General features: G+C 42.9%; 3 protein-coding genes and 1 pseudogene across 23 annotated transcripts; 1 reads left to right on the forward strand and 3 right to left on the reverse strand.

Moving 5' to 3' along the window:
* Positions 1–8,664: 8,664 nt before the first annotated feature.
* Positions 8,665–47,966, reverse strand: LOC147630145 (outer envelope pore protein 37, chloroplastic-like). 4 transcript variants are annotated; one of them, XM_086811772.1, is made up of 7 exons: positions 47,444–47,966; positions 46,915–47,004; positions 46,619–46,786; positions 10,867–10,911; positions 10,555–10,643; positions 9,366–9,486; positions 8,665–9,247 (listed from the first exon to the last, which is right to left on the reverse strand). In XM_086811772.1, the coding sequence occupies exons 1-7, from the start codon at positions 47,843–47,845 to the stop codon at positions 9,116–9,118; spliced, it is 1,047 nt and encodes a 348-aa protein (XP_086667898.1). In that variant the 5' UTR covers positions 47,846–47,966; the 3' UTR covers positions 8,665–9,115. The 4 variants fall into 4 exon arrangements, with proteins under 4 accessions (XP_086667898.1, XP_086667897.1, XP_086667901.1 ...); XM_086811771.1 differs by having other exon boundaries at positions 10,549–10,643; XM_086811775.1 differs by lacking the exon at positions 10,867–10,911.
* Positions 22,568–23,823, reverse strand: LOC147630146 (uncharacterized). The gene has a single exon (XM_086811776.1). The coding sequence runs from the start codon at positions 23,754–23,756 to the stop codon at positions 22,821–22,823; it is 936 nt and encodes a 311-aa protein (XP_086667902.1). The 5' UTR covers positions 23,757–23,823; the 3' UTR covers positions 22,568–22,820.
* On the reverse strand, positions 42,312–45,110 carry LOC147630147 (uncharacterized; annotated as a pseudogene).
* A 12,521-nt stretch (positions 47,967–60,487) lies between the features above and the next one.
* On the forward strand, positions 60,488–66,257 carry LOC147630148 (uncharacterized). 18 transcript variants are annotated; one of them, XM_086811786.1, is made up of 4 exons: positions 60,490–60,700; positions 60,886–61,058; positions 62,293–62,612; positions 62,713–66,257. In XM_086811786.1, the coding sequence occupies exons 3-4, from the start codon at positions 62,445–62,447 to the stop codon at positions 65,944–65,946; spliced, it is 3,402 nt and encodes a 1,133-aa protein (XP_086667912.1). In that variant the 5' UTR covers positions 60,490–60,700; positions 60,886–61,058; positions 62,293–62,444; the 3' UTR covers positions 65,947–66,257. The 18 variants fall into 18 exon arrangements, with proteins under 18 accessions (XP_086667911.1, XP_086667912.1, XP_086667918.1 ...); XM_086811792.1 differs by having other exon boundaries at positions 60,493–60,700; positions 60,914–61,058; positions 62,315–62,612; XM_086811788.1 differs by having other exon boundaries at positions 60,502–60,700; positions 60,914–61,058.
* Positions 66,258–72,089: the final 5,832 nt, after the last annotated feature.

Below are 72,089 nucleotides of genomic sequence, written 5' to 3' on the forward strand. Positions count from 1 at the left end.
AGCCATCTTACTCCTATCATTGTACCCTTCTAATATCAAAATATGTGCCCCCATACATTCAATCTAGCTAAAGACTACCTCACGATAGTTACCTTCACCTCGGAAGCGATCTGTGGAGTGTGTCCTTAGGGGGCTCTACTTTGGGTACAATACTTTAAGCTTAACGCCCATACCTTATGCTTTTTCTAAAATAAAATACTCTCCATGATTCAAATATTTAGTAATAATAACTTTTAATAAGAAAAGATGCCTTTTATTTCTTCAAAAAGATTAATACATGGCTAGGGAAAATTGTCAATCCTAGGATCAAAAAAGCTAAAAACGACAATACTAGAAATTACAAACTTTTTGTGAGGAAGATATATACTCAAATGATTTAGATCGGCTAAATACTCATCGAGGGTGAAAATACTTCTACTACAAATTCTATATCCTTTACAAAATCTTGACTTTCTATGAGGAAGATCTATACTCAAATGATTTAGCCTTACTAAATACTCATCGAGGGTGAAAAGGATTCTACTCCAAATTTTGTATCCTTTACGAAATCTGGACTATCCATAATCATGGCCAAGCTTAGATTTGAGGCATAGAATAGAAGATAATCTATGTCTATTATTACAATAAACTTTTCCTCATCTTCATATCATTGATGATGCCACATAAATAAAGATTGATAAGTCTGTCCAAAATAAAATTCTTGACAGTTGAGATAAAAATTCACAATCACTGGGGATAGATGCTCAAAAAAGCAACTCGGATTACTTATGCTTCCAAAGGAAGAAGACAAGTTTTGGGCCATATTGCATTTTTTATTTTTACACAACATTGCTCAAAATAGAAGACAAGATTCAAACAGGAAACCAAATAATATATATTTTATTTCAATAAGTTTTATTTGAATACATCAATGAAAGGTCATCTAATGACCAAGCTTAGCACTTATAGAGTGACAACACATCCAAATAGACATGCCATAATACAGTCAATCAATTGCTTGGCTAGCTTTTGATATCCTATACTAAGGAATATAGCACCTAAGTTTATCACCTATCCCAGAAGTATGAACACTCATTGTACCAAGATCAAGAGCCCTACGATGTCAGGTACCAGAGTAGTATGCATACTTAGTCATTCAGCAGGCACTACCCTGCTTGTTTTACTATAGAGCTGCTTCTTATCCTCACACCAATCATGCTAGAAGCACACCCACGTTTACCTGAGAGGGGCCAAGGTCTTAGATCACTGCTTTAGTGTGATGCACCTCTCGGATAACACCCACATGGTAATCCATAAGCATGTGTGGTACCTTCACAGGCTACACACAAACATCTGCTATACATGAATATAGTATTTCAAACATGGTAAAATCCATAAACCTATGTCATACCTTCACAAGCTACACACAAACATATGCTATATATTACATTATTTCAAACAATAAGAACGAAAATGCATCACATTCTTATTCCAAAGTAGAGTAAACCTGTGTGGTACCTTCATAGGCTACAAACAAATATATGCTATACATGAATACAGTATTTCAGACAATAAGCACTATCAAAAACACATCACATTCTTATTTTAAAGCAAAGTAAACATCCCAAGCTTGATGAAATGTCACAACTCTCCAGTCGAAGCTTTAAATAAGTCGAATTCCTCCAACCATAACAAATCCTGATAAGATCTTCTCAAAGTCTTCTCTTCTCAAGATTTTTCAAATCTTAGCCAATCTTTGTCTAAGGTCTTCCTTATACAAAGATGGCTATCTTAATCTCCTCTCGCATATCAAGAATTATTTAGTCACTCTTTGGGGAGATTCTCTTTAAGAGTTCCTTTTTATGCTTCTTAAGGATTACCTCTCTTTGAGAGTTCCTTTTCATGTTTCTCAAGGAATGGCTCTTCTTCAATTTGACATAACAATATTTACCTGTGTAGGTCCTATTTTTAAACAAAAGACTCTCACTCTAGCCGTTTTCAAGGCAACTCACACTTGCTTTAGGGATATACGTTTTCCTCAATTCGAATGTTCTCAACTTTAAGAGTTTAAGGGGATGTCTAGGGCTTTCTTTCCCTAGAAAGGTTTCCTTTTTGGATTGAATCCTAGAAATTTTAGAGATCATCACCCTTTTTCTCGATTATTAGAATATTCTCAACTTTAAGCGTTTAAGGGGATGACTAGGGCTTTCTTTCTTTTTCGGACTTAATCCTAGAAATTTTAGAGATCAACCATAATTCTTTGAGCTAATCCTCAACTTTAAGCGTTTAAGGGGATGACTAGGGCTTTCTTCCTTTTTCGGACTTAATCCTAGAAATTTTAGAGATCAACCATAATTCTTTGAGCTAATCCTCAATCTAACCTTGACCTTAGTCTTAATTCTACTTACTCAAAGGAGTCTTTTTATTTTCTTTTTCTGAGTTCCTTTCTTCTTTCTTTAGAATTCTACTTGAGGGATTCTTCTTTCTCTAAAATTATTTATCCTAATGTTAAATTAAGATTATAATCATCCCATTAACTCAAATTTAATTGAACTAAGGCCTACTTATCCACCTAAAATCAACACACGTGCATTAGCAGCATTCTTGGAATAAACCAGAATAGTATCAAAGAACCAATATAAAATCATCAATATGCTCTCTGAAGATTTCTTGCATCAATCAATTAAAGTAGTAGGGGTGTTCATCAATTCGATTACTGTGAACTCATAATGTCCATACCGAGACGATTATTAAAAGTCATCTTGGGAATATCCTACTCCTTAATCTTGATTTAATAATATCCAGACTTTAAATTCTTTGAGAATTTTCCTTAGACTAGATTAATCTAAACAAATGAACCTAGACTTTTCTACCCTTAACATCCAAACAAAGGGTAAATTAAGGCAAAAAAGAATTTAAATACTATAAAAAAAATTAAATTTTAACTATTTCAATTTAAAAAGGAGAAAAGTACAAATTGTACTTTAAAATTTTAAATTTGAGCTTAGGGAATGATAATCAACTTTTATGTAAGATTAAATATGTTGACTAGGGCATGTAAGAAGATGATGTGTACCCCTTCTCACAAGCTTGAAAACCCATGAGTTTTTCTTCCTTGGAAAGGGAGCCCAAAGCAACCAAATTATGACATAGACTAGCACAAAATACTACGCTAATGGCACTAATACCTTGCAAGTATTGCAACGTAACTAAGCAAAATAGAATCAAAATTCACCCCTAATCTCACTAGAATGAGGCGTGGAGAAAATGAGAGGGGAGGAGTGTATTTATGCTTGTTTGGAGGCCCAAGCTATGCACCAACTAAATTTCCAAGTGTCACGTTAGCCCATAATCCTCCACTTAGCTAGGTGAATGAAGTTGAGTTTAACTAGTTCACAACTCCACTCAATTAATCACAGTTCCATGCTTGATATCATCCCTTTTATCTTACCATTTTTTATCATTTAAAATATGACCCTTAGAGAGAATGCACAAGGTTCATTAAATAAATTTACAATAGTTTCTTCCAAAGGATTACATCCATTTAACTTCTCCTTGACAATTTAAATATTTTTAACCCATTCTTAATGTCCATATTATTAATAATCATTAGTCCTAGATTAATACACTATGGGTACATGTAGGTATCATATGGGACTATTAATTCTTAATTGCTTCCACGTTCTCAATTTCATAATCCTTATTAAAAATTACCATGGTCCCACATTTCTATGGCCATGGTAAATGCATTCATTCATACATGTACACACATGCACATGTGCACATACACACCATATGCAAATCTTGCACATTTCTTGTAAGTGCATTTATCCATACATGTGCACATACACACCATGTGCACATACACACCATATGCAAATCTTACACACATTAATTTGCAAGAATCAATCTACAAAATTCCCAGTAATTTTGTGCACATCACGAACAATTTGCTCAACTCGCAAATTCGAGATAATCTCTTAAGTAATATATCTTCATTATTTTCCTATCACATGAAATACATTGTGGATCCTTAAGTATGGAGGAAGCAAAAGCTCATAAGCTTGATCTCCAATTTTCCTTTTAATTAAGGTGCACAATATCTCACTTACATCTTCTTGTACTTTCCCAAGGAAAGAAGTGAACTCCTCTTGGGTTATACTTGAAGAAAAACCATATCACCTTTAAACTCTCTAGAAGTATGCCTCATATAGCATATTGCTTTTGTTTTTCCTGAGCAATTTTGATATCTTTCTTTATTGATATCATATGACAATCCATTTTGTGTAATATTTACTTTGGTCAAAGGGTCATACCAATTCAAAGTTTTCACACATCTTGTCTATAAAGTGCCTTGAATTGACTCATTTCTATGCTTTGATGATGAGATGCATTATAGGCAAACTCTATCAAATAAAGATAGTTCATCCATCTTTTGGGCTCTCCTCCATAAAATGCTTGAAGGATATCTTCGATTACCTTGTTTACTCTCCCGCTCTGGCCTCATTAATAGTATCTCCTCGATCTTGAGTTGCTATGAGATGTGTCCTTCCTTCATTAGGATTTCTCCAATAGCAAATTCACTAGCATCGATAATAACTTTGAAGGGCTAAACTTTGTCAATTTTAGCACAAGCCAAGGTGACCTTCAGCTTATAAAAATCACTTTGGCACACCATAGACCAACGAAACTACATATCATTCTTAAGAAGTGCTATCACCGTTGTTGGAGAAGCTACATTGGCATATCAGGGAATAAAAATCTAATATCACCCTATCAATCCTAGGAATCCTCTGATTTCTTTTATCGTGTTTGGTTTAGGCCAATTGATGATAGCTTGCACCTTTGTCGGATCAATTGATAAACCATCTTTTTACACTAGAAATCCTAAATATTCAATCTGGTCGATAAAGAAGGTACACTTATCTTCTTAGCAAAAATCTTCTACTTTCTAGGTGTCTACAAGACTTTATGCACACGCTTCTCATGATTAATAGCATTCTTGGAGTAAATAAGAATATCATCAAAGATGACCAAAACAAAATCATCTAGATGCTCTCTCAAGATTTCCTGCATCAATCGATTAAAGGTAGTAAGGGCATTCTCATGATTAATAGCATTCTTGGAGTAAACAAGAATATCATCAAAGATAACCAAAACAAAATCATCGAGTTTCTCTCTCAAGATTTCCTGCATCAATTGATTAAAGGTAGAAGGGGCGTAGTAGAGTCTCCAAGACTTTATGCACATGCTTCTCATGATTAATACCATTCTTGGAGTAAACAAGAATATCATCAAAGATGACCAAAACAAAATCATCCAGTTGCTCTCTCAAGATATCCTGCATCAATCGATTACGATAGTATGGGCGTTCTTATCAATCCGAATGCCATTACTGTGAACTATATAATATCCATACCGGCAAATGTGGATGCCTAGGGTGGTGTAAGGCAAAGAGAAGCACGTAAGGATATATCCAAAGTCTATAAGCCCAATGGGGAAACTGAGGCCTTGACTTCTACCAATGTAATGGAAGTAAGTACCCCTGACAAACCAAGAACCAACCTCACAAGATTGCTGACTTAGACATTAAACATCATAATAAAGACATGGAAGTCTCTTCTAAGTCGGGGCATAATCAAGTCTTGCTAGATATCGAGTCTAGGCTATGGACTTGGGTTCAAATCTCTCCAAACTTAGTGGTCTTGTTTCTTTTGCATTATTGCAAAAGAGAGCATAGAATGGTAAGGCATGGAGTTCTTTGCAAAGGGAAGAATCCAAGTGCGAACCAAGATCCAAATAGAAATATATCATGAAATACTCTGATGAAACAACAAGATGACCAAGGTGTAGTGCAAGGGTTCTTATAGCTTCAAACTGCAACTTGAAAGGTGGATTAAAAAAACACAAATTAAGGAGGTGAAGATCTCAAGGAAACACTAAGTAGACGCAAAGAGGAATTGAACATAAATACCAATTGTAGCTAGGAAATCAAGTGGCATTATAAACAAGTAGTTCTCAAAAAGGTGTTTTAAGCACTCATAATGTTTAAATATTATGTCTAAATGACACCATGTCCAAAGTATTAAGTACTTAGGGGTCAATTATCATGAAAAATAGGTACAAGTTACTAGATCTCAAGTTATAAGGAGAGGAGAAAGCCAGTTTAGCCATCATAAGGCTTCATGTTCACTCAATATCACAGACTCCAAAGTCATCATATTACCCCAAAGGCAATGTAACATGACATAAAAGCTCAATAAAACCACCCATTAAGCTTAGCAAGCTTGATAAGCATAGCTCAAGGTGGTTAGAGAGGGAGAGATTCAAGCTTGGTCATGATCCATGTTAAGGTTCAATAGAAATAAAAACACAATTAAATACAGCCCAAGGGATGCTTGGAGGGAAAGTAAAGACAAGCTTGGAATAAAATACTTTAATGTTAATGATTAAAGTTCATGATGGGTGCTAAGCTCATTTAGCTAGCCAACTAGAAGGAAGAAGGCTCTATAACACACTTCAAATAGTGAAATATAGAGGATCTTTTGGTCGAGTAGACATATGCATGAGAACAATCTCTTAAAGTGTTAGAAAATAGATTTTCCACTCAAACTTAACTAGAATCCATACTTGTGTTGTGATCCCCATGGGTAATGCATATATTACAAACATTTCACTCTTGTTTTCATTGTGCATGCTCTATCTAAAAATCCTCACATGCTTTACAACCTCCTTGTGCCTTAAATTTTACCCAAAATCAAACTTGTAATACGTCTGTACTTTATCTTGATCTCATGAAACACTCTATGTTATACTAATCTTTTCAAAGCTTTTTACATTTGGTATATCGAGTTTGTGTGAAGTGGTTGGTGGTTAGCCATGCTATTGCATCATGGACATTCCACAACATCTCTTGTGTCATCATTATGATTAATATTGTCAAAGAATCGAATATTGCCACAAAGTAGAAAATCACATGATGCTTTGGATTTGAAGGATGCACCCTCTAAGCACTGACGATGTTTCTCCATTATTCATACAATCATCTTATTCATTGTGGAACCATTTCTCATGTTCTTAGAAAGAATATTGCACAAATGATGTGTGTCAAGTTCTCAATCATATATGAAATGTAGAAGTGTGCTTTTCAAGTTTCGACCTAGTACCTACCATGGAGTCATGCAACTGGCTATAATTGAGGTGTACAAATATTATGATCTATGATTTATATGAGTGAGCACTCAATATTTCACTTTGCTATAATTCCCCCCAAAATCAAGGAAAATATCCTAAATACTTCTAAAATTTATAATCTTGCCATTGATTTACAAAATAGTAAATGATGAACATTGAAAGGTAGTCTACCAACTGATCTTGTAGATGTCTACTTTTGTATGTTAACAAGAACTTCCACTTCAAGTCTTTCTCAAAAGTTTCTGAGTTCTCCAAAGTAGTCTAGATATCAAAGAAAGAACTTTCATTTGCAAGAACCATGTTTATTTCTTTCCCAATAGAATCCTCACCTTTTGTATGCATGTGCCAAGATGAGTCTCCCATTGGACACAAGATAACTTTCACACAAAGTGCATGCTTTCAAAATCACATGTTTTAGCAATGCAAAAAGAATGGGTAATATGCAAACTACAACATGACTATAGTCTCTGATACATGGACATTGGTTTCCATGCATGCTCACATGCCCATAAGACCTTGTCTAGATCAACATGGCAAACCAAGTAAAAACTAGTGTGTTGTTTACAACAACATGCATCCTTGACCTTCAGTTTCTTCACATAGCATGGACTAAGCTTTTCAAAGGTCTGTTGACCAATTTTTATTTAATGGTACTCTCCCTTGAATCTCACATATATAGTTCATCTACCGCATCAATGATCACCATAACTTGCACACTTTTTTGTTTGATGGTTATAACGTTCCACTACATTAAACCCTAAGAGCTTGTCCAAAGTTCGACCAATTTGTTAGTTGTTCCTCGACTAGTTTGTTGGCTTGTCTCCAACCACAAAATGGATAGATAGTTATTAAGCAAGTAGATTCAAGTCCACACTAATTTTGGATTAATAGATAAAACCAATATTATGAAATTACATTCAAGAATGCACCTTTGGTGAGATCCACTTCATACAATCAACCTTATTTACACTCATGTTTGATGTATGAACTCGACCACATGACAAATTTTTTTTCTCCTCCTAAGAACCCATAGCACTCCACTGCTACATCTATGTTTAACAAAAAAATATACAATGGTCCTCCTAGGATAACATCTTGGCCATGTACCTATCTACATACTTCCCTTTGTGGTTGTTCTCGCCTTGTGTTTGTTTCGAGAGAAAATAGCAGAGACAATGTGGCATGCTAGGTAGCAAGGTGACCTACACTTTCACTCTTTGTAGACTTAGTGTGATCATATACCTGTCTATCACAAACGTTAGGAAGGCCCATCATTGAACCATCTTTGTGTGAGCCATGCTCCACGACATGTTAGGTAGCAAGGTGACCTAAGTATGTACACTTTCCCTTTTTGTAGACCCAACGAGATCATAAGCTTGTCTATCCCTAAGCATGTACACTTTCCCTCTTTGTAGACCCAATGAGATCATAAGCTTGTCTATCACAAATATTAGGAAGGTCCATCATTCAACTTTGTATGAGCCGTGCAAGTTTTTGGAAAATATTTTTTCTTGTACTCTTTTAAGCATTTTATAATTACCAGTGGTTGAAGCAAAGAAATGAAGTCCTACAGAATGCACTTCAGACTCAAACAAAGGTGTCTCAATTTTGTGCTTCCTTGCCCACATACCATGCTTTGTTCGGAGAAACTGAACTTGAGAAGGAGAATACAGCCTTGAATTCACCGGATTCCCACTCACAAAGGCTTCTCCATGCTCGGCATGATTTTATGCCATGAATGAAGCTAACCACACTTATTAATGTCTCTTCTTAAGGCTTTTATATACCTTGCCAAAATTTCCTTCTCATGAAGGACCAGGGATAGAGTTTACAACATATTTGAGTCATTGATATAATGTGGAAAAATGACTCGTACAGTTTTGGGGTTGGGAATTAGCCTGTGAGCATGGAAAATTTATGCATACTACCTGACCATATATGATCATAAATCCCATCGCTTCTTCACCTTAAATAAAAGGATGGAGGCCTTGACATTATCCTGCGGTACTTGCAGCATGATTTGAACCTTACACTTTCTGGGAGCCTTCTTGGCACCAGAATCTTCTTTGCCAACCTATATTGAACAGAAACCGACCTTGGTGGGCCACGGGAAGTCTGATATCTTTACCAAAAAAAAACTGAAAAACTTCTTATTTGTCTAAGATTTGAAAATTTGAAATAGATAACCGTACCCATGCTGATGCCCAAGCAATTTGAACATCTGAATCATAGCCAGCTTTAATTTTGAAATTATCACTTGGCTTATGCTTGTAGATGGCACTCCAAGAAGCCGAATCAAAATTGTACAAGTAGCTGCAAGAGTGTTAAAACGCCAATGATTACATCAAAGCTTTTGCTGATCTGAACAACACATGCTCTTAGATACCAGTACATGAAACTTTTTAGTACAAAATGACTAGTAGTATGGCCTGGTATAGGGTCAATTACATAGCTAGTTTGTGTTATGGCCATCTATTGCTGGGAGTGGACTGTAACATGGACTGCACCCTAATAATATGGACTCCACCCTAAGAATCTATGGAAAACACGACTAGCTAGAGCAGAGCCTCAATAGAGAGAATACTTTGGTATCAAACCTCTTAGGACTCGTGTTGAAGGCTTTAGTTGTTACAACCCCACGGATCTCCTAATCGCAAAACACGAGTGATTAGTTAAGAGGCGTGCAAGCTAGCTCACCAACCAACCGTAGGTTCACATCTGCAAACCTCCCCTGACCCAGAGGCTAAGGGTCCAATCCCACAAACCATGCCAATCAGCACTGGCATACCACCAACGCCTGCCTGCTGAGGCCTTCAGCATGGCCGTCCATGATCTGTCGAATCCAATCATGTTCTTGACGGTAATCTTGGTCCATCACAGACCTCAGAGTCTCTGTGAACAATAACAACCCAAGTCTCACTTATATAGTGGCTATAAATAACTGTTCAATGATAAATAGCCAGTATACTTGGTATTATTAACTGTATCAACATGCTTCCTCTAATCCTAGGGCTCTCCCAACCCTGCTAGATTAGACCACTAATCCTAAAGATTAGTACTAGGTATGTAACCTTAGTAGTACATGCACTATTCATATATTATATGGTCCTAAGAGTCTGTGCACTCTTTTGTAAGGGGTTAAAAGTAAACCAAAAATCCAGAGCAGAGCCTCTAGAAAGAGGGTTCATTGTGGCATTAGAGCTCTTGGGCTGGTATAAGTTCCATCCCTCTCAAGCACACCTTTTCACAGTATAAAGCCTCCTTGCCACATAAATATACCATTATTTAGAACACCCCACACAGAAATCCAATCTTTTAATCAGATTGACCAGTCTGCATAGATTCTTGAAGAACTAATATAGAAATGGTGATAACCTCAACTTATTGGCCGGATTGAACTGACGTTTGAAAGCAAGAGCAAGCGATTTTGATGGCACTGTTATTGTTGGTGCAATAGTCATCTCTGCATCCTGAAAGCACAATAACGTGGATAAGACAACCAGCCATTAAACAACAAAAACACATCTTGACCACTTTTCTCTTGCCATTTGTGCAATGGTTTTTATTATCCTCCACATCACAATCCACACACAAAAACTAACGTAAGTAACTTAAAGACATCATTGTATTAACCGAAAATCCAGAGGCTCATGGCCTTTACAAAAGCTTATACAAAATGTCATAGATAATTACCCCAACCACGAGGCACTGTAGTAAGTGCCAATAGACCAAACACAACTGAAAAGTACAAAAGATTGTCAATAATCAAAGTTGGCCCCAAAAGTAATCATGGACTGAACTACCATCTCAGCATTCTCATGCCGTTCATAATCGTTAAGCATAAAACAGCGCCTAAAGATAATCTTGAGTACAGATTCTGCAAAGTCTAGTTTATTGCTCCAATCTGACACATTAACCATAAAGCACAAAACCAATCGCGCACTTTCAAAAAACCTATGCTGGAACCATGTACGTCTAATGGCACGCAAATTCGCAACTTCTCCTCTAGCTCCATGTACCATCCTGCTCAACTATCTGAAGAGGTCTCCATCATGCAGAGAGTTCTGCATCAGACCTGCCATGTTAGCAGGTATGGAATGAACATTAAAAGCTTGTTGGCACTCTTCAGGCCCAGAGCGTTCAATCACCTCCAAATTATAATCTTTGGACTTCATAATTTCTTCACCAATTAATCTTGGACAGCACCTGAACCTTCTCTAACCATCCCCTCTCTGACCAAACAGCACTCATAACATTGATGTCTTCGAGATTAGGGTTCCCCAAGTTCTGCCAAGGGATCTAGATACCTGCTGACAAAAATGAATTATAAATCTTAGTGAATTTTGATGTAAATGGACATGGGAAGTCTATATAAACCCTGGCTAATCCATATTCTCTTTCCACAATGCATTCCTAAGCAATTGGAGATTTGAACACAGCAGGCAATTATATTGGTAATCAAAGTCATTTCCTATCGGTGTTTTGACCCACCAATTGAAAGACTAATGATCCGCCTCAAAATTGTCTAGCTAAAGGGCATTGCCAGAACAAACGAAAGATAAGTACGCTTGAATAAAGGACACACAAGGGAAGTGATGGACGTGATGGACCAATGTTTAGCATACATTCTCACCCAAAGACCTTGGTGAATAAGTAACCATTTAAAGCTCTTGAGCTTACGACTTAAATTATATTCCCAGAGTTTTTAGAAGATGTTTGTCCATTGAGACACCCTATCTATGGTTCAGTGGTCTTGGAAGGTTGGAAAGCGTCACCCCACCTCCATTCTTTACACCATTCAGTCTCTGTTCTAAATGGCAAGCTCCCTCCCTTCTCTTCAACTATCCATCCTAAAGCAGAGAATGTGTCTATCAATGTTTTTCAGCTGGTATTCTTCTTAGATTTGGTCCCATGACTTCCAACAACAGAGATCAAAATTCCAAAGATCACCCAAGCCAGGACAACCTTTTTATAAAGGGAGAAGACCCAATTATAATCTACATTGTCACTAGGATTGCAAGCTGAATTCCAAACGGAATCACAAGCAACCCCTCCCAACTCTTCCCTCACATACTTCCCAACTAAGGAGGGCCCAATTCCAATATACATCGTCAATAGGATTGCAAGCTAAAATTCAAATGGAATCACAAGCAACCCCTCCAAATCTTCTTTACATACTTCCCAACTGAGGAAGGCCCAATTCCAATCTCCATTGTCAATAGGATTGCAAGCTGAAATCCAAATGGAATCACAAGCAACCCCTCCAAATCTTCCCTTGCGTACTTCCCAACTAATAAGGAGGGGTTTATGTGCTTCCAAGCCTTCCACAGACGAACAAACCACATGGGGATTCCTTTCTGTTTTTTACACCTTTTGAGACTGATTCTTCTAGTGTTGTATAGAATTAGAATCAGATAAGACCAAGCTTCTGTTTGGTTGTGAATAGCTCTAACTACCCACTCGGCACCCAACCAATTGACTATGCCTCTGATATCCAAGCAAACCCAAGCCACCAGCATGTTTTGGTAGACAACAGACACTCCATTTTACCTTAGAGGTTTTTCTTTTGTTTTCCTGCTTCCCCCAGAGCAAAAGGCCTCCAAATTGTGCCCAAGAGGTGTCCCATTCATGGATACATGTTCCGAACACTTTTGGGCTAGTGTAGGGCCTCAAAATCGGGTCCAAATCTATCTCTAAATCTGCCCATATAATTGCTAGGAAAGATAATCATGTCCATGAGCCTCGGGATTAACGGATGCACATGACATCTCCTCTTGCTAACCTTGGAGCACTGGGATACACCATACACCTTTGCTCCAATTATGTTCTAGTCCAATTGAAGACCCCACTTAATATCCTTCAGCTCCATCCCCAAGCTCTCTGACTTGGTGTCATGACCATGTGAATTTGTGCAGCATAAGTGTGCGCATGGTGGTCGGTGTGCAAGACATATGTTGAATGTTCAAACTTAGGGTCAAGGTGATCCTAGGGACAAGGGTTTTATTAAAACAACCCCATGTGTGAAGGGAACTAAGGTTTTATTAAAATCACAAGAGGGGAACAAGGGTTAAAAACCTTTAAAACAAATAAATCAAGAGTGGTGGCCTTTTTGCAAGGCTTACGTTATTTTTGGAAAAACTCTCTTGGAAAAAAATAGGCGGCTGCAGCATACGTGGGGGTTGGCTTTTTTGTTGGAAAAGACTGCTTGACTAGGCGCACAGGACTACATGCTGAATTCGCTCTCTCACACTCTTGTGAAGGACGGGGCAGGAGGGGCACACAAGCGACTGCCTGGTTCTCACCTTGGGCTCTCGGTCGGACTGCAGCTTCTATGAGCAGGTACGGTTGCAGGAGATCGACTGGATTGCAGGAGGCAGACTGGCAAGATAGAAGGCGCACAACTGTCCCAAGCGTAAGTCCAACAAGGACTCTGACACTAAAGGGGAGCCCAAGTCTAAGAAAGCAAAGCCTTCTGTAGGGTTAGTTCTTGATCTTGTTGGGGAACAGCCACGTGGTGAGGAGACTGAGTTCTGTACAGCATGGGGCAAAGTTAGAGATCAGAATGCTTTGATTTTCTTTGACACAGGTGCTAGAGCCAACTTTATCTCACCAGATTTGGCTGGCAGATTGGGGATCCGTGCTAAGAGGTTGGGGCCTTTGTATGAGGCTAATATGGCTTGTCCTAGGTATGCAGAACCCATTACCTCTATTATTGGGAAGCTAAGGCTTCATGTGCAGGGTTATGTGGACAGTAAGAAATTTTATATCATGCCACTTGATGGGTGTGATGTTTTGTTGGATATGCCATGGTGCCATAGAGTACATGCGGTGGTGGATACGTACAACAGGAAGATTACTTTGACTCATAGAGGGAAAGAGCACATTTTGGATGCAAAGCTTAAAGGGGAATCTGTTCCTATTGTATCGGCTTCAACCATTTCATCAGTAATGAAAAAGCATCTTTCCGCGTACTTGGTTTTTGTAAAGGATGCAAAAGATGATGAATCTCAATCTAATTTGTCTATGTCAGATAAAGACAAGACTGATTTCCTACGTGAGTACCAAGATTGCTTTTCCCAATCATTGCTAGAAGAACTTCATCTGGAAAGGCCAAAAGCTCATGCTATTGATCTTATTCCGAGGAGTATCCCACCAAATAGACCATCGTACCGTGTTAGTGCAACCCAACAAGAGAAAATTATGAGCCAGGTATAGGAGTTGTTGAAAAAGGGGGTTGATTCAACCTAGCTCATCACCCTTTTGCTCGCCTGTGCTCTTAGTGCAAAAGAAAGATGGTTCTTGGCGCACGTGTATAGATTATAGGGCTCAAGAATCGATTCCCTATTCCAAGGATCGATGACATATTGGACCGCTTACAGGGCTCCACAGTCTTTAGTCGGATAGACTTGAGAAAAGCGGGCATCATCAAATACGCATTAGACCCGAGAATGTGCATAAGACAGCATTTCGAACCACCTTTGGGCTATATGAGTTCCTGGTCATGCCCTTTGGGCTATATGAGTTCCTGGTCATGCCCTTTGGCTTGACAAATGCTCCCGCCACATTTAACAGGATGATGGACAGGATTTTCCGATCTCATAGAGCATTTGTGAGCACATTCTTCGATGACATGATTGTGTATTCACGCTTAGAGGAGGAGCATAGGGAGCATTTGGCCACAGTGTTTGAAGAACTCCGGAAGCATAGGTTGGTCATAAATGGCAAGAAGAGTGAGTTCCTCTTAGAAGAAATATACATCTTGGGACACATCGTGTCTAAAAATGGAGTCCGTATGGATCCTTTGAAAGTAAAAGCAATTCTCAATTGGCCAGATTTGACGATTGTGCGTGATGTATGCAGCTTTTGGGGATTGTGTTCCTATTACAGGCAGTACATACGGTATTTTGCTGAGATTGCTTCGCCCGTTCATGCTTTAACAAAGGAGGAAACTCCGTTTCGATGGGCTGATCAAAAAAATTACAACCTTTAAGAAGCTTAAAGAAAAGCTTACTTCGGATCCCGTATTGGTACTACCGGATCTCCGAAAGGCTTTTATTGTCCAGTGTGATGCATGTGGGAACAGCATTGGGGTAGTTCTCGTGCAAGGAGGACATGTGATAGCCTATGAGAGTCGTATATTATAGAATGCGGAGAAGCATTTACACGTCTATGAGAAAGAGATGTTGGCTGTAATTCGTGCTCTTTCTACATGGAAACATTATTTGCTTGGGACTAATTTCACTGTGCAAACAGATCATCAAACCTTGCATTATTTCCTCACGCAAACTAAACTTTTTGAGAAGCATGTGAGATGGGCCAACTTTTTGTCTATGTTCCACTTTTAGATTGTACATGTGGAAGCCAAAAAGAATATTGTGGCAGATGCTTTGTCACACAAGCCACAAGTCTCAGCAGTTTCACTTGCTCATCATCATGAGCTTGATGAGATGAAAGTGCAGTATGCGCAAGATGAGGATTTTGGCAGGGTATATGATCAGATGTCTGAAGGTCAGCGGTATACTCTCAGGGATGGCTTTTTATTGATGCATGAAGACGGTTGAGGCTTTCTTTTATTGGCCGACCTTGAGAAGGGATGTTGATGCTTTTGTTAGGCAATGCATCGTATGTCAGAAGGTGAAGTTTAACCGTCAGAAGACACCAAGGTTACTTCAGCCTTTACCTATTCCAGATAGACCATGGGAGAGCATTGCCATGGATTTTATATTTGATCTTCCGATGACACAAACGTGGAATGATGGCGTTTGAACTATCATATGCAGGTTCAGTAAGCAGGCTCATTTCATTCCCGTACGTAAGAAGATCAAAGTTGATCACATGGTGAAGTTGTTCATGGCGAACATCTTCAAGTATCATGGCATGCCTTCGTCTATCATTAATGACCGTGATCCACGGATGACGAGTTTAGTTTGGAGAAGGTTGTTTGACAACATCGATACAACTCTCAAGTTTTCATCATCGTTTCATCCACAGACAGATGGGCAGTCGGAAGAGGCTAATTCCACAGTGTTAGATCTTCTCAAGTGCTATGTGTCACAGCACAAGCAACAATGGAAAAAGTATCTTCCTTTGGTGGAGTTCGCTTATAACAACACCATCCATACCTCGACAGGCAAGGCGGCTTTTGAGATTGTGGAAGGAGGGAAGAAGGTACCACCCATTTTGCACACAAGGATAAGATCTTTCATGCTGACTAGTATGTGGCGAACATGGATGAAGCTTATAGGAGAGTTAAGTTGGCACTCCAAAAAACTCAACAAAAGTAAAAGTTGCAGGAGACAGACTGGATTGCGAGAGGCGGACTGGCCGGACAGAAGGTGCAGAGTGCTGGGCATGCTATTTCCAATAGGTGGGCTGGACTGCAAGCCCTTTCCACGCTTCTCTCTCTCTATCTCGTGGAATATAGTGGAAAGCAGGAGGAGTAAAAGGAAGGCAGTGGACTGCTACAATGCAGTGGCAGCCAACTATTATTTTCTCTCTCTCTTTTTACAGGCTTGTGGGCGGTGTCACACGCACACGGGTCAAACTCCTCTTTCTTCGAGCTCGTGGGTTGTCTGGGAGTGTCTCTCTTGGTCCCTTGTGAGAGGAGGGATTTGCAACCTAAGAGGGCAGAAACAAGAGTAAATTTTGGCATGTTTCTTGGGAAGAGTTTACGGGTTGATGTATGGCTATGTGCATGGGCCAGTTAGATGCGTATTCAAGGCCTCATGGATGTACTATCTTGGTTGATTAGAGGTGAATAACAGTGTGGTGTTTGGGGGCACAAGGTCTAGAGGATTGGCAGATTGGACATGCATATGTATAAGCCATGAGTGGCCATGACCTATTCAGTTAAACTCTTCCATTGAATGTGAATAAAGAAATAATGAAAGGGACGCTAACTTTGGGGCCAACAAGTGTCGTTCTTCTTTTCTGTAGGAGCACTCTAGCTCCTTTTCATCTGTCTTATGTGCTGGACAACTGTGTTTGGGTGACTGCTAGTCTACCGCACATTGGTTTCTACCAGATACCGGTTTCACTTGGTCTTCAAGTTCTCTAGCTCGGTATCTGGATCATCTGACTCACATGTAGTCTCATCCTCCTCCTCACAGATTTTCTAGAAGCTCCTCGAAAAATATCGAGCTAATCTCATCCTCCTCCAAATAGGATTTGGAGCTTCTTGGAAACTATCGGGCTGACCTCATCCTCCTCCAAACGGGATTTGAAGAGATCCACCCGCTCAATCTACAGTTTTGGCTCTAGTTTGGCTTTTGGCTATGGCTTTGGCTTTGGTTCTCGCTCTGGCATGTGCATCTCGGGTAATGGCACCTCCTTGAAAACACCTTCTATGATCACGTCTCCCAAGAAGTCCTACCTTGGAAGCTCTCCCTTTCTTGGGTCAACACTCTAAGTCATGGGCCGCTTCACAACCCTAGGTGATTCCTCCCTGGCCTTTGCTAATGCTTCCATGAACTCTCCTCATGTTTCCCTTATCAATGCCCAACTTTTCTCATCCAGAAGTTGGGCTTAACGTGCCTCTTTGGGAAGCTTTACTTGACGTGCTTCTTTCTTTTCTTTTCTTTTTTCCTTTTTTTTCAAGTAGCCTTTGGCCCAAGATCCCCCCATAGTTACTAATTTTTCATTGTCCATAGGCGACCGCATGTAGGCGCTTATTTATCCACTCGTAGGCAATGCCACCAAGGAAGCACCAAGGGGGGTTTTGAACCCAAGACCTCTTGGTCCTAGGCAAACACCTTCACCACTTGAGCTATCACCTCATTGGCCACGTGCTTCTTTCTTATGTTGCCGACGGTCCTCTTCTATGTTGGATGTAGGGTTTATGGTGCATCTCCACTTGTGAGCCTCCTTCAGGAAACATCGGAGTGTATACGTAAGTGTTATATTTATGGGCATGTGAACACTCTTAATTAAGTGTAAGGTTAGACCGTTAGTGTGAATACACTTTAGTGCACACATTTTGAGGCTAGCTCCAGACTCCAGTGCCTATATAAAGGACCCTCATGTAACATTATTCATAGGTGCAATCAAGTTGAAGCAAGTTCCCTTGTGCTCTCTCTCTCTCTCTCTCTCTCTCTCTCTCATTGGCACAGTTGGAGCTAGATGCTTTATTGGATGTATTTACACCCCCCCCCCTCCCTGCCACCCCATAGTAGTTAGCTAGAGCCCTGTATGAGATTTATCTCCACATTATAGAGTACCTTGTACTTTTTTTTCTTTTGTATCCATTTGATGTCCATTGAGACATGATGATGATGTACACATGTTTTGTCTCATAGGCCGTTTTTTGGCCTTTAGAAGACATTAATAAAATCTTTCTTTCTTTCTTTTCTCTCGTGTGCAAGAATGTGTTCATGTAATCAAGTGTTTTTCTCTCTCCTCTTCTCTCCCATTGACTGTGTGTTTTCTAACATGGTATCAAAGCTATGGCTTTGAGCTATCTTGGTGTGTGTTGCTGCTCTTTAACGCAAAGAATCGACTCCCATTCATCTCACGCTGTTGTAAACGCACATGGAGCTGTAAGTGTATGATGTGCAGTCCTACTATGATTCCCGTAAGTTCTTTCTTGGTTTGCTGCTGTTGGCGCCTTGTTGGAGTTGCGTTTTTGCTGCCATAGCAGAGTTGACTGTGCGCACAGCCATAGAGAGCCCAGGTGAAGTCATGTGTTGCTGTTCTTTATCATGTGGGGCTGAAAATGCAAAGGCACATGCTGTTTTTGCTCTTTATCGCATAGAGGTGAAAACACAAGAGCTTCTGTTGCCGTGTCACATGCGCGGAAGCTCTATGTCTTCTTTCAGCCCTAAACATCTTTTATTGGAACACTTACTCAAAACGCAAAGAAGAGAGAGAGAGAGAGAGAGAGGGAGAGAGAGAGAGAGTTGTATTTACAGTATATTCATATAGTACAAAAAGGTACATAATTCTGGCAGCCCTAGACATGCCCCAAAAGAGGTGGAAAACCTATCCTACCTATGCTACGCTGACCCAACACTGTCAAGGTGTCAGATAATCAACAGCCTTTATATAGGCCCATGAGGAATTCCCAACTAGCCGACAGCAGAGAGAGAGCTGTATTTTCAGTATATTCATATAGTACAAAAAGGTACATAATTCACAGCCCTAGACAGGCCCCAAAAGAGGTGGAAAACCTATTCTACCTATGCTACAGGGACCCAACACTGTCAAGGTGTCAAATAATCAAAAAGGTTCTTGGCTGAGCCTTTATATAGGCCCATGAGGAATTCCCAACAGGCTGACAACAGAGAGATAGCTGTATTTTCAGTATATTCATATAGTACAAAAAGATACATAATTTTAGAAGCCCTTGTCACGTACACCCATGCACTATGGTACACAATGACACACTAGCTCATCAACGGAGCAAGAATCATGTACAAAAGTAGTACCTTTTAAGGATATTTTGTCGTATGTTGTGACCCCTTTGTGAGCCCCAGTCCGGGAATGGTCAGGCACGAGCTACATAGGTAAGTCTCCCAGCCTTGGAGGTATGTCAGGTCAGTCCTCTTAACCCACTTTGGAGAATTCAGCAAGTAGTCCTCATGTAGGTGCACGAAGATGTCAGCCTTAGGAGTAGTATGCATCATAGGCATGATAGTCCCAAGTAAGGGGCAGCCTTGCAATGGGTATTTAATATCCCTAGCCACCCTCAATGCCCAGTCAGCAGGCCTTGAGGGCTTGGGCAGCAGTCAGCCAAGGCCCAGACTGCAATCGGCTAGCCAACAGTAAAGCCCATACATAAACAAGTAGTAAATACTATAAATCTCAGTCGTGGTAGATTAAATACAGGCCGACAGCCCTTATACCAACCAACCAGCAGCCCTATGGACATATAAAAAGGCGCCTCAGCTTCAATCCATAAATCATCAAAAAACAAATCACTTCTCCAGCAAAGAGTCAAGCATGTGTGCTTAAGCCCTCAGCCTTTGCATACTTTCAGCATTCTTGTGCTTTCAGCCCTAGGCAAAAGAAGCTCAGCCTCTTCAAGAGTTCTCAGGACACCAACCCTTCGTCTCAGGCCAATGTATCCTCTTCGAAGATAGCTTCACAATTCGCCTACAGCTTATGCACAGTTCTGGTCAGTGTTTGGTCACCTTTGTCCTTGCATTTGGCAGACAGTCAAATAGTTTGTCCGCTCAGTATTGTGGACACAATTTAGCTTGTATTCAGTTCTCTAGAAGAAATAAAGCAAATACTCTTGCTTGCAAGGGGGGACCTTCAATGGGTAATTGGGAATCCCATCTGGTGTCGTCTCGACTACATCTTTCAAATTCAGATATGCTGTTTAAAGGTTTGCTAAAGACTTACTAAACTCAGGTTTTAAAAAGGCCTCGTTGTTTCACACGGTCCTAGCTTGGCATATGCTACATTGGGTATCAGAGCTTGGGACGTGATTCAACCCGGCAATCTAGGGTGAGAGCATCTTGTGGATGGTAAAGCTAAGATCGGGAAAAACCACTCACCCATCCACCATGGCATCAAACCCTGAAGACATTACTAAAGAAGAAGAACCATTCGAAGATGGATCGCGCCAAAGTAGAGGCAATCCTGAAGTGGCCTCATTCAACCCATAGTTGTCACGGTACGAAAATACGATACCGTATGGTACGATACCGTACGGGAATATTCGGTACGATATGAAATTTTGGGATACGGTACGATAAAATACGGTTTTTTAAATTAAAGAACACCTACAAACATAGACATTTTCAATTTGGAAGGGTAGAGTCTAAAGAAGTTGTTTCAAACCAAAATATCATTAAAAACAACTAAACAAGTTTGAAGTGACAAACAAAAGTACATAAGTATAGAGGTGCGATGCGATCATGCGCGCTAGGCGCGAGTACAAAAAGAGAGGCTAGAGCCAAGGCCCAAGGAGAGACTAGACAAAGGCATCACTATTAGAGCTCTCGCTGAAATCATCCTCATGAGAAGAGGACACATCAGTGGCCTCGCCGAAGTCGCCATCGCTAAGAAGGTTGCCCTCATCATCGAACTCGGGCTCTCTAAGCTCATGTGAGAAGCCAAAGGGAGCATCCTCATCTGCAAGAGCGAGTGTGGAGCTACCCGATCCACGCCGCACATAGGCATGCACTATGTCCCTGGGAGCACCACGAACCGTGCATCCACGGCTTCCTACTTGCACTCCTCTGCCACTACCTCCACGCCCACGACGAGTGCGAGTAGGTCGTCGATCAAATGACTCGAGCTCTCGATAGATCTCTGCATAGATCCTCTCCTCCTCCTCATCCTGCACTTTGTTTACACTCTGAAGAGTGCCCCCTGTGAGCTTGAATGCATCCACATTCACCTACATTGTACAATGATCAAGTGACAAGCAATGTATTAGAATTTGGTTCCAAATTTCAATAAACATTGAAGTTTGAAATTTGAATGCTTATAACTTATAACTTATAAGTTGTAACTTATACCTGTCTCGCTGATTCCATCTTTTGCATTGCGCGCAGCATGCGCAAGTTAGCGCGGCAATACACTAGCCGCTCTAACTGTTGCGTGCTCAAGCGATTACGTAACTTCGTGTGTACAAGTGAGTAGGAACTCCAGTTCCTCTCACATGCACCTGAAGAGCAATCCTGAGCTAGGATTCTCAAAGCCACCTTTTGGAGGCTTGAGAGCGCATACCCAAATGTCTCCCACCAAAAGAGGGGCTTCACAAGGGATTCCCTCTTCCAACAGGTAGTAGATGCAAACGCGGCTCCTCCCCTTTGGTCATTGTAGCTTATGAGCTCCTCAAGGAACTTCCCATGGCGATCCTCCGGCAATGCTTTGGGCAAGTAAGCATCTCGGGCTTCAAGTAGCTCCACGTTGGTGAAGAGGGCGGGTGATTTGTAAGCCGGATGCAATAAAGCGGCAAGACCATGGATAGGTCTTCGCATCCACTTCCATCTCTTCTCCACAATGGCCAACATACCATCGCGCTTCTCCTCGTCGATGGAAGGAGAAACGCGTAACTCTGCTATGGCCTCTCCCATGAAGTGAACAAGAAGGCCCATGGTGGCTCCCTCCATGTCGGTCATCCGCAATACCCTATAGAAGGGCGTGACCGCAATGACAATAGTGCGGACCGACTGCCAAAACTCCTCCTTTAGGCAAAGCCGTTGCATGGCTTTGGCCTCCGCCGATTCTCGCTCATCCCACTCATTCCACATTGTGGAGACCACTGTTTGGCGAAGGGAGGATTTCACATCGTGGAGGCGCTCCAAGAGGAGCCACATGTAGGCGAAGCGTGTAGATGAAGGCTTCTTCAATTCCAACTTGCTATGTTCGCGGAACATGGCAAGCACCTTCACCTTTGTGGTGAAGAGGTAACAATAGAGATAGCTTCGGTCATAACTTCCTTCATCCACACTAACTTGCCCATATCCTCCATGAGCAAGTCAATGCAATGGGAGGCACAAGGCGTCCATACTATGGAGGGATAGTCCTTCTCGAGCAACTTCCCCATCCGACGGCAATTTGAAGCGTTGTCGGTGATGACTTGCACCACGTTCTTCGATCCAACCTACATGTCACAATGCACATGAATGGATGCAATGAGCGTATGCCGTATGAGACTTGAGTCATGACTCATGATATAGCCACATATGATCATATCACATATACCAAAGCCTAAACTTTAAAGACTTTAGTGCAATTTGAAAGTTGAAACTTACCTCCATGATGGCTTGCTTGATATGGCGATATATGAATGCACCCGATGTTTTCCTCCCCGCCTTTCCGGAATCCACGCCCCGCACAAAGTATGTGCCAAGAGGGCAAGAGACGAGTATATTGATGATGCCTCTCTTCTTCCGGTCACTCCATCCGTCGGAGAGGATGCTACACCCATACTTGGACCATGCCGCCCGCACCGGATTGAGAGATCTATCGATTCTTTCCCTCTCGTCCACAAGCCTCTTCGTGCGCATGTCATGATAGGAGACGCCGGTCCATCCTTCACATGGGCCCACATTTGCAATGGCTTTCACCATTGACTTCCATTGATCTACCTTGAGCACATGGAATGAGAGATTGCACTCAATAATGGTGCGTGCAATCTCTATATCCGCTAGCCGTTGCCGTTCTCGGAGATGTGATAGAGAAGAAGAGAACCCCCCGGTGGCTTGGGCTAGAGTGGCTTGCCTCATGGGAGACTCAAGCCTTTGTCTCTTTGAGGAGGCGGAGGCGGAGGCGGCACCGATGGAGGTGGCACCGATGGAGGTGGCACCGATGGAGGCGGCGGGGGAGGATGTATCACAAGGCGGGGAAATGACCTCATCATCCGCCCTTGAGCTTCTACCACTATCATAGTGAGCACCCAATCCACCCTTGATCTTGTTGAAGATCTCATCGGATATAGCAAGGGGGACTTCCTTGCATGGCGCAACTTGCCCCCCCACCTTTCCAACATGTTGGAGAAGCCTAGTAACTCCACTTGTGTATTGTTTGCCACAATACTTACAAGTCCACCTATATGACTTGGACTTTCCATCGGCTTTCTCTACATGGATAGCATGCACATTGAAGGCTTCATTCTTCTCCCTTGTCATTGTAATAGAGAGAGAGAAGTTAGAAGATTCAAGAGATGGATAGGCTTGAGAGAGAGAGAGAGAGAGAGAGAGAGAGAGAGAGAGAGGCTTGAGAAAATGAGAGAGTGAGGCTTGAGTCTTGACTCTTGAGAGAGAGAGAGCCTAAAGGCTTGAGAGAGAGAGAGAGGCTTGAGAGAGGGCCTATGGGGGAGAGAGTGGCTTGAAAGTTGAGAGTTGAGAGAGAGAGAGAGAGGGGGGGGGGGGGGGGGGGGGGGCTTGATGGTCACTTGAGCAAGACTCAAGAGAGGGGGGGGCTTGATGGTTACAACTCACTAGAGTAATGAGCATTGAGAGGCTAGAGCTTTGAGAGAGGCTTAGGGGGTGGGCATTTTATAAGGCCATGTAGCATGGGCCATGGCCAATGGGCACATGGGCCACAAAGCATGCCCAAAACGGCCAGCAAACGGCTACAAAACGGCTACAACAACGGACAGAAACGGCTACAAAACTGCGCAGTCGGCGGCGGCGCAACGGCTAAAAACAGGCAGAACTGGCATATCGTACCGTACGATATTGTACGGTATCGTACCGTACGAATCGTACGTACGTATTGATTCGTACACGTACGAGAAACAACCCTGATTCAACCAATTTGGAGGAATTACAGATATTCGCCAAAAGAAGACAAAGACAACCAGAAGTTAAGGGAGCAAATAAGTCAACTCCATATGGAACTCGAAAGAGTCCAAATGGAAAAATAACTAGCAGAATTACAGGCAACCTTGGTCCAATAAGAGACACCTAAAGAACAAAGTTCCTCAGTGGGGGAGTGGTGTGGATGGATGACTGCAAAAGAAGAGTGTGACCGTGAAGCAAGACTGGCCGAACAGCTGGCAAAAAAAGCCAAACACAAGGCCAATGAGGAGCGACTGCAAGCAGAACTCAAAGCGAAGGCAAACCACGAGCGACATGCCCAAGAAGACTCGAGGGACTAGTTCCAACAGACACTCCAGACTCTCAATCCTCCACAACCCCCGCCATAGCCTCTACAACAATCATCTGTACCTCACTGAACTTCACCAAGTACAACAGCAAGTGCGACCATTCGGTTGTAACCCAATTCATCCACCAGATTGTAGCCTATTTTTCCCTCTCTGTAACATGCAACGGAATTGTGTAGATGAAAGGATCCTATCACACAGTCTCACACCGCCTTCTGTATCTTGAGTTTCGTGAGTCTTTAGCAATGCACTTCATCACTTCAAACTTTGAGAGAGAGAGAGAGAGAGAGAGGGAGAGAGAGAGACTTGTACACCTTATTGAGTCCCAAATCACCCATTGAAGGGCCCCCTCCTCTTGCCAGGAGTATTTACTTTACTTCTTTGAAGGGAATGACTACAGGACTAACTTTGAGACTGTAGATGAGCCAAACACAAGACCTTCAAAAGACCAAGAGTAGGGCTAACTGCACACTGTTGTAGAAGCACCAATGATGACCAATCTTGATGCCAATGCACTCTTCCAAGGGGTTGTAGGAGGACTGCAATCTGAAGCTGAGAGAAGGGGCGAAATTGGAGGACCATTCTATGGCTGAATATGCAAGCGATGATGGCTGTGTATGCAGGTTGAATAAGCGAGCGATGAAGGCTGTGAATGCAGGCTAAGTATGATGCGTTTCTGCAAGAGAGAAGCAGAAATATGACGACGTGTTTTCTGCCTTGGGATGATTGCTTGAAGATCTACTTGCTAAATGCTTGATCGACTATGATGCTCGATGCCTAAAAGAATGAATCGCTATGTATTTGGTAGGGATGCCGATTGGTGACTAAGGGTGGCTTAAGCCTTAAGACTTATGCAATGGGTTAAATGCTTATGCAATGGTTCACATACAATGCAATAAATGCTTCTAATGCAAACTCTAAGGCTTCTACTGAATTCTATATGCATGAATGATTCTCTTCAAGTGGGTTAAGGGACTTGACTGACTCACACTCTATGGCTGAGGAAAGACCTAGTAGCTCGTGCTTGACATGTCCCAGATTGTGGCTCACAATGGGACCACGGCATACAACAAAATCATATCCTAAAGGGTCCTAGTCATGTACAATGATGAGCCATCTTGTCACCATGCACTATAGTGCAAAGTGTATGTCACACTCTCCAAGATCACAGATACCCAAGATAAAGTCTATCTAGCAGCTCCATAGCTCATAGGTGATGTAGTCACTTGGTGGCAACATTGGTCCCGTTTGCACACAGATTCCTACACTGGCTTACCAAACTATGATTGGGACACCTTCATGTCCGATCTGAAGACCAGGTTTCTACGCAGCCCATGATGAATCTTGAAGAGGAGTTCTACAAACTCACCCAGAACGGTTCCCCTATGCTCACCTACTCCAACAAAGTGATCGCATCAACTCAACAGTTGGGAAAGTCCAAGGAGGAGAAGCTGAAGCAATTCATTCGGGGATTGGATCCAAACATTCGATTCCCCATTTGAAACTTCAAACCCCAAAGTTATGGCAAGACTTTGACTCTTGCGCAGAACCATGAGATGATGCTAGATGAAGGTAAGCCCAACACCGCTCCAATCACCCCCAAACCTCAACAGCAGTAGAGGCAAACCACCCAGCAAAACCAGGAGTCTAACCAACATTTAGGCAAGGGGGCACCCAACAACAAGGACTAGAAGAAGAAGAGCCAAAATAGCTCTTCTCCTGGGAAGGAGCGACAAGATGGACCCAAGAAGACCCCTGAAGATCGAGGAGAGTCTCACTGGAGGATTCTTACAGTCAAATGAGAAGGAGCAGTACTTCAAACAGAACCGTTGTTTTTTCTACCACCACACGGAACATGCAAAGAAGGATTGTTCCAAATGGCAAGCGGAAAAAGACAAACAACCAGCCTCTACAGTGGCTACCACCGCAGCTGTACCACCCCCTCTACCCCCGCCCTCAACCACCAATGTTGTTCAACTCTTGCCCACTTTGAATGCGGTACCCACAGTGATATTCGATGATAAGCAAGAGGGCTAGAGTTGAGGAGCTTCACAAAGGTCTTATCATAGCTTATGGCACAGCGAAGGGGCACCAATTTGTTGTTCTTTCAACATGGGAAATTCACAAGATGCAATTGGCGACCGAGATGAAATGTGCCCTGGTGCCTAGTCATTTGGACGTAGACGGGGTCACTCCCGGCCTGCATACACATCGCCCAAAAAGCTCAACAGTTTGCCTTCATTGTCTAGAAGGCCCAGTTTCAGAGGGAGTTCACTGTCTCGCCCCTCCTCGGGTGCAACATGATTCTAAGGATTCAGTGGTTCCGCAAGTATGCACCCATTCCTAATTGGAGCCAAGACACCTTCACGATGGTCGAAGGTTTGCCAAAGCCTACTATCATTCATTCGCAGGGATCGGAGCATTAAGCGTATTAGTGCAACCGGTACAACAAATACAAGGGCTGGTACAACCGATACAGCAGGTACAATGGCTTTTGTAGAGGGGAGTAAAGTAGTGTAGACTCTCCATAGAGTGATGTAGACAAGAAGGCAAGCAGCCAAAACGATAGAAGAGAGCCTACACTAAGAGAGAGCCTCTTGAATGAAGAGAGAGGGCTCCAATTTATAGATATGGGGCTCTCATGAGCTAGAATGGCAAGTAAAAGCTATAATGATAAGTGTGGAGCTGAGGTGACAAGTGTGAGGACACTTGTCTCGCTTTGATCCATTGTCTTGCTTCATGTCCCAATTTAAGAGATGGTTCATTCCATAAACTTCATCTCTAAAAATATCTCACCTCGTAGACATTCTATCAAACGTGCTTAAGCAAGCCCCACCGTTTGCCTAGCTTACTGCCGTAATGACACGAGCAAAATTTCCATTTGGGGTTGTCCAAAATAGTAACCCTCCTAGATTTTAGGAGCGTGATCCTTTGTATTCGAGGATAATCCCCCATTCCCAAAGCTTGTACTTTCCAAATATTTAGACACCATGGAGTCCACCAAACCCCTTTCATACTAGGAAATGTCCAAGTTGGTGACAACTGCCGCCAACGTGGCAGAGGGTCTAGTTATGTACAAAAAAGAAGCGTTACAATTGCACTTCAAGTACAAAAGATAACTGAGAGTGAAGACATCAACTCACAGCCGCACACTTTGAAGATCTCCTTGGCTAGCCTACGCTCTAAGAGAAACGCACTGTAGAGAGACTAGTGTTCAATAAATGCAGAAGATTATGATGATTTTCCAATATACATATATATAGATACCACCAATGCTGGTCAACCACCTTAACTAAGGTCGGTCTGTTTTAATTTCTCACAACTGGCAATAGCGTTTTTACATGTGGCTCCACTGCCCATGACCTTGCCCATAGTGTTGCCTGCCTTGCCTACGCACATGTCTATGTTGGTCGATCGTGTTAGTAGTCATCTCCTATCTGTACCATATTACTCAATACGGAGTGAGGGCCTCTGTTGTGGGTGTGCCCGCCCAGTTAGGAGTATTCTCCATTTTTCCTCATATTCCATATTTTCCCTGTTTTTTTCTGGTCGTGGGGGACAACAAATCAGTCCATATATGTCCAAATGGTACAAATCTCTCATAGCAGATAAGTCCCCATGAGAGGCCACTAAGACTGCAGCAACATAAGGCCTCCTGGATAATGCATCGGCCACCACATTTTTCTTTCCTGGAGTATGCACAATCTGAAAATGAAACATGGAAAGAAAATTTGCCATTCTCATTTGCTTCTCTGAAAGCTTTGTTTGAGATAGAAAATATCTCAAGCTTTGATGATCTGTCTTGACTACAAATTCAGCCCCAAGAAGATAATGTTTCCATATCTTTAAGGCATGAATTACAGCCAAGAGCTCTTTCTCATAGATATCCATATGAAGCTCAGCATCATGCAAACGATGGCTCTTGTATGCAACTGCATGCCCTTCTTGATTTAGGACAGCTCCTATACAATCACCACAAGCATCACATTCAACCACGAATGACTTGTGCAAGTCAAGAACAATCAAAACGGGTCCACATATGATAGCATGCTTGAGCTGCAAGAAAGCATCCTGTTCCTTTGAAGTCCATTTGAAAGCAGTTTTCTTCTTTGTGAGATCATGTAGAGGAGTGGCAATCATGGCGAAATGCCTAATGAAACGCCTATAATACGAACATAATCCCAGAAAACTACGTACTTGATGTACGTTTTGCAATTCGGGCCAATTCCGAATGGTCTCTATCTTTGCAGGATCCATTGTAACTCCATCCTTGGACACAATATGTCCCAAATAATGAATCTCTGAAAGGAAGAACTCACTTTTCTTGGCATTAATAAAGAGTTTATGCTTCCGCAACTCTTCGGACACTATGACCAAATGAGTTCTGTGTTCCTGCTCATTCTTGGAGAAAACCAGGATATCATCAAAGAATACTCCTGTGAATTTGCGATGGGATCGGAATATCCTATCCATCATACGATTAAACGTAGCAGGAGCATTGGTGAGACCAAAAGGCATTACCAAAAATTCAGATAATCCAAAGGATGTCCTAAATGCAGTTTTATGGACATCTTGTGGCACCACTCGTATTTGGTGATAACCACTCTTCAAATCAAGTCGGCTGAAGCAAGCCGAACCATCAGGCTTATCCAAGATGTCATCAATACGTGGAATTGGGAATCTGTTCTTGATGGTAAGCTTGTTTAAAGCTCTATAGTCCACACACATGCGGAATGATCCGTCCTCCTTTTGAACAATAAGATGAGGAACTAGGCTGAACCAAACCTTTATCTAAAAGCTCATTTACCTGCTTCATGATCTCTTCTTGTTGTGCAGCCCTCACTCGGTATGCGGGTTTGTTAGGTGGAGAATTACCTGGCACAAGATCTATACGATGATCTTCGGGCCTTTGGGGAGGTAATTCACCTGGTAATGAATCAGCAAAACAGTCGTTGAATGCATGAAGAAAATTCAGCCTATCATTAGTCATAGCATCCACATTTTGATGACTTGGTACAATGCTATCACGAACAAAAACCAAGTACGCAGAAAGACTCTTTTTCATTGCTTTATTAATTTGGATGTGTGATACAAGTGGGATGGAATCCCCTTCTTTGCCAGCATCAATAAAATGTATGCGGCCTTTATGCATAAAAGAAATCATATTGATCTTGTACTCTTTGCGGGGCTCAAGCCTATGATCATGGCTTGCCCAACAATACATCACATCCATTTAGTGGAGCAACTAAGAAATGTTCATTATCAAGGTAGCCCTGGATATGTATGCGCAACTTCCCTATCAATGGGGTAACCTGCACCTCTTTACCAACAAATGCAGCTACCATGGGATACATGTCTTGAATGCATGTGACTTTCATGCCCTCCATGAGCACTAGCATACATATACCTATCAGGCTTTGTATCTTGTGGAGAAGATGCATGTCGAGAGGTGACTGTCACCTCTTCCTTTTGCATGAATGACCTCAACCTTTGAGATGCGGGATCTCCATGCTTCAAGCGAGGTGGATTTCTGAATTTCAGCTCTCCGTCGTCCCCCTCTTTGATGTCACCTTTGTGGAGGAGGTAGGCAAGTGCCAACTCCCTTGGCTTCTTGCCCACTTCCCGTGCCATGGACTCAAAAGTCACATCTACCATTTGCATCGGCTTTCCTTGCTTCAATGGCACTTTGCACATGGGGATCTTCATGCAAAAATTTTAACTCTTGCTCTTGTGCCTGCAAAAGCTTTCTCATATGTTCCATTTCAACCTCATTGCATCAGGCTCTTCTTCAAGCATGACTGTCTTTCCTCGAGACAGTTGTCCCTTTAATTCACTATCATTAACCCTTTCAAGGGGCTTGTGCCTTCCTCGTAGAGCATCAGAACCAGGAGAGGCACTAGATGGACCCCTCGAATTAGGCACTTCCAAAGGATTGCCTTGGCTGTCCATTGTGTTAAGTGTGCTAGAAGCAGGGTGTCCAGTACACAGGTTCGTTTCCCCACTAGGAAGATGGAAACAACCGTGCTCTGATACCAATGAAACCGATCCCGTCAAGTGGAAATAGACTCCGCTCGACACCCACATGCGTAATAGCACAACTTAATACCACAATATGAAATGGACAACTTAATACAACTTGAAATTGAAATGAAATAAAATGAAATAAAATGAAATAAATGGACACCAGCACTGGGGCCGGAATGGGCCGACCCCCCCCTCAATATATGATATATTTATTGGGAGTATTTAACAAATACAATGCTCCATGGGTTCCAAGAACCAGATGATGTCCATGTACAAGATGAATACAGTACCAAACAAATAGACTCGAAGTCGAAATTCGAAGTAGAACGACCACTAGCATGGTCCAGTCTCTACAGTCCTGTGCTTTCACTGGACTCCGCGGAGAGCGCCCAACTGGTGTTCCGGGACCACGCACAAACAGGCGCTCCCTAACTAACGCCTGGCTCTCCCGATCTCAGCACCTTTGGACCGTGGTTCTCCAAGAGCTTGGACTACCCGGCACCAAACGAGTGTTGAAGCCATCACGCAGCCCGCCAAAGCCATGTCATGCTTGTGGGAGCTAGTTCCGCCTTGGTGCAGGGAATGGATTGGTTTCCAGGCAAGGGGCACTGGCAGAGCTAATGCTAATCACAGCTATAGGCTGCTTTAGGTCGAAACATGTCCCTCCATTCTTTTGCAAATGCATGCAAGGTCTGCTAGCTATACCTGATGGACGGTGATAAGTTAGATTTGAGTGGATGGATGGAGGTAAACCAAATTGATCTTGTATTCCCTTACACTTCCTAAGGTTTGGCGAGCTCTGTGATTCTCGTCCTGGCGGTAGGTTCTCTCACCCTCTGTGAAGTTTCCTTGTAGATGAATTATCCCATGGGTCGAACACAGTCCGGGTCATACACGGGTGGCACCAGTCTGGCTCCCGTCCATACGACACCTTCCTGCTAACACACGGGTGGCACCAGTCTGGCTCCCGTCCATGTCAGCAAAATACTGGCCTCTTCACATGAGACACCGGCTTGGCCTCAAGTGAACGAGACACATAAATTGGAGATGGACCAAATGGTCGGCCAATTGGTGACAGGATGTATGCCTTCTCCAATACCTACATATTGGCGATCACCTCACCAGCTTGGAGACACACGACTGTGCAGGCGATCATATCTCTCCGCTTGCCCTTAGGTTGCTGCACGTTGGTGGGCTACGTTCTCTACACAGGCAACTACGCCTCCCCTCTACAGGCGGCTGCGCTTCCCTTCCACATGCGGTTATAGGCGGCTTGCACTTCCACTCTGCAGGCGGCTACGTTTCCCTCTACCAGCGGAGTGCTCTCCACAGCAGGCGACTGCGCTCTTCATAGGCGGCTGTGCAGCTGCGCTCTCCACAGCAGGCGGCTGCGCACTCCACAGGAGGCTGCACCACTCCACAGGCGGCTGCAGCCAAGCTTCTTCTACCCTCCTCAAGCCGCTGCGCACCCCTTGCTAGTGGCTGCGCTCCTCCCCTTGCAGGCGGCTGCGCCCTCCTCCTCAGACGGCTGTGCTCTCCTCTACTCGTGGCTCCACAGGCGACTGCGCCCCCAGATCTCCACAGGTGGCTGCGCCCAGGCCTCCTCTCCATTCAGCAAGCGGCTGCGTACTCTTCCTTCTTGCCAGTAGGCTGCTGTACCCTGGTGTCCAACTCTAGCAGCTGCACTTAGACGCCTCGGGTATTTGTCTTCCACTAGCGAGCTACAAGTAAGTGGATTGAGATTTCAGTAAAGGACTTTGATGTAAATCTGATAAGGGATACTCTCTATTGCTAACACCCGTTTGGTGCCGGGTAGTCCAAGCTTCTGGAGAACACGGTCCATGGGTGCCGAGATCGGGAGAGCCAGGCGTTAGTACGGGAGCGCCTGTTTGTGCATGGTCCTGGAACACCAGTGGGGCGCTCTCTGCTGATTCCAGTGAAGGCACAGGATCATAGAGACTAGACTACTCAAGTGGGTTGCTCTCCTTCGAACATCTACTTCGAGTCTCTTGTTTGGTAACTATATTCATCTCAGTTGTACATGGACATCATCTAGTTCATTGAACCCATGGAGCATTGTATCTTTTAAATACTCCCAATAATATATCATATATTGAGGGGGAGGTTGGCTCGTTCCGGCCCCAATGCTGGTGTCCATTGATCAACATTTCATTTCTTTTCAATTTTCAGTTGTTATTAAGTTGTCCATTCAAATTGTGATATTTAAGTTGTGCTATTACGCGTGTGGGTGTCCAACGGAGTCTATTCCCACTTGACGGGATCGGTTTCATATGGGCTGTCCATAATTGTCCTGCATGTGCTTGATGCCAAGAATGCTCACTTGTGCTGAGAATTGTCAGCAAATTCAATTTATGTTATGTTTTCGTGTTTTCATATTGTGTTGGAAGAAACAAGTGCAGCCAATGGTGAATCCTGGGCACCCACAAAGTTGTATTGGAAGCAGACTCCTTTTTGGTAATCTAACCATACAGGGGAGGGGTCAGCCCATCTTCTAGCCCCTAGTGTAGTGTACTGTGCTAATTTGTCATCTTGTTTTATCTGGCATGCTTATGTGTATTTTCAGATTTCATGATTGATTAGATTTTCCGTGTTCAGTTAGCCTTCCGTTTACACATCTACCATCATTACTAGTGATGAGGAGAGCATCTATGTTGACGTGGATGATGGTAGTGTGCATACACATGCTACATATGATGAGGATGAGTTCTATGATGCTAGTGAGTATGTGGATGACATCATCGATGTGGAAAACATTCATAATATGGATAACATCGATGATGAGACTACTCATGTATTTTGCAATGAGTAGCTATTGGGTACCTCATGGAGGATCTATGGAAACCCTGTCTATGACCCTTTCTTGAGAGATAATTGAAGAGTATGATTGTGACCTCTACGAGGGTTATGTGGACAGTGATGAGGATTATGCCTTGGTACATATGGATCATGCTCAGATAGTCACTTGTGATGTGGATCATGCCTATGGACCTATGCATGGTGATGGATGCAGTGAAGATGTCATGGCCCTGTGAAAATGGAACAGCACAAGTGTGGGCATGGTGGTTGTTGAGTCAAAATATTGAATGATTCACATGGGCGGTGCCCGGATAGAGTTAATGATGTGTGGACATCCCTAGGTGTGAAGGGCGGAACTAGAACATTAGAATTCTAATGTTTTATTAAAAGTTGCCCCTAGGCCTTAGTGGCCCCTAGGGAACTTTAATACCAATTAAAGTTGGGGCCCTAGGATTATTATGGGGAGGGGGCCACTCCACTTTTGGAGTGTAAGCTTCTCTCTCCTCTCTCTCTCTCTCTCTCTCTTCTTTTTGGGGAAAAAAAGACGTGGAGCATACATGCTCTTGTTGGGAAGCGTGGAAAAGCTAGGGAAGAGCAAGTCGGCTGCTGCAAGTTTTCTGGCTGCCGTGTTCTCTGTGCAAACCAGCCGTACAACCCTGTACGGACAGGTTGCAGCAGGTATTCTCTTCTGGAACAAGCTGCGCACAGTTTGCTGCGGGTACATCTGCTGTTGCAGGCGGCTGTAGCAGGCGACTATCACAGGTGGCTGCTGGTCCTGGTACAGGCCGTACAGCACTGTACGACTGCCGTACAGTGTACGGACAGTTCAGGTACAGCTGCGCTGGACAGTACAGCTGTTGGCAGCGCTGGACAGATCTGGAACAGGATGGCTGCACAGGTACAGTCGTAGACAGATACTGGCTGCAGGCGGCATATGCAAGGACAACTTTTGGCACGTGTTCCGAGGCAGTACAGACTGGTACAATGCTGTTTTTCAGGACTGTACAGACAGGTACAGCACTGAGGTGGATACAAGGAGGAGGGTACAGACAAGTACATACACACGTGTGAAGCAGGGTTGTGGAAACAAGTGCCTGCAAGTATAGATTGGTACCGTTACTTCCTCCAGTGCCGATCCACGGGATCCACGGGATGATTTTGGTAGCTCCGCATCTGTTCATCTCTCTTTCTTTCTTTCTTTCTTTCTTTCTTTCTCTCTTTCTACTGCTTTATGTCTGTTGCAGATTTGAGCTATCTGGCCCCTTGTGAGGAGGGGTATGGCAGATTAACAAGGGTGGAGACAGATGTTGAATAGTACATGTATGTATGAGCTGAGATGTTGAATCATGTGCTTGAGTTATGTCAAATGTATGCTCATGGCTGCCCTGCTTAGAGGTCTTGGCTAATCAGAGGGAGGCACAGTGTGTTGCTTTGAGACACAGATCTGTGTGCGTGGATCCTCTGTGCTAAGAGGTATTGTGGGCCGTCAGATTGGACATACAGGTGTAATCTCTTGGCTGATTTTGGTTGTACTCAGCCTTTCATACTTTTGGAATTGAATAAAGAAATACCGCAAGGGGCGCCAAGCTTTGGGGCCAACAGGTGTCGCTTTGTTTTCAGATTTGGGCACTCTAGCCCCAATCTTTTCTGTTTTCATATCTAGACTACAAGTGGACGGGTGACTGCTAGTCTACCGCACTCTGGTTTCTATCAGAGGCCGGTTTCAAGGTTCTGTCCCCGGGACCAATCATCAACTTTCTGAAGGGGGTGAGCTCGTGGTTGCCTCGAAGAAAGCCATCGCTGAAAATTTAGCAAACATGTCTGATACAGAGGATGAGTACTTCTAGCATGAAGAAGAAGAGCAAGAGACTTCTCCTGAGAGAGATATATCTGAGGATATTCATGCAGGAGAACAGGCTGTAGATGTTGAGCCTTATGAGGATGTAACACAGCCAGAGGATGTACATGGTAAAGAGGATGATGATGCTCGGTTCAAAGATCGTTTGGCTAGTGTTATGGATGTATTTATGCAGCTCACACAGAGTGAGAGATTTGCTGAATTTATGAGATCCCGTACAGAGCCCGAGAAAAAGAAGAAGAAGGTTCGTTCTAAGAATCTTCCACAGGGTCATAGTGGTGCCATCCCACAGGAACCATCTTTTGGCCAGTTTCCGAACATGCAGCATGCTTATGGTGCAAACTCTCAGAGTTCCTTCTATGGACAGCCACCTATTCTTCAGCAGAATATGCATCCAGGTTATTTTGGTGGTGGCTCGGTGTTCCAATCTATGACTGGGGGTTACCCTCAGGGAGGCATGGGTATGCACGGGCCTTTTGGAGCTAATTTTCAGCCTGGTATGCAGGGGAATATGTATGGTGGTATGCAGTCCGGTATCCAAGGAAATATGTTTGGGGGCATGCAACCTGGAATGCAAGGCAATATGTTTGGTGGTATGCAGCCAAGTATTCATAACGGAATGTTTGGAAACATGTCTGGGATGTATGGTATGCCAAGTGTGGGAATGGGAAATGTTGACCCAATGATGGGCATGAATGTTGGGGGCAGCAATCTTGCGAAACCACTTCCATATGATAATCTAACGCCTATGGGAAAGGCAAAGGATTACAAGGAAGGGGGAGCTGCAGTGAAGTTTGATACATTCAGTGGGGCCAAAGATAAATTGAAAGCACTTACCTTTTTACAGCAGTTTGATGCTGCTTTTTCTGGTGGGAATTACACAGAGTCCTCTAAGGTGAGAAAAGCTGCCACTTTTCTCAAGGGCAATGCTTTGCAGTGGTGGTCTACTCTTCTTTTGCAGGGCATAGCACCCACTACATGGGTCCAATTTAAACAGGTTTTCTCTTCCGTATGGCTCACATCTACATTTGAGGTGGATGTTATGACTGCAAGAATTTGGAGGATTATAACAAGAATTTTTGGTAAGCTTTACTCCCAGTGACTTCTTACCGTGCAGTGCCATTGTCTGAGCAGGTAGAGAAGTATTGTTGTGGGCTGCCCAAAGAGGTACGAGATTATCGTATCAAGACAAGAGTAATGAACATGTCATAGATGATTGAAAATGCTCTGACAGCTAATGCGTTACTCACTGGAGGTTCATCCGGGTTTAAAGGCAGTAAGAACTTGAGCAAGAAAGCTGAAAAATCTGGGCATGCTTCTCGTGATGCTAAAGGGTCTTCAGAGACGAAGTATAAGAAGTTGCCAATGCCCAAGAGGACTTCTGAGGAAAGACAGGCTTTGAGAGATGCTCATAAGTGTTTTTACTGTACTGAAGAGGGGCATATGTCATTCAATTGTCCCAAGAGGAAGTCCCAAAAGGACTCTGACAATAAAGGAGAGCCCAAGTCAAAGAAACCAAAACCTTCTGCGGGGTTAGTTCCTGATCTTGTGGGGGAACAGCCAGGTGGTGAAGCAACAGAGTTGTGCAGGGCATGGGACAAAGTGAGAGATCAGAATGCCTTGATATTCTTTGACACAGGTGCTAGAGCCAACTTCATTTCACCAGATTTGGCTAGTCGATTGGGGATTCGCGCAGAGGAGATGGGGCCGTTACATGAGGCTAATATGGCTTATCCAGGGTATGCAGAACCCGTTACTCCTATTATTGGGAAGCTTCGGCTTTATTTGCAGGGTTATGTGGACACCGAAGAGTTCTTTATCATGCCACTTGATGGCTGTGATGTTTTGTTGGGGATGCCATGGTGCCACAGAGTACATGCGGTGGTGGATACTTACAATAGGAAAATCACTCTGACTCATAGAGAGAAAGAACATGTATTGGATGTAAAACTCAAAGGGGAATCTGTTCCTATTTTATCCGCTTCGGCGATTTCATCCGTAATGAAAAAGCATATTTCCGCGTACTTGATTTATGTAAAGGATGCACAGGATGATGAGTCTAAGTCTAATTTGTCTATGTTAGATAAGGACAGGACTGATTTCTTATGTGGGTTTCAAGACTCTTTTTCCGAGTCATTGCCAGGAGAACTTCCTCCTGAGAGGCCAGAAGATTATGCCATTGATCTGATTCCTGGTAGTACTCCACCGAATAGACCGCCGTACCGTGTTAGTGCAGCCCAGCAGGAAGAGATTATGAGTTAGGTGCAAGAGCTTTTGAATAAGGGGTTGATACAGCCTAGCTCATCACCCTTTTGCTCACCTGTACTCTTGGTGCAGAAGAAGAATGGTTCTTGGCGCATGTGTATTGATTACAGGGTGCTGAACAAGAATACCATCAAGAATCGATTCCCCATACCGAGGATCGATGACATTTTGGACCGCTTACAAGGCTCCACAGTCTTTAGTCGCATTGACTTGAAAAGCGGGTATCATCAGATACGCATTAGACCCGAGGATGTGCATAAGACAGCATTCCGAACCACGTTTGGGTTGTATGAGTTCTTGGTTATGCCCTTTGGTCTGACAAATGCGCCTGCCACATTTAACAGAATGATGGACAGGATTTTCAGGCCTCATAGAGAGTTTGTGGGCACATTCTTTGATGATATGATTGTGCATTCACGAACTTAGGAAGAGCATAGAAGGCATTTGGCCATTGTGTTTGCAGAACTCAGAAACCATAGACTGGTTGTTAATGGCAAGAAGAGTGAGTTCTTTTTGCAAGAGATACATTTCTTGGGGCATATTGTGTCTGCGCATGGAGTCCGTATGGATCCAACAAAGGTGGAAGCAATTCTTAATTGGCCAGATTTGAGGACCGTGCATGATGTACGCAGCTTTCTAGGATTGTGTTCCTATTACAAGCGTTACATACGGTACTTTGCTGAAATTGCTTCGCCTCTTCATGCTTTGACGAAGAAGGCGACTCCGTTTAGATGGGCTGATCGGGAAATTACAGCATTCAAAAAGCTCAAAGAAAAGCTTACTTCGGACCCAGTATTGGTGCTACCGGACCTCCGAAAGGCTTTTGTTGTCCAGTGTGATGCATGTGGAAGTAGCATTGGTGCAGTTCTCATGCAAGAGGGACATGTCATAGCCTATGAGAGTAGAATATTGCAAGATGCCGAGAAGCATTTACAGGTTTATGAGAAAGAGATGTTGGCTGTAATTCACGCTCTTTCTACATGGAAACACTACTTGCTTGGGGCTGATTTTACTGTACAGACAGATCATCAAACCTTGCGTTATTTCCTCATGCAAACTAAGCTTTCAGAGAAGCATATGCGTTGGGCAAACTTTTTGTCAATGTTTCACTTCCAGATTGTGCATGTGGAAGGCAAAAAGAATGTAGTAGCAGATACTTTGTCACGCAAGCCACAGGTCTCTGCAGTTTCACTTGCTTATCATCATGAGCTTGATGAAATGAAAGAGCAGTATGCCCATGATGAGGACTTTGAAAGGTTGTATGATCAGATGTCTGAGAGTCAACGGCATGAGCACTATACTCTCAGAGATGGGTTTTTATTGATGCATGGCAGACTGTGTGTTACCAGGCCATTGCGACTCAAGGTTATGATTGAAAGTCATGCTCCACCGTATGCAGGTCATAGAGGTATTGACGCCACGGTCAAAGCAGTGGAGACTCTCTTTTATTGGCCAACCTTGAGAAGAGATGTTGATGCCTTTGTGAGGCAATGCATCGTATGTCAGAAGGTAAAGTTTGACCGTCAGAAGACACCAGGGTTATTACAGCCTTTACCTATTCCAGATAGACCTTGGGAGAGCATTGCCATGGATTTTATATTTGATCTTCCACGGACACAAACGGGAAATGATGGCATCTGGACTATCATATGCAGGTTCAATAAGCAGGCACATTTCATTCCTGTGCGTAAGACGATCAAAGTGGATCATATGGTGAAGTTGTTCATGGCGAACATCTTCAAGTATCATGGCTTGCCTACGTCTATCATTAGTGACCGTGATCCACGGATGACGAGTTTGTTCTGGAGAGGGTTGTTTGACAACATGGGTACAACTCTCAAGTTTTCATCGTCATTTCATCCACAGACAGATGGTCAGTTAGAAGAGGCTAACTCTACAGTATTGGATCTTCTCAAGTGTTATGTGTCCGAGCACAAGCAACAATGGGAAAAGTATCTTCCTTTGGTGGAGTTTGCATATAACAACACTGTGCATACCTCGACAAGCAAGGCGCCTTTTGAGATTGTGGAAGGAGGGAAGAAGGTACCACCCATTTTGCATACAAAGGATAAGATCTTTGAGGCTGATCAGTATGTGGAGAGTCTGGATGAAGCTTATCGGAGAGTTAAGTTGGCACTCCAGAAAACTCAGCAGAAGCAAAAGAAAGCCGTAGACCGTCACAGACGTGATTTACAATTTGCATTGGGTGATTGGGTTCTTTTGCGCTTTGAAAAGGCTAGACTCAAGAAGATGAAGGGTAAAGAGCACTTATTCCCTAAATTGAGCATGCGTTATTATGGGCCTTTTCAGGTTTTGGAAAAGATTGGTGAGGTAGCCTATCGTTTGAAGCTACCAGATCACTGGAGGATTCACAATGCTTTTCACGTGAGTCTCCTTAGACCTTTCCGTGGAGATGTGCCTGACGATGTATCAGATGAGGCTCAGCCGGAAGTTGAGGAACTTGATGAGGTTCTGATTCCAGAGCAGATACTAGCACATAAGGAAAGGAAGGTACGAGGTAAAGTTTCCCGTCGCTATCTTGTGAAGTTCAAGAACTATTCACCGATGGATGCGAAGTGGATGGAGGAAGGTGACTTAACAGATTCACCTCAGGTTTTGCAGCTTTATCTCGATGCCTTTGAGTTAGAGCCCACTCTTGTTGTGGCTCATTCAGGTTCAGCAGAGCATGGGTCGGGAGCATTACCTGATGCTCAAGAGGGGGGTAGCACCTCCACTCCCTTGATACAGACAGGCTCAGATGACATCTAGAGGTCGCTTGGTGCAGTTTTTATCTCACCCGAAGGTACTGAGGCTGACAGTACATCTGTTTATGGGACTTCTATGATATATGTGTACTAGTCACATGGGATTTTGTGGATATGTATGGTTCACAGTGGTATACAACTTGGACTATTACTACGCCATTGTTTTGCAGTGAATGATGTTGATACATGTGCATGGCTTAGATAGATTGGGACGCTGATCTTGCCATATTGTATATTTCACTTTGGATATTTTGCTGTATCACCAGAATGCAATCGAGGACGCTTGCCATTTTTCAAGAGGGGGGTATGTCATGGCCCTGTGAAAATAGAACAGCACAAGTGTGGGCATGGTGGTTGCTGAGTCAAAATATTGAATGATTCACATGGGGGGTGCCCGGACAGAGTTAATGATGTGTGGACATCCCTAGGTGTGAAGGGGGGAACTAGAACATTAGAATTCTAATGTTTTATTAAAAGTTGCCCCTAGGGAACTTTAATACCAATTAAAGTTGGGGCCCTAGGATTATTATGGGGAGGGGGCCACTCCACTTTTGGAGTGTAAGCTTCTCTCTCCTCTCTCTCTCTCTTCTTTTTGGGGAAAAAGAAACGTGGAGCATACGTGCTCTTGTTGGGAAGCGTGGAAAAGCTAGGGAAGAGCAAGTCGACTGCTGCAGGTTTTCTGGCTGCTGTGTTCTCTGTGCAAACCAACCGTACAGCCCTGTACGGACAGGCTGCAGCAGGTATTCTCTTCTGGAACAAGCTGCGCACAGTTTGTTGCGGGTACATCTGCTGTTGCAGGCGGCTGTAGCAAGCGACTATCACAGGTGGCTGTTGGTCCTGGTACAAGCCGTACAGCACTGTACGACTGCCGTACAGTGTACGGACAGTTCAGGTACAGCTGCGCTGGACAGTACAGCTGTTGGCGGCGCTGGACAGATCTGGAACAGGCTGGCTGCGCAGGTACAGTCGTATACAGATACTAGCTGCAGGCGGCATATGCAAGGACAGCTTCTGGCACATGTTCCGAGGCAGTACAAACTGGTACAGTGCTATTTTTCAGGACTGTACGGACAGGTACAGCACTGAGGTGGATACAAGGAGGAGGGTACAGACAAGTACATACACACGTGTGAAGCAGGGTTGTGGAAACAAGTGCCTGCAAGTATAGATTGGTACCGTTACTTCCTCCAGTGCCGATCCACGGGGTGATTTTGGTAAGCTCCGCATCTGTTCATCTATCTCTCTCTCTACTGCTTTGTCTGTTGCAGATTTGAGCTATCTGGCCCCTTGTGAGAGGAGGGGTATGGCAGATTGACAAGAGTGGAGACAGAGGTTGAACAGTACATGTATGTATGAGCTGAGATGTTGAATCATGTGCTTGAGTTATGTCAGATGTATGCTCATGGCTGCCCTGCTTAGTGGTCTTGGCTAATCAGAGGGAGGCACAGTGTGTTGCTTTGAGACACAGATCTGTGTGCGTGGATCCTCTGTGCTAAGAGGTATTGTGGGCCGTCAGATTGGACATACATGTGTAATCTCTTGGCTGATTTTGGTTGTACTCAGCCTTTCATACTTTTGGAATTGAATAAAGAAATACCGCAAGGGGCGCCAAGCATAGTTGTCACGGTACGAAAATACGATACCGTACGAGAATATTCGGTACGATATGAAATTTTGGGATACGGTACGATAAAATACGGTTTTTTAAATTAAAGAACACCTACAAACATAGACATTTTCAATTTGGAAGGGTAGAGTCTAGAGAAGTTGTTTCAAACCAAAATATCATTAAAAACAACTAAACAAGTTTGAAGTGACAAACAAAAGTACATAAGTATAGAGGTGCGATGCGATCATGTGCGCTAGGCGCGAGTACAAAAAGAGAGGCTAGAGCCAAGGCCCAAGGAGAGACTAGACAAAGGCATCACTATCAGAGCTCTCGCTGAAATCATCCTCATGAGAAGAGGACACATCAGTGGCCTCGCCGAAGTCGCCATCGCTAAGAAGGTTGCCCTCATCATCGAACTCGGGCTCTCTAAGCTCATGTGAGAAGCCAAAGGGAGCATCCTCATCTGCAAGAGCGAGTGTGGAGCTACCCGATCCACGCCGCACATAGGTATGCACTATGTCCCTGGGAGCACCACGAACCGTGCATCCACGGCTTCCTACTTGCACTCCTCTGCCACTACCTCCACGCCCACGACGAGTGCGAGTAGGTCGTCGATCAAATGACTCGAGCTCTCGAGTGACAAGCAATGTATTAGAATTTGGTTCCAAATTTCAATAAACATTGAAGTTTGAAATTTGAATGCTTATAACTTATAACTTATAAGTTGTAACTTATACCTGTCTCGCTGATTCCATCTTTTGCATTGCGCGCAGCATGCGCAAGTTAGCGCGGCAATACACTAGCCGCTCTAACTATTGCGTGCTCAAGCGATTACGTAACTTCGTGTGTACAAGTGAGTAGGAACTCCAGTTCCTCACATGCACCTGAAGAGCAATCCTGAGCTAGGATTCTCAAAGCCACCTTTTGGAGGCTTGAGAGCGCATACCCAAATGTCTCCCACCAAAAGAGGGGCTTCACAAGGGATTCCCTCTTCCAACAGGTAGTAGATGCAAACGCGGCTCCTCCCCTTTGGTCATTGTAGCTTATGAGCTCCTCAAGGAACTTCCCATGGCGATCCTCCGGCAATGCTTTGGGCAAGTAAGCATCTCGAGCTTCAAGTAGCTCCACGTTGGTGAAGAGGGCGGGTGATTTGTAAGCCGGATGCAATAAAGCGGCAAGACCATGGATAGGTCTTCGCATCCACTTCCATCTCTTCTCCACAATGGCCAACATACCATCGCGCTTCTCCTCGTCGATGGAAGGAGAAACGCGTAACTCTGCTATGGCCTCTCCCATGAAGTGAACAAGAAGGCCCATGGTGGCTCCCTCCATGTCGGTCATCCGTGATACCCTATAGAAGGGCGTGACCGCAATGACAATAGTGCGGACCGACTGCCAAAACTCCTCCTTTAGGCAAAGCCGTTGCATGGCTTTGGCCTCCGCCGATTCTCGCTCATCCCACTCATTCCACATTGTGGAGACCACTGTTTGGCGAAGGGAGGATTTCACATCGTGGAGGCGCTCCAAGAGGAGCCACATGTAGGCGAAGCGTGTAGATGAAGGCTTCTTCAATTCCAACTTGCTATGTTCGCGGAACATGGCAAGCACCTTCACCTTTGTGGTGAAGAAGGTAACAAAAGAGATAGCTTCGGTCATTACTTCCTTCATCCACACTAACTTGCCCATATCCTCCATGAGCAAGTCAATGCAATGGGAGGCACAAGGCGTCCATACTATGGAGGGATAGTCCTTCTCGAGCAACTTCCCCATCCGACGGCAATTTGAAGCGTTGTCGGTGATGACTTGCACCACGTTCTTCGATCCAACCTACATGTCACGACTCACAATGCACATGAATGGATGCAATGAGCGTATGCCGTATGAGACTTGAGTCATGACTCATGATATAGCCACATATGATCATATCACATATACCAAAGCCTAAACTTTAAAGACTTTAGTGCAATTTGAAAGTTGAAACTTACCTCCATGATGGCTTGCTTGATATGGCGATATATGAATGCACCCGATGTTTTCCTCCCCGCCTTTCCGGAATCCACGCCCCGCACAAAGTATGTGCCAAGAGGGCAAGAGACAAGTATATTGATGATGCCTCTCTTCTTCCGGTCACTCCATCCGTCGGAGAGGATGCTACACCCATACTTGGACCATGCCGCCCGCACCGGATTGAGAGATCTATCGATTCTTTCCCTCTCGTCCACAAGCCTCTTCGTGCGCATGTCATGATAGGAGACGCCGGTCCATCCTTCACATGGGCCCACATTTGCAATGGCTTTCACCATTGACTTCCATTGATCTACCTTGAGCACATGGAATGAGAGATTGCACTCAATAATGGTGCGTGCAATCTCTATATCCGCTAGCCGTTGCCGTTCTCGGAGATGTGATAGAGAAGAAGAGAACCCCCCGGTGGCTTGGGCTAGAGTGGCTTGCCTCATGGGAGACTCAAGCCTTTGTCTCTTTGAGGAGGCGGAGGCGGAGGCGGCACCGATGGAGGTGGCACCGATGGAGGCGGCGGGGGAGGATGTATCACAAGGCGGGGAAATGACCTCATCATCCGCCCTTGAGCTTCTACCACTATCATAGTGAGCACCCAATCCACCCTTGATCTTGTTGAAGATCTCATCGGATATAGCAAGGGGGACTTCCTTGCATGGCGCAACTTGCCCCCCCACCTTTCCAACATGTTGGAGAAGCCTAGTAACTCCACTTGTGTATTGTTTGCCACAATACTTACAAGTCCACCTATATGACTTGGACTTTCCATCGGCTTTCTCTACATGGATAGCATGCACATTGAAGGCTTCATTCTTCTCCCTTGTCATTGTAATAGAGAGAGAGAAGTTAGAAGATTCAAGAGATGGATAGGCTTGAGAGAGAGAGAGAGAGAGAGAGAGAGAGGCTTGAGAAAATGAGAGAGTGAGGCTTGAGTCTTGACTCTTGAGAGAGAGAGAGCCTAAAGGCTTGAGAGAGAGAGAGAGAGGCTTGAGAGAGGGCCTATGGGGGAGAGAGTGGCTTGAAAGTTGAGAGAGAGAGAGAGAGAGAGAGAGGGGGGGGCTTGATGGTCACTTGAGCAAGACTCAAGAGAGGGGGGGGCTTGATGGTTACAACTCACTAGAGTAATGAGCATTGAGAGGCTAGAGCTTTGAGAGAGGCTTAGGGGGTGGGCATTTTATAAGGCCATGTAGCATGGGCCATGGCCAATGGGCACATGGGCCACAAAGCATGCCCAAAACGGCCAGCAAACGGCTACAACAACGGACAGAAACGGCTACAAAACTGCGCAGTCGGCGGCGGCGCAACGGCTAAAAACGGGTAGAACTGGCATATCGTACCGTACGATATCGTACCGTACGAATCGTACGTACGAATTGATTCGTACACGTACGAGAAACAACCCTGGCGCCAAGCTTTGGGGCCAACAGGTGTCGCTTTGTTTTCAGATTTGGGCACTCTAGCCCCAATCTTTTCTGTTTTCATATCTAGACTACAAGTGGACGGGTGACTGCTAGTCTACCGCACTCAGGTTTCTATCAGAGACCAGTTTCAAAAGACATGGATTCACATTTAATGAAACATGCTATGGAGTATGAGACATTCTCCTTTGATGCTCATGGATGCCTATGCATTGACGCAGACATAGTCTATCAGGTATTCATTTTTGGGCATGATGTATTCACGTATGCTCCGATTGGGTAGTTCTATACGGACTATCATGTACCCACAAGATCCTATGCATGGGTGCATTATCCTTTTTACCCAGGGGGACATTGGACGCATCTCATCAATGGTGATCCGAGAGGAGGTAGGATCGATCCAGTCATGGGTCACATATGGCTTGGATTTCCATTCGATCCATCATTAACCTCACAGTTGACAACATCCTCCTATCCTTTACATTCAATCTGGGTGGACGTCGTGAACATGTTTTTGATCGCGGATATACCTAGGCCATGAGCGCATTTTTGGCTTTTGTATATAGCCACTTGTATATGTTTTGTGCACAACCACCCTTCAATTTCGAGAACGAAATCATTGTAGGAAGGGATGGTTTGTAATGAAGTAGATTTGGTTGCACGTGCACATGGGGGATGGTGCCTAACACTTGGGCTTAGGGTCATTTACATGTGTACCTTTGGGGACCTTGGGCTATATTACACATAGGACTCATGGGCATTGTACCCTTTTTTATCATATACATTTTCATGAGTACACTTACTCTTTGGAGCTCTAACCTTCCATGGTGAGCTTTTCCCTCTTGAGATGTTAGGATGGTGACCCACACCCATGTTGTCACTCCATGCCTTAAACGGTCAACCCTAGTTTCTTGCAAATAAGCGACCCAAAAAGCTTTCATTGTGAAAAACCATTTAGACTATGATGAGCATAGCGTAGCACATTATATATTTCATGTTTGGTGATACAAGAATAAATCAAGTCATAGCAACTTTTGCATAGTAAAACTGCGGGCAATGGAGCCTTGAGAAGACTGTTGAATGCATACATAGGGAAAAAAACAGCACCTTGTATCTATATTTTAAACTTAGATTTTCATCTCCGTAATCTGCCACGACCAATCCATTGAGTACTTTGGCACCAACAAAACCATTGATTGATAGAGCTTTCATCTCTTCTCGTTGTTCCTCCTCAACTTTAAGCTCGCCGTTTGGAAAAACTATTGATCCCCTTGGCTGCAGTGCAACATAACAACCTATAAGCACACCATAGTATCACATATCAAGACAACACCAATAACAAAAGAACTAGAACCACATGAATGTTAAAACTTCTTCAAGAATGGTGGATACGCATTGCTTACCAATCCAGTGGCAGGTACATCATAGCCTATCTCAGCTTGATAAGCTGCATTAGAAGAGCGTACAGTGAGTTTCAGCTCTCCTTGTTGTGCCTGTAGCAGAGCAAGCATTGACCTTTAATCAAAATCTAGGGTTTATGTAATCAAGAAAATGGAGACCCAAGGCGTTTCATCACATTCGAGAGTGTCCAAGCATGACGGTGGGTTTATCTAGGCGAAATGAGAATGCAATCATGTAGATTCGGGGTCAGTTTGTGTGGGCCGATTGAGAATGCAAGCATGAAAAGTGGAATTTGTACCCCGAAAAAAATTTGTTAACACGAAATGAAGCATCATGCATAAAGAATTGGAGCTTAAGAAAAGGGAATGGGAATGCACGCATCATGCACATGCAAGAGAATGCAAGCAACAGGCATATGCATGACAATGCAAGTATCATGCATGAAGAATTCCCATCAGCAAGGCAAGGCAAGCATCATGCATATTAGAATGCAAGAGTGAATAATTAGGGCAAGATCAAAGCCACAGCTACCTGAATGTCTCGGAGGTACTTGAGGTGGAAGCGGTGGCCGAGGTCGGAGGCGATGGTGAGGAGCGCATTCCTGTCTGCATGGTCGTACAAGAGGGAGAGGTTCTTGGAGGAGAAGCCTAGGACGGGCGGCCGAACATCCCCCTCTTGATCGCGCTGAAAGGAGGCCTTGAGCTTGGCCAGGCCGCCCAACAGGCGGGCCGACAGCTTGTTTGTGAACACGCCCCCATCGCTGTCGTACTCTGTGGAGACTTTCAAGGCTGCGTAATCTCTGAGGTCTTTCCACTTTGAAGAGGCCTTCTGCTGGTCCTGCAACAACCCTGATGATGACGACGGCGGGCTCTCCTTCATGACGCCCTCCGCCATAGATGGAGATGAAATGGGCGGCACTTCCTCCTCCGCCATTCGAAACAGCAGCCGGCTCTGTGATGTCTGCAGCCACCACAACGGATCCAATTGGAGTAAGGATCCTTCCTTCGATGATGGAGCAGCGGTGAAGCCCACAAGTTTGGAAATTCAAAATTGATTCATTAAATCCATTTCTTGGAGTGGTTAAAGTGGACGATGTCCCAGCCCATGGTGCGGGTTCGATCTTCGCTCTCTACGGTGTTGGGCGTCCTTGTAACTGGAGTCCGGTGGTATATAAACCGGTGTTTCTCGCCAAATTTTTATAATAATAAAAAAGAACCAATGTCACAAAAAAAAACCGTCCTTTAGTGTAATCTTCACCACTAAAGGGCGGTTTATTCAGGTAATTCTATCTTGGCTTAACCCTATAGTGTTGAAGGTCACATTTACACTCGTGATAGGGGCCTTGTGCCGCATGGATGGTGACGAGGAGTAGTTCGAGAGAACTTCTCCTCACCACCACTCTGAGGGCAGCTTACTGTCATTTTCAAAGGGTGAGGTTGGCCATCAAAAGGCAACTCTAATGCCTTTTAGGATGGTCACACTCTAAACTAGTCAAAGATTGTCTCCATTCACCAAATAGTTGGTACTTGGACATCATGCAATTTCTAGCTCCCAAGCTAGTGGCATTAAATATTTGCTTCTTTTGCAAAAAAACAAAAGAAGGTGTATCAATACTATGTAATTTGTGAAGCATGACATTTCTCATTATGAGAAAAAAACACATAGCCCTACGGCCCATCCTCACCACACTGACAACAATAAAGTTATCCTTGGTCCAGAGAACCCTCTTCACTGTAATAAAAGCGAGATCCATAATCCATGGTCACGTAGAAACCTCGTGAGTGTAATAAGTGAGATCTATAACCCATATGATATCATAGATAGTCACAACAACCATTCAACCAACCATGGCAAATGACAATCATCAATTTGCTATGTGACACATGGAGGGCTTATCATCTAGGCCCTTAAAAGAGAAGTTCTTCACAATCTTTGTAATTTGATTCATTTGACATGGAACTCGCAGCCTTAAATAGGGAGCACATGTCCACAACCATAATCTGATTCCTTTGACATGGAACTCACAACCTTAAAATAGGAAGCACATGTCCACGACCATAACCCAATGGTAGATCACAATCCTTTTATATCATCTACTAGAGAAGAAGACATGAAATATCTTATCCCATCGGTACAATTGTGTTTGAAGAATTATCAAGGCATCTCCATTCCACAAATGTTAATATTACCTCATAATGAAAGTAGATAGACCTTACAAAGAGCTCATAAATTGATTTACCAAACATCGAAAGAACACTAATGAATAAGAAAAGTCGATTGTAAAAAATCATTCATCATACCCTAGTACTAACCTAACCTATGATATTTGGAGAGCCGGGGAGAATTGAGCTTAAGAAGAAATTATATCTATTGATTTCTAAGTTGATATCTATTTTACATACTCTAGCTTACATTGAGAGCTTATCTCTTCTTCCCCTCTTATTGTTGATTAACATTATCGTGTCATGCTCTTTATCCTTCATTTGTAAGCTAATATCTTTACATATTTTACATGCCATATCTTACATTGAGAGCTTATCTCTTCTTCCCCTCTTTATTCTTCATTTGTAAGCTAATATCTTTACATATTTTATATGCTATAGCTTACATTTTGAGAGCTTATCTCTTCTTCCCCTCTTATTGTTGATTCACATTAATGTGTCATGCTCTTTATTTGTTGCAAGCTCCATGGAATTTGGAGTTCTCTAGCTCTCATTTGCACTTTTGTTTGTGGGGTATGTAGTACGAGATTTGCATCTATGACTTGGGAGGATTGAAGCACTATGAAATATGTTTAAAAAATCAAAAGCGCTTCCCCTCTTGCTGGAAGTCTCTTTTTTGAGTGAACTAAATCCTAGGAATAGGAAATGAATAGAGTTGATAGAGTAAGAGAGAGTAGAATAGAGAGTGGGTAGTGAAAAGTGGTGTTGGCCAATAGGAGAAAAATATACCACCAAGAATTTCTTCTTATGGATTGAAGCTTGTGGTGGAGAGTGGAATAGTATAGCCATGTGGCTCGTATAAAAATAACTTGTAAGTGATTTCTCACACCCACACACAGTTCTTATTGTGACTTGTTGGTGATTTCTCACACCCACACCCATTTCTCATTATGGCTTCTCCCTCACCTTTTGCCTCACTTATAGTAACCATATGTAGAGGTTAAGTGTAAGGCCTTAGTTTACTAATGTAAGTAGACCCAAAGTGTGGGTGTGCCTTCTCCCTCACCTTTTTCCTCACTTATAATGGCCATATGTAGAGGCCATAGGAGGTAAAGTGTAAACCCCCAATTTACTAATGTAAATAGACCTAAATGTAGAGACCATAGGAGGTTAAGTGTAACACCTCAATTCACTAATGTAAATAGACCCAAAGTGGGATAAAGGCATAGCAAATAAATATTCAATAAAATTTCATGTGCTTGGAAGAAGTTGTAAATTAAAAGTGTTAATTGTGCACACTGAACGTTTGTTGAAGCCTTACATGCCAAATGATAGAAGTGGAAACGAAGTCCAAATGGGAGAGCTATGGATGAAACAAGGTGAGCACATGAACCTTCTCTTGTACTTGGATAAAGATTTAATTAATTAATAGAGGTTAATTAATTATGGTGTGCATGGGCCTTAGATTTCACTACTCCACATTTGTGTGGCTCATATAGTTGTTAACCCATTCCTAGGGTTAGCAAGAGCTACCGCCATTATCTTATATCAAGGAGTTAAGGTAGATACACCAAAAGGTCATACATTCAAGATATGAAGCAATGGTGTCCAAATCTACAACTTGGACGGGCACCCGTAATGGTCCTATGTAATACTTATGTAGATTCTCGCTTCAAGAGCGTGTAGTAGTAAGTTAGGATGAAGTCTCAAGTGATGTACTTCATGGATATATTATGAGAGTAGTCTTGTAATAGCATTAGGCCTCTTATGAGTCAAAAGTTCTCGGTCGGTCCACAGTTTGAGTGTGAACACTTATGGCCATGCATATAAGTGAATATCTCTCATGATACATCATGCAATAGAGTCTTGCTCTTGCTAATCTCTCTCTCTCTAATGCATACTAGTGAGTGTGTGTGAGTGATGTAAGGTGAGAGGAGGGACGAGTATATGTAGTGCAACGCGACGGTGTGACAACGCTCGTGGGAGACGCGTTGGAGTTGCTTCTCAAAGAGTTGTAGAGCTTAGAGACCTCAAGGGTCACGAGCTCGGCCATTGGAAAAATCCTCACAACAGTTGCAGTTCACCAAGTGTTTCAAGGAGGGTTAGGGTGAGCCATAACAGTAGTGAGGGTACATAGCCATAAAATTGGATGGCGGAAAGACAAACTTGGTGGATGTTCAAGAAGTAGTTGAGAATTAACTAATATAGGTTATTTAACAAGAGGAATCATGATTGTTTGATCATTTGGTGGATGCTCAAGAACTAGCTGAGAATGAACTAGTGTAGGTTATTTAACAAGATGAACCATAATCATTTAAAGGGAATTTTCTAGCCAAATGAGGGAAGTTCTACTGAAATTTATTTGGAGGTTTTTCTATTCAAAAAAGGTGTTGAGGGCCCAACAACTGGGCTAGGGAGCTAAGGATCCCAACCAAGGCTCCCAGCTTGTAGTAAAGAGCATATACGAGGTTTTGTATTATGTTGTTAATTTACATTGTCTATTTGTGTTGTGATAAATATGGTTAGCACAACAAGGGAAGTGTTCTTTGATAAGATTGAGAGGAATGCCATTGCCTCTTTGGAAAACCTATGTGGAGTTCTTTCAGATGTGCACCCATTATGGTTGAATTGTTGAATTATTTTTTTGTTGATGTTAGATATCTCTCTCACTTGCAAGAGCTGCAATGGACAATGGCATCTCAAAGCAATGCATATGATGGAAAAAAATATCTCAGCCTTTGACTTGTATGTATCCTAAAAGCATGCATGGTCTCTCCCCCAAGGGGAGTTGGCCAATTGCCCTTGGTGAATAGACTTTACCCCAAGAAAGGTGCTTACAAGAGTGCAGGACACGTACAAGTTACATGCTACAAAGAAATTGACCTGCATACAAACCAGCTAGAATATCCCAAGCCTGTTTTGCTATTTTAGCTGAACGAATATGTGGGGTGATGTTACGTTTGATAGAAAGTGCAATCAAGGCATGAGCCTATGCATCTTTACCATCCCAACGAGCTTGTTCAGCAGTGGGTAAAACAACAGCAATAGTAGAGCTGCTAGAACCTGTAACATCCTCAACAGATCCTACATCCACAGAACCTAGACGTACATCCATACCCTGCACAATGTTCCACACTCCTTTTGTAACCAAAACATGCTGCATCATGTATGCCCAAAGTGGGTAGTTGCTGTCTCCATCCAGTTTGTCATCAGCAGACAACATGCGAAATACGTCATTGCTGTTATCAGCCATGGCCACTGACTAAAACTAATGCAAAAGCTACCTGTAATGAAGCAAAGACTGAACAGAAAACAACTTGTGCTATGTAGCACAGTAGAATACGTATGCCTGTTTTGCAGAAAACTGCACTGTCGAAATGTCCGCACAAAATGACGAAAACACTTGTGCAGAACTTAAAATGCAAAAACGGAGCCCGAAATGACCTCAAATGCAATTTCTGAGAACGCAAAGCCCTATGGTTTGAAATTGCAGAGTATAAGGACTTGCAAGCGCTCGTCATGAAAGCTCACCTCAATCGGAGTATAAGGACTTGCAAGCGCTCGTCATGAAAGCTCACCTCAATCGGAGAACATGAGTCGGAGGGTGCTGGCAACGTAACCCTGGGAGCCGATGCCTGCTCTAATACCAATTGTTGGAATTAGGGTTGCAGGAAAGCACACAAAGCTTGGAGAAGAAGAAGCAAGAATGCACACAACATAAAGTGTATTAGATTGTGTCAATGTACAAAAGATAAGTTAGCCCTAGAATGATGGGCGTATATACAAGCCGGGGGAAAAAACCTCCTAAAGAGGGAAAAAGTATCCCGGCGGTCCTAAGTGTGTTCACACACATCACTGCCTATATATATGGCAACACTGAATTGCCATCCCATTCTAATCATTCCATGGTAGTCCTGCGCTCATGCTCATTGTGCCAATCATAGGGTGTGGGCCACTTCTACCAAATATACCTAATGTTGAAGGATTCACGCCACTGCCACGACCAATGTTGAAGGATTCACGCCACTGCCACGACCAATGGAGGCCTTGCATGAATAACATCTACATCGCATATCACCTTTCATTCCACCCCACCAAGTTGCCTACCATATCATGTGGCTACCAAAAGCTTCTACCAAATATACCTAATGTTGAAGGATCCATGCCACTTCCACAATCAATGGAGGCCTTGCATGAATAACATCTACATCTCCTATCACCTTTCATTCCACCCTACCAAGTTGCCTACCATATTAGGGCTACCCAAAGCTTCTCACCGCTTTACCCTACATCTGGCGGATCAGTCATTAATCATATTTTGAACCACTCCACACCTTCCATCTTGGACTTCACCCCACCGACTTGGGTGATCCAAAACGTGGACACTATTAGAAAGGGGGGTATGTCAACCACCTTGTAGGTTAACATGGTTTCACCTGCATAACCTATCGTAAAATCCTTGCCATCTTACTCACTTGAACTGCAACTCACCTTTTTAAGACAATGTTGAAACATATAAAGCGGCCTTACTATGTGCTTAATGTCAAATAGGGAAAGTCTATAGACTCATGTACATCCTTGCTTAAGACTAGTAATAATAGAGACCATACCATTTTTTAGTTTGGCTGACCTTGTAATGCTCCTTGCATTATAAGCTTAGGACTTGTAAGACTAGAACCTTGATTCTCTACCCAACCATCTCCCAAATAGTCCCTTACCTCATGGTTATATAGGCTTGAGTGGTGCATGACCTTCTAACTTCAGCCTCTTGACCTTTCATTGGCTACACATTGCTTTTTCCTTGTCCAATGCCTCTTCAACTACCCCTGTGTCCCTTGGGCTTCCATTGTGCACTATCTACTTCCCTTTTTACTTTAACTTTAATGCCTATTAACCATTGCGTATGTATTTCCTATTTGAAATCCCTTGAACCTTATTTATATGCAAACTTTTACATATAAATAATATTTCCTAGTCTTACCTTTTAGTGTTACCTATCAGTCTCATCCCTCCCCCTTGAAAGAAAAGTATTTGTCCTCGAAAACAAAACTGAGTAACTTCTTTTTTGAGTATGCCAATCTTCTCTTAAAGTTTAATCACACTCAATCTTTTAAGTATCGGCAAATATCTTAAAGCCTTCAATACTTTGGAGAAATATTAGAACCTTTCCCCCTTTTAAAATAAACTTAGTTCTCCTGAACTCTTTGGTTCACCTTATTGCTATCTCAAAAGATAACCTTCTCTTTTTTAAGGTCTCATACTTCACTTCTTTTCAAGAGAGTACTTTTACTCTCTTATACTAGAGCATGCTTATAGTCATAATAGAAATCTTGTTTAAAGATTTATAACTGTTCCTTTTAAATCGAACTTAAACAAGTTTTTAACTTGGAATAAGTTCTCTTTTATAAGTATTTCAGTTAGAGAAACACTTCCTTTAGTAGAGGAATATTACTTCCTTGTTCATGTGCCCTTGAACTCCTTTTCTCGAGAGAGTATTTTTTTCTTTTAAGAACACCTACTGTCCATGTAAGTGTCATACAAATCTGACACAATGTTGAACTTTATATTACCCTTAGAACAATGTAAGTGTCATACGAATCTGACACAGTGTTGAACTTTATATTACCCTTAGAACAATGAGGTTAGCTTTAACACCTTCTTCTAAGATGAATACTTTATTCTGGTTGATGATGCTAAACATGAGGACAAACCAATATGATTATGTCCACCAACTTTGCATATGTCCTTGATCAGAGGCTTGTATGTAGTTAATGACTTCTCATTGCTCTTTTTTACTTCTCGAGTGTCATGATCACTTAGAAGCTTTACCTGGTTACCATCAACCTTTTTCTAGTGTACACTTAACTAGAATCAATCTTGCGGATAACCTCCTTTCCGCATGACCTTCCAACTTCAATCCCTTGACCTTTTTTTGGCTAGACATTGCCCTTTCCTTGTAGAATGCCTCCTCAACTACCCCTGTGTCCCTTGGGCTTCCATTATACACCATCTACTTCCTTTTTTACTTTAACTTTAATGCCTGCTTAGGTATTTCCTATTTGAAATCCCCTGAAATTTATTTATATGCAACCTTTTACATATAAATAATCTTTCCTAGTCTTATCTTTTACATATAAATAATATTTCATAGTCTTACCTTTTAGTGTTACATATCACTCTCATAATGAACTAGTGTGAAAACTAGTCACTTCTATATAAGTTATTTTTTGACAATAGAATACTTGAAGTCTCTCCTCTTCCCTCTTTATGCTTGCATGTATGCTATTGAATCTTGCATGTTAGATCGATTCTCCCTAGATAAGATTGGGTTGTAGGTTTTCTCTTTGCATTAGCTTCCACTTCATCCCCGCCTTTTGTGAGAGAGAACCATCATGAAGGACCATCTCTTTTTGCCTCCATCTAGGCATAGAGAGCTCTACCGTCAACTCATTGGCATTCTAGCATACATGGAAAACCAAGGTTAAAGGTTATTTAATGAAGAAGAATGTATGGAGTCTTGTTAAACACCAAGTATAAAGGGGGGGGAGGGGGGCGAGATGAAGCATCTACTATTACTACTAGAGTCACCACTACTATATTGCAAGCTAAGGATTAGCAAGCTTTAGGAATCATTATCACTACATTAGAAGATGATTATATACATTATATAGATAATGCTAAAAATGCTACTCAAGCTTGGGAAATACTTGAAAGGACCTTTGGTGCTAAGGCTTAACATTCAAAATTTAGCCTTAAGATGCAACTCTATGAGATAAAAATGGAAGATAGTGAAAATGTAGTCTCTTTTATCAATAGGCTAAAGAGTCTCATGACTCAACTTGTATATGTTAAATTTGTTGTTCCTGAAGAAGATGCTATTGCTATCTTGTCGAAGAGCATGCCTCCTAATTACAACCAAATTGTAACTATGCTTAAAGAGAAGGAGCCCATTCTTTCTTTGGAAATAGTGATAAACCTTTTGCAAGAAGAAGAAAAGAAGTTGGCCAAAACTTCCAAGACAGTGCCTATGTTGTCTCCTCCATCAACAATAAGAAGAAATGTGCAAGTTGTGGAAGGACCAATTCACTAAACCAAAGATTCCTACACAAACAACCATTGTGTGCATTGTGGAAAGACCAACCATCGACCACACAAGTGCTATCTCAAGGACAAGAAGAAAGGTTAAGAGAAGGCCATCACTATTGCAGAAGAAGAAAGTAACTTTGTAGAAGTTTGTGGTTTTGTTGGTCCTGAGATGAAGATGACTCTTATGCTTTGTAAAGGATTTGTCATTGTTCACTTTTATATGGTCAAGCCTTTGTTTGTAGTCCATACCCTTGATTGTTTGTTAGAGAAGAGTCACACATCCTTTGTTGTTTTTAGGGGGGACTCTATCTCATTGTAATCAGGGAGGATTGACGTTAGGCAAAACCTATTGTTGAGTTTCAAGTCATTGTATCCAAGTTTGGGTTAAGGGGGGTGTTAGAAATATAAGCCGAACTTGTTCCTTAGCCATAAATCAAATGTGGATAGGATAAAATGTTAGCCTAAGCTAGAGTCAAAGTGTGTGGCATCACTCCTCATGTCCATCCACATGTCAAGGGGGGCATCCTCAGCCTCAAGGGGTCGTGGAGAAATCAATGGAGAAGAATATATGTACACATCATCAATGATGTCAGCATTTCATCTCCTCATAGGCTATATAAGCCTATGTAACTAGTTCAGTTTAATGTAATGCAATCAAGTTGTTTTTTATATCATGAATGGCTCATTAGCATTTCCACCATGATTCTAACAAGTATAATGTATACTACCTTCATGCACTTGTACTTGAGTTGGTTGTCAAACCGCTGATTGTTCTGATGTAGTTTTTCAACCATCAATCTATACGTAGATCACAAACTCTGCTTGCTTAGTTGCTCTAAGGTAACTAATCTCTTTGTGAGAGGATTTAAGGTTATGCCTTGGTGTAATTTGAGTGTTCCATTGACATGATTGTGTCAAACCTGAATGCAAGTTGAAAAGGTATACTATTGACAACCACATCATATGTTGTGTAATAGGTCCATAGAGTAGAGCACAACTTGTGCTCCTAATTACTCCTCCCTCTAACATCTTGGTGAGAATAGTGCACAACATCTTGTTTGTGCAATTAGTAAATTGAAGCACTGAGAGTAGAGACTTATTTACTCATAGCCAAGAATCTCCAACAAATATTAGCACTTATATAGGAAGAAGCCCATGAACAATTAGATGGGGAATATGAGAGTAAATTATAGAAGTATGATTAAGTAGTTTTGTGGTGTTTTCATGAGCCTCCATATGTATTAATGTCCTATTATGCATATACATTTACGAGATGTTATCTTTCATGATTTGATTCATTTTTTACCTTCGTGATGCAAGAAACTGTGCTAAGGACTAAATGATGGCATTGTATCTATAAAGAGGTCATGGATTGTCATCCTCCTTCTTATTGCTTTGGCATAACAATACTTATCTTTCCCATGTAATTCTAAGGTCATGGATAATGACAAGGCCAAGTATGAGAGTCAATATTGTGTTCTGGTCATCATTGTTTGCCCTATGTAGTATTGCTTTAACCAGTAAAAAAAGTGACTTATGCCAAAGTAGAAGAAGCAAGGATAAGGCTAACACAAAAAACTAATTACTCACGATAAAGCGTGGTTTCCATCTTTGCATCAATATCCTTGTTGTTCAAATTATGTGTAAAGCAAAGGTTTATTATGGGTAGTACCATTAATACTCATCTTTAGATATTGTGTAAAGCAAATATTTATATGGGTACCATTACTCATCATTACATTTGATCCTCTTGAAGGTATACAGTAAGGAAATTATAGCAAAAAGTGTAGTAAACAAACAATCTATACATTTAGCTCTATCTTTGTCTCTGTCTCTTTGTCTTTGTCTCTGTCTCTCTCATATTTCAACTCTTCACTTACATACAAGGGGTTCATGGTAAAACTATCAAATGGCTACCTTTCATGGAGAAGCCAAAAGCGGCACTTCCGTTCAATGTAAGACCATGTATATTAATGGATAGAGGTACATATCCAATTCAATTTCACGATGTGCTTTTATACATTATTATCAGTGGGGCGAAACTTGGGTATAATATGGATAACCAAATAAAAGAGACTTGTTTTTGTAGTAAGTGGTCTTTATTATTTGATAATGCTACCACGTGCAGAGAGCTGTTTGAATACTTGCCTTGTGCAATTAATTAAATTTAAGTGTGATTAAGTAATAATGGTTGAATCACATTCACGAGTGATGCAATGCAATCCTTGCTCACTTGATAGGGTTAAAGATAGAGAAGATCGTCTACATGGGACATCATGAATTATCACTCAAGATTCAACATGATTGCATAAAACTTTCAAAGTACTTGATGTTGATGTGCCATGGGCCATATATATATGATGTGAGGCTCATGGTTTGCACTTGCTTGAAATAAGTGCCCTGGTGTTCCGGAAAGGTGTGCCTCAACTTAACCTCCGACCGATTGAAAAATCAAAATGGCCAGTTGAGATTTGCTAAAAAAACAAGAATTGGATCAAGTTGATAAAATGTGATAATAGTGTTAAAAGTTAAAAAAGTAGGGCTATTTTTCTTGTAATTTTTGGCTAGGTGAAAAATGAATGTGTACGTTTTACAAGGTTTCCTGAACGTTGAAGTGCCCTTTCATAAACATTGGCATGCATTGCAACAGAAATCTAAGGGTGTATGTGGTTACTTTCCTTACCCCCAATCCCTTTCTCCAATGTGTTTTCACAAAGGTTTGGACAGTGAACAAACAAGATAAGAATTTATCTTTGTGTGTGTGTGAGAGAGAGAGAGAGAGAGAGAGAGAGAGAGAGAGAGAGAGAGAGAGAGAGAGAGAGAGAGAGAGAGAGAGAGAGAGAGAGAGAACTATTATTGTTTGGGAAGCAAAAATGAGGATGATTCAACTTGAGTCCTTAACACTTCGATCATCCTGGTAGAGTGAGGGCTACTGTGACATTTTGTTTTTTGTGACTTCAAAATTTTCAATATATTGAATGTCTATAGGGTATTATCTAAAACTCATTAGTCATGAAATTTTTTACTTGGGGTGGCCTTCCTTTGAAAGTTAAACTTAAAGGCGGACTTGTGAAGCTTTGAAGGGCAATGATGCCAAAAATTAGAACTGGCAACATTATAAGGATGGGAAGGGAGGGCCTCTGAGTGTGAGGGAGTGTGTAAAATTAGAAAGTCTCTCCCTAAAAAAGGAAAAAAAGTGGACGATTACCAATGCTTAGTCCATTCTTTTATGAAGGCAAGCCAACTTCTCACCTAGGTGACATTGGATGTTACTTCTAGGCCAAGCTGGCATTTTTTTCAATTCACACTGATGTTTGCGGACAGTGTGAAGTCCGATGCTCATGTCCATGCATTGTGTTCGGAAAATGAGTGTGAAAGCAACCCTAATTTGAAAGGTGTGCAATTCCTGATTGTTAAAAGATTGTGTATGAAAATTGCATGTTGATATTAATATTAATAATATATATAATTATTGTTCCAAAAAAAAAGGAAAATTGCATGTTGAAAGCAAGTGATATGGGTTGCAAGTCGCTTTTAACTTTGCATGAGATGTTTATTCACATTAATATTTTAACGAGTTTAGCTAACAATCTACTATTTAGAAAGGCGGGTAGGTGAAACGTTCCATCCAAGGGGCAGCAAGCATGCACTATCCCTGGAAAAGCGTCAAATAAATAAATAACTAAAATCAGGGCCACGTCGATCTGGACCCCCCCCTACTGAGCAAGCTTTAAACAAACGCAAATGCAGTATACGCGGCAGCTCATAAATGGCGGGAAGGATTTGGGAATTTTATTTTATTTTATGTAAAAAGAGTGTAAGACATTAACGAAAGTATGAGGAAAGAAAATTTCCAAAAATATATATATTCTTGATTTTTTTGAGACTTTGATCTTAGATTTTCAAAAGCGTAAACCGGGATTATTTTATTATGGCAGCATGCCAGTATTGTCACCGGCGGTGGGCGGTGACAAGTTTTCACCAAAATGGTGAGAAACCAAAAATCACACGTCAGATTTCGAACCGAGATTTTAAAAACTGCCAAAAAATATTCGTATATCAAAAGGCCGGGCGGTGGGGCCCGCGGAGGTTCTGACGACCGGGTACAGGCAGTGGCAGGGGGACTGACCTGCGATAACGATGGCAACAAATGCAAATAGTTGGGAGGGCAGAGGCGTACGTCATCGTGGACCGGAGGACTGCCGAGAGAGCGCTCTGCTTGGCAACGATGACTTGGCACGTGGCAACAACTTTCCTGCGTGGGCTTTTGCCACGAGGGTAAACGCCCCTGTTGTCTTCCTCGCAAGGGGCAATTGTCGCTGTTTTTGCCCTGCTGTCTGCGGGACTCGTCAGCAGCCGAAGAAGGAAAGCTCAGCAACTTCCGTTTTTGCAACAGCTTCGGGTCTCCATGCAGGAAACTGGAAACCTCCTCCATGTGCTGCGCTCACCTCTCCTCGATCTACGCCTTTAACAATGCCCTACGCCCTTGGAGCTGGTCCATCTCCCAATCTCAGCAGCAACTCGCGGCCGGGCTCTGCAGGTCAGAGCCCCTCTCTCATCGCGCCTTTTGCCTTCCATGAGCAGAGTTAGGGTTTCGTGACTTTCGTCTTCTCTTTGCGCCAGTCGAGGCGAGAGCAGCAGGCGCAGTGGCGCTGGTGCTCTATTCTATTCACGCAGGCTTGCTTTGATTTGCTCGCTTAACTTTTGCCTTGGTTTTTGCAGCAGAGTGATGATCTCTTTCCGTGTGCTGCAGACTCTCGTCTTCATCTTTCCTTGCGCTTTCGTCTTCGTCTCTGTCTGTGTGGATATGTAATGTGGGCTCCTCTTCCGAAAAAGTAAAAGGAGAGAGAGAGAGAGAGAAGGCAGACGCCATGGCTTTACCTTACGGCATGCCACAGGTACCCTAACCATTCCTTTCGTAACGCCTTTCCCTTGCTTTTCCCAACCACCATCGGCTCTCGCCATAGCTGCCCCCATCTTCGCGCGTTCGCCTGCTTTTTTGTGAAATTAGACAGCCTTTACTCTCACTCACACACACACACACACACACACACACACACACACACACTCTCTCTCTCTCTCTCTCTCTCTCTCTCCTGGCCCACCTCTCTAGGCCTCTCCATGTGCAAGCAGCATCACTGTAAACGTCCTCTCACCTTTCCCAACATCACACGCAGTAGGCACGCTTACGCTAGAGATCTGACTGCCGTTTTCTCTCCCTCTCTCCCCCATTCCTTCATTTCCATCTGCTCCTGACCTGAGCTAGCCACAGCGCCATGTTGTTGAAGCCGACGATAATAGCCATCGCCACACCAGCTCTCATCAATGCCAAGCTCATGTAGGTATGCGTTTCTCATGTCTGTGCAGCAACATGATGGAACTACATTTCCTTTTGCTGTGTGACTTAGCCGTTGTACAAGTTCGTCTTCGCTTGTAGTCGTCCAAGCTTTGAAAATGTGGTAGTAGTCAAGCAATGCATTGAATGCCTTTTCGCTGTTTCTACCGTTTCTGTTTTCACCCGCTCGATTTGTTGACGTTCAACAGGCTGCACAGCAGTCGAACTCTACAGTGATCTTGCTCACCATGATTGCGCCGTTACGAGGTAGTCGTCTAGCGTTTTTTTTTGGCATGTGCGGCCGTGCCTTCTTAAGCTACTTTCTCCTCCAGGTATGCCCAACCCACTGTTAGACAAATGCTGGTTGCCCATCTTGACGCCAAGGTACTAGCTCGGAATCCTAGCATAGATCTCTGCTGTATGTATGGGGCTGGAGTCCTAAGAACAACAAACTTGCTATGGTTCGGCAGCTCATATGGCCGAAAGCTTTGAGTCGCTCTTTAAGTTGCTCTCCGTGCATAATTTCCTATTTTGCTGATGTTGCCCACGTGCGCTAACGTCACCTTATGCATCTCCCCTTAACTTCATCATTGCTGGTGACGATTCATAGCATTGCCTTGACTTCAAGCTTGCCTCTGCTTTCCTCCTGCTGTTGTTTTGTTGTTTCGTCTTAAGCTTAGTAAGTTGAAGGAATGCTGGCTTGAGAGATTTCACCTTCTCCAAAATTTGTCTGTTCTTCTTGGTCATTTAGTTTGATTTTTCATGCATAGCTTGAAATATTGCATCCGTGTTGCTAGAATGCAAATGGTGGACTTTCAGGCACTTTTATGGAGGCAGACTGTAAAGGCTAAATAGCAGTAGCAGACATTCTGACGCGTTCAGCTGGGCACAAGGTCTTGTTCAGATCTTAGAGGAAGTACTGCAATCCAATCCCGTGTAAGATCCAGTCATGGCTAGCAAGTTGTCCCCTGCAACCCCACGACCAAAGCTACAGAGGGGATCTGGCCTGGAGACAGACAGAACCCCTCCAGCGGCGAAGACGGGGGCAAGCATGTTCGGAGAAAACAGTCCCAAGGCAACACCTGATCGAAGGTCACTTCGCCCGTTCAGTACCGAGGTAGGTCTCAAAGATCCTCTAGAGTTATTTATGCCTCATGGCTTAGAATATGATCATCTGAATCCCCCTCTGATGCTATCTCACTGATTAATCAATGCAGAGAAAGACACCAGTCAGCAGAGGAGCCGAACTGCACCAGGTGCAAGAAGAGCTTGCCAAGACAAAGGAGCAGCTAGCCTTGATGGAGAAGTCAAAGTCGAACGTGCTACAAGATTTAGCCCGTTCGAAAAGACAAGTGGAGGATTTGACAGCTAAACTCCAAGATGCTATTGAGCTCTCTAAACGAGATAGGCTACGTGCTGAAGAGATGGAGCATGCCAGCTTTACAGCAGCTGAAGACTGGCAAGCAGAGCTAGAAGTTATGAAACAGCAGTATGAGGCAGCTGTGGTGGACTTGCAGACGAACAAGCAAGCGATGGAGAGCTTGAAACATGAGCTTATAGTTTGTGTTGAGGCCAAAGACGAAGCTGTGAGACTGGCTGGAGAGGCCATGAATGCAGCTGAATCCACAGCAAAGAGAGTAGAGGAGCTGTCTGCTGAGTTGTTAGCAGCCAAAGGGTCACTTGTTGCTGTGGACTCTGTATCAACCAGAGTGGATGAACTGATGAGTGAAATGGCCTGCACTCGTGAAGATCTTGCAGAGGCCACTGCATCCTGTGACAAATGTGCACAGGAAGGAGCGGCCACACTTGCTGCCAAGGAAGCTGAGCTGAAAAAGGCATTCCAAGAAGCTAGCACTGCAAGATCTGAACTCGAAAGCTTGAAACAGGAACTTGCTCTAGCTCAAAAATCTGAAATGCAACTCACAGATGTAAACTCTGCATTAGAACATCTTCAAATGGAGCTTGCAGCTGCCAAACAATCTGAAACGAAGTATGAAATGTGGCTCCTGGACCTAACTTCTGTGTTAGAACACCTCAGGGCTGAGCTTGCAGATGCTAAAGATGCTGAGGGAAAGTCTGAGTTACAGCTGACAGATATGAGCTCTGCACTTGAACAACTCAGAGCTGAGCTTGCAGCTGCCAAAGAGGCTGAGAAAAAGGCTTTCCTGGCTATGAATAATGCCCATGCAAATTATGACAAGGTGAATGCCGATATAGAGAAGGCCAAGGAAACTGAGTCAGTGGCCCTTGCTTCACTAGCAGTAGTGTCCATGGAACTAGAGGAAGCACAGGGGAACTTGGTGAAAGTAACTCTGGAAGGGGCTATGCTGGTGACCTTCCTTGAATCACTCAAAGCAGAGCTGGAAAGAAGTCAAGCACAACTTGCAACCATGGAGGTGAAAGAGGTGCGCGCAAGTGTGAAAGCAGAAGCTTTAAGTCTTGAGCTGATCAAGCTCACAGAAGCAAACCAGAAAGAATCAATGGTGCTGAATGAGAGAATAGCAAGTGTTTATGCAGCCATGGAGTCTCTGAAAATAGAATCAGAAAGACAAAGATTGGAGCTGGTTGCTATTGTTAAGAAGGAATCCATAGCGAGTGCAAACGCCACTGCCCTCACTACAGAATTAGAGCACACTCGGAATGAGCTAGCAGAGCTGAAAAGGCAGGAGTTGAGCTCAGCAGAGAAAGGCACTGCATTGACCAGGGAGTTAGACAGTATCCAGAGAGAGCTCTCCGTGTTGAAAGAAAGAGAACTAAGAATGACTTCCAAAGTTGCTGCTTTGATGCAGGACCTTGAAGAAAGGCAGTTGGAGGTGTTGGACCTGAGGAAAAGAGTAGCTAGTGCTGATAGCAAAGCTGCTACGCTGATGTCGGACCTGGAAAGAACTCAGTTAGAAATGGTGGAGCTTAAGGAACGAGAATGTAGTATGGGCACTAAAGCTACTGCACTGAGTGTTGCATTGGCATCTTTAACTGAAACAAATGCGGGTAAGCTGCTTGAGCTTACAGAAAAGGAAACAGTTGCAAATGCCAAAGCCGCTGCTCTGAATGCTGAGCTGATCAAGATGAAACTGTATCTTCAAGAAGCTGTAACTGTTGCAAAAGTGGCAAGGGAAGATGCAGACAAGCTTCGCATATCCTTACAATTAGCCATTTCAGAGAAAGATCACGCTAGACTAGAAGAACAAACAGCAAGTGCTGAAGCTGCACGGAACAAGGAAGATGCAGTGGTGGCATTAGGCAAAGCTCAAGCAGCAAGAGATGAAGCCCAGAGAGCATTAGAAGCAGTACACACAGCCGAACTTGAGGCTCTAAGAGTAGCAGAGGAGGCAAGAACTTTGAATAAAAATCTGCAAGCCGTACAGGAAGAAGTGCTTCTGGCAAAAAAAGAAACTGAGGCAGCGAGAGAGGAACTGCATGTTGCTGTAGAAGAGGCACAGCTGGTGAGTAAGGAACTGGAAAAGGCAAGGCAGCAAGCTCAGTCAGCAAGAGAGGAGGCCGAAGCACTGAAAACCGAAGTCCTGATGGAAAAGGGGCAAGCCAAGACTGCAGTAGAGGAAACACAAGCAGCTCTGCAGGAAGTGGAAAAGCTCAGAGAAGAAGTAGAGAGGGTCAAGTTGGATGAAGAGAAGGCTAAATCTGCTTGTAAGACTGCAGAAGAGAGGCTTCAGGTTGCACTGACGGACCTGGAGGCACTAAAGCTGGATGCCTCTCTTGTGCAAGAGGAAGACAAACAACAAAGAGAAATGCTGGAGATGGCAAATGCTGGTATTGCAGTCTCACCAGAAGAGCTGGACGATTTGAGAATGAAACTACAAGATGCTGAAGAGCGTTTGGCCATTGCCATGGTGGAGGTGGAAGCTTCAAATGCCAGCGCCGAGAGGTTGTTGAAGGAGCTTGAGGCCACTAAGCAGGAAAAAGAAGCCAATGAAAGGGCAGTCTTAGAGGTGCATCAGCATCTTGCAGACACTGAAAAGGCAAAATCAAACATGGAAGCTGAAATACAAAGGCTTTTAGATGATAGTAAGCAATGGCAGACAGCTAAGGATGCTATAGATATACCAATTCATTCAGAAGCTGTAGGCCGAAGTTTTCCTTTGGAATGCAGAGAAGAGAAGCCCCAACCAGATTCTCTAGAAGAGGTATTGGATATAAGTGTATCTCCTATGTACAAAGATGGTAAAGATCAGAAGGATGAGCTGATTGAGAGGGAAGAAAGCGTGGAAGTGGCTCTCAGAGAAGAGTTAACATGTTTATCAATCAAAAGGGAAGAACTGTCTGAAAGGGAAGAAGGCAATCTCAAGGACGAGGTGGCTTTTCAAGAGGAACTGGCATCCTTACCAACCAAAAAAAAGAAGAAAACTTTGTTTGTCAGGCTTGGCACTTTATTGGAAAAAAAGAAACATTCACAGCAACAGATTCCATTAAAGGGTTCACAAGATCATACTTGAGAAATGGGAATGGATGGTCCAATGCAAATGGATGCATCCTCTTGCCTTTTTAAAAAAAAATGCAGCTCTGCAGGGCTATATGGAGTTGAGTTTTGCCTCCTGACATTAATTCATTTTATGTGAGGCGTTCCTTCAAATGTTATTTGCATCTTTCTCCAATGTACAATGTGGCTGTAATAGATTGTAAAAAAGGCCAAGAAAGTGCCCAGCTTAGTTCATCCTAGTTGGCAGGATGAGCAGTGGCCATGGCAAGAACTTTTTTCAAGCACGCTATCACTGGAAAAAGGGTGTTTTTTGTTTTTGGTTCTGAAGTTTGGATTTATCAAAATGTTATGCATTGCCGATCGCGTCGTAGTGCTGTGGTATGGTTGGAGATAAAGAGTCCCAAGGATACGGGTTCGATTCTCCCCCTGTGCGAGTGGTGGCATAAGTGTGAGTAGAGTAGGTGTACTTCCAAGTTCACATCAAGATTAAAAAAAGGAGGAAAAAAAGAAGAAGAAATGTTATGCACCTCAATCCCAGTGCTAACAATCATGATGGCAAGGGAGCCCTATGAGAGTGATTTTGTCTCTCTTGCCATACTGTTGCTTCTGTGCCTTATATTTGTGAGGAAATATGTGCTAATTTGGCCCATGACTTGGCAAATATCTTGCCAATCATTCAAGCCATCTTTTGATGTGCAGGATATGAGTTCTGCTTCCACATTGCCAGATCATCCTGGCACTAATGAGATGTCTTTGAATTGGGCATTCCATAGCTAGGGTATTTCCCTGTTTTGACCTAGCTGATACCCGACACACCATAGTTGAATGTCGGTTGTATATGCTTTCTTCGAGCTTTTCTCAAGTGGTGAGCAGCTCCCTTTCTTTTCAACCGTTGGGGCTGAGTTGTCCAACCAGCTACTCTAGGTTGTCTATGAAGACCTTCTAGGTGAGCAAGACAAAGTGATGGTATCTACTGATTTAGCTGGCCGGTGGATTCAACTGGTGTGCTCCTTTCTCCCCCGAAATTTAGCTCACTTTCAATTGCATGCTCACGTGAAGAGCCCTTTATGAGCTGAGGACTTTCGAAGTGATATATGGAGATATTCTTATCCGACCAGATGAATGGGAGTTTTAAGAGCCCATACAACTGAACTTGAAAACCTGAATAGGAGGAGGATGAGTGGTGCCACAGTGAGCCCTCTCTAATCAAAACAAAAGGACAGCCAAAAGTGCCCATGACCAAGCTGGGACTTAACTCACAAAGGTGCACTTGGATGGCTGGTTTCTTGTGCTGTAATGCAGCTCCAATTTCTGCCAGAGGCGCGCATTGTGCCAGCAGCCCGAAACAGGGTGACAATGGAAAAACCTGAAAGGTGATGATGACAAGAAATCTGATCAAATCGGTATTCCCCAACCTACACCTTGTGCCCGAATTATGCTGTTATCAAATTTACTTTTGAATTTGGGGAGTAAGTGACACGACAAGGTGCACCACGGTCCAAAACCAGTGGCTGATTCTCCACCCGATGCAGATGCAAGTGAAACGAACGCAGATCTGAATGAATAAGCTTCGTAATCTTGTGCTCCAACTTGCCAATTCCGCACCTGTCTTCTGTAACATGCGGTCCGTTCTTATATACTTATTATTCAATAAAGATATACTTAGAAATAATTAAAAAAATAATTTTTTTAATTAGTATATAGCAAAGATTACATATTTATATATAAATATATATGTTATTACTGATAACATATATATATAAATATATATGTTATTAGTAATATTATATAGATACATTATGTAAACATATATATTCATAACTCAACAAATAAAAAAGGATTTATGAAATTAAATATGATAATATAAGCTATCTATTCTAGCTAATGAAATGCGAGCAAGCTCATCTATATAAGCACACAAATCTAAGCTCATTTGTAGCAAAGCAACATTTGCGGAGCTCTATAGCCAAAGCTTCTCTCTGCTTTTGATTCGTTGTTTACTATTTTAAATCTTTCTAATCTTTTCTTTAGTTTAATGTATGCTATTTAAATAAACTTATCTTTACTTTATTCATTTCTTTAATCTCTACTCTCCTAAGAATGGGCTCCCAAAGCCACATGAGTAGAAAGAGTGCAAGGAAAAGAGGCTCTCCCATCCACAAAGTTCGAGAGGAGCAAGAAAGGGTTCACATGTAGGAAAAGAGAAGGAAGGACCGTAAAAGAAAAGCCGTGTTGAGAGCATGTTGTCAATCCATCGACGGGCCCACTTCCATTGGTGAGCCATCTTCGTCTTCTCCCCTTGCTTCTCCTTCTCCTCCTCCTCCTCCTCCACCTTTTTGTCATCCTTCCCCCCTTTCTCCTCATGCATCCACTCCTCCTCCTCCTCCTATGACATCCACTCCACCTCCCTTGGAATCTCATCCTCCTCCTCTCCCCATCTCATTCTCCTTCTCCTCCCCTTTCTCATCCTTCTCCCCTTCATTCTCATCATCCTCTTTCTCATGCAATCACTCCACCTTCTCCTCCTATGGCGACCACACCACCTTCTTCTCATACTCGAACTTGACCTCCTCCCATGCTCACTATCCCACAAGATCCCTCCTAACCTCCCCACAAGATCCCTCCTAACCTCTCTTGTACCCCAACAAGAACCATCATATGAGCCCTCTCCTCCTCCTGAGGGCATTGATGGAGTGGATGGGAAAATCATAGCCATGTCCAGGGCATGTTGGCGTGCACGGGTCATCATCGCCCACAAGTACTTTTGTAACCTCGACCTTCCATCAAGGTCGAGTGTGCTCGATGCTTAACTTTACCATCCTACCATTACATTGTGTAGAATTGCGACATTGGTAGTAGCCTAAGCTAGACGAGGGCTAGCATGGACGTACTTAGGAGTGTAAGCGACAACACTCAAGAGATTGGGTTGTGCAGATGCTTAGGAGGACCAGCATGGACGTGCTTAGGAGTGTGAGTGGTGACACTTAAGAGCTCAAGTTGTGCAGATGATTTGACAGCTCGATGGCCTATTGTGACATTAGTAGTAACAACATGAGAGGTACTACAAGAGAGGGATCTAGGGATTGAGAATGAGGGTTGCACTCATTGGTTGGAGTACACATAGCTTGCACTTATTCACATGGAGTACACATGTGTGCTGCTCATGGGAGTAGCCACAACGGAAGCTTAGGCCATAAGCTCCAAGAAAGATAAAGTGTATATTGACCAAAAGGTATGGTATCAAAGTACATAGGCCATGTGCCTTTTATAGTCCCAAGGCCACATGCATAAAGATGCCCTAAGCCCCATGTGCCTACGCCCATACCCGATGGGCATGTGCGTACTAAAATTCCTTCATTATAACCATCCCCTCTTGTAATGATTTTGTTCTCCAAATCAAAGGGCGGTCGTGCACAAACAAACATATACAAGAGGCTATATGCAAAAGCCAAAAATTGACCATAACTAGGTAAACTAGGTATCGATGCTCGAAGACAAATAGAAGATCAAATGCCAAAATATGAGTCGTGCAAAAAGTCACATGAATGCTGAGGTCAAATGGAAAAGATAATGGAATGTTGTTGATGATGAGGCTAACCATGCTCCTGCGTAGATCAAAAGAAAATTTGGGCCATGCAAACTCCCAGATAATGGTTTCGGATCAAATGGTAGATGTAGGGAACCAATGATGAAGCTAACCATATATCCTTCCGAATCTAATCGTATATTCTCCCGAATCAAATGGATAACTGTGGTATACATCACAAATCCCGGAAATCAATGTAGGGAACCAATGATGAAGCTAACCATATATCCTTCCGAATCTAATCGTATATTCTCCCGAATCAAATGGATAACTGTGGTATACATCACAAATCCCGGAAATCAATGTAGTAAAAGCACCTAGGTCCAAGGAAAGCTCACAAACCCATCCTTACAATGATAACGTGGGTCCAACATCCAAGGTATCCACCAAATGAAGCCATAACTCATTGCCTGAATGTGGAATGGTCCTGGCAGAAATGAATCATCATGTAGGACAAAACCAAAATGTGGCGCATGTGTATCCGAATGGCATGCCACATGATCAAATACCATACATCTCAAGTCGCATAGAATGCATCCAAAGAGAAGCATCCTAGCTCCAAAGAACATAGGATCATGTCGAATGGAAGCCAAATAAACATAACTCAAGGTCAGCATCATCATGCAAGATCAAATGTGAATCAATGTCATGTCCCATGTGGTGCCTCTCGAACAATCTGCCAAGGCATGATCCATTGCATCAATATGTGTATAAGCATGATCCATACCATGCACCATATCCTCATGTGCAAGACCTGGATATGTGTGTGATCCTACAAAACAAAAGCATGATCAATAGGATCATCATAATCATCACTAAATACTAATAATGACTCCACCAAGTCACCATCCAAGGAATCCCCAAGGTCTGTAGGGTAGTCCCCATAGGCATAGTCTATCTCCATTAATGGTGCCCCTATATGACCTATATCGCATGATAAATCAATCTCCATCAATACTGAATCTAAAAATATGCCTAGGTCAAATACGAATCTCTCAAGATCAACATCATATGATCTAATAGGAATATGATCCATATGCATAATCTTTTTTCTCCTACAAGGCCTCACCTGAACAAAGTCATAACTACCCTCATGTACTATGCCTGATTCCTCAAACACATGAACTATATCCACACAAACGCTACCAAGAAATCTATGAGAACTAGGAGTAGTGATTGAATCATGAACGCCTCCATGTGTGGAAACTCTAGAGGAGTAGCCTAGCACATCTAACACAAGAAGAAACTCAGGTCTATGCTCCTCATGGTCCATCGTATGCACATAGGTATCCCATGATCCAATATATGAATCATCATTAACTCCATGTGTAACAATGGGTGCATCACTAAATCGAATGCTCCGATCCTTTGATAGAACCCTCTCATGAACATCTAATGCATCCAAATGAAGACCCTCACGATAGTCTAATGTATCCAAACCCTCATGATCATCTAATGTGTCCTAATGATCGCTAAGAAGGTAGGTAGGCATAATACTCGATGCCAATTTATCATCACCCATAATGCTCAATGCCATGCCTACCCTTGCAAATCATGCCCACATGATCTAGCTCACACACATCAATACAGCATACATAATCATCATGTGTATCATGTGCATGTGTCAATATTATCACCATGTGCATGTGTAGCAATATTATCATGTACACGTGTATCAATATCATCATGTACATGTGTGTGTGCTACACCATCATCCATCAGAATCTACATCATAATACAATGAATGAATCGGTCTAGGTGAATGGGAATCAATAGGATGATGGCTAGTAGATGTCGTAGATGAGTCATAGAAGCTATTGAGATCCTTGCAAACACAATTATGATGTCGTAGACGAGTCATAGAAGCTATCGAGATCCTTGCAAACACCATTATGTTAGCGGCATATGTGTAAGCATTCCCGACACATGTACTCCAAGGATTTGACCCTATCATGCCATGGCTTGCATAATGCTCCCAACATGAATGCCTATCATGATCATCATCTACCGTGCAGCCATATGAATCAACATTACGATGGCATAGAGACGAGTCATAGAAGTTATCGAGATCCTTGCAAACACCATTACGATAGCGGCATGTGTGTAAGCATGACCGACACATGTACTTCAAGGATTCGACCCTATCATGCCATGGCTTGCGGAACGCTCCCAAATGAATGACTGTCATGATCATTATCTACTGTGTAGCCATATGTATCAAAAACAATACCAAAATCGTGACCATGCATCATCCAAACATCTTGAAACTCTTGATAGCTCATGAGTGCATGTGGCAAAGTCACCCACATCCTAAAACAGCTCCATGATAAACCAAAATCATGGGTCTTGATCAATTCTCTAATCACAGTATTGAAATCCCTAATGAAACAAGAATTGATGCCAACAAAGCCTCTCTTTTTATCCAGCCCATTAACCCTCCTTCATCCACATTTTCCTTGACCCTACACCTGATTTCTTTTGATTAGCCACACTTTACTTGACCATGAGGATTGATTACATGTTTTAGAGCATTATGATGGATGGTATTCATGCACTTGGGGTGTTTGTGAGGG

Source organism: Cibotium barometz, chromosome 17 (assembly GCF_041138505.1).
Source record: "Cibotium barometz isolate CiBa-2024 chromosome 17, ASM4113850v1, whole genome shotgun sequence".
NCBI classification, from domain to species: Eukaryota; Viridiplantae; Streptophyta; class Polypodiopsida; order Cyatheales; family Cibotiaceae; genus Cibotium; species Cibotium barometz.

What these genes read in the sequence shown, in the direction of transcription:
- LOC147630145 (XM_086811771.1), bottom strand. Translation starts at nt 47,845, where the DNA reads ATGGCGGAGGAGGAAGTGCCGCCCATTTCATCTCCATCTATGGCGGAG. An exon ending in ATGTACCTGCCACTGGATTG is followed by an intron (nt 46,787 to 46,914) that starts GTAAGCAATGCG and finishes GTTGCACTGCAG; the next exon opens with CCAAGGGGATCAATAGTTTT. An exon ending in TTGCTTGGGCATCAGCATGG is followed by an intron (nt 9,248 to 9,365) that starts GTACGGTTATCT and finishes TGTTCAATATAG; the next exon opens with GTTGGCAAAGAAGATTCTGG.
- LOC147630148 (XM_086811785.1), top strand. Translation starts at nt 62,445, where the DNA reads ATGGCTAGCAAGTTGTCCCCTGCAACCCCACGACCAAAGCTACAGAGG. An exon ending in TTCGCCCGTTCAGTACCGAG is followed by an intron (nt 62,613 to 62,712) that starts GTAGGTCTCAAA and finishes TAATCAATGCAG; the next exon opens with AGAAAGACACCAGTCAGCAG.
- LOC147630146 (XM_086811776.1), bottom strand. Translation starts at nt 23,756, where the DNA reads ATGACAAGGGAGAAGAATGAAGCCTTCAATGTGCATGCTATCCATGTA.